This window comes from Papilio xuthus, unplaced genomic scaffold (assembly GCF_000836235.2).
Source record: "Papilio xuthus unplaced genomic scaffold, Pxut_1.1 DF827756.1, whole genome shotgun sequence".
Classification (NCBI taxonomy): domain Eukaryota; kingdom Metazoa; phylum Arthropoda; class Insecta; order Lepidoptera; family Papilionidae; genus Papilio; species Papilio xuthus.
The window spans coordinates 4,487,083-4,559,171 of NW_013530893.1; the positions used below are offsets into that span (position 1 = coordinate 4,487,083).

At 32.7% G+C, this 72,089-nt stretch overlaps 3 protein-coding genes across 4 annotated transcripts in view; 2 read left to right on the forward strand and 1 right to left on the reverse strand.

Moving 5' to 3' along the window:
* Nucleotides 1-17,715: 17,715 nt before the first annotated feature.
* Nucleotides 17,716-21,912, reverse strand: LOC106116162 (myrosinase 1-like). Its single transcript, XM_013309907.1, has 6 exons — nucleotides 21,843-21,912; nucleotides 21,596-21,705; nucleotides 20,496-21,166; nucleotides 19,705-20,010; nucleotides 18,583-18,830; nucleotides 17,716-18,076 (listed from the first exon to the last, which is right to left on the reverse strand). The coding sequence occupies exons 1-6, from the start codon at nucleotides 21,878-21,880 to the stop codon at nucleotides 17,866-17,868; spliced, it is 1,584 nt and encodes a 527-aa protein (XP_013165361.1). The 5' UTR covers nucleotides 21,881-21,912; the 3' UTR covers nucleotides 17,716-17,865.
* Nucleotides 21,913-31,496: 9,584 nt separating this feature from the next.
* Nucleotides 31,497-45,763, forward strand: LOC106116347 (putative leucine-rich repeat-containing protein DDB_G0290503). 2 transcript variants are annotated; one of them, XM_013310137.1, is made up of 13 exons: nucleotides 31,497-32,505; nucleotides 34,516-34,658; nucleotides 35,151-38,908; nucleotides 39,399-39,529; nucleotides 40,161-40,242; nucleotides 40,479-40,627; nucleotides 41,209-41,304; nucleotides 41,745-41,943; nucleotides 42,432-42,580; nucleotides 43,053-43,209; nucleotides 43,660-43,759; nucleotides 44,442-44,552; nucleotides 45,019-45,763. In XM_013310137.1, exons 1-13 carry the CDS (start codon nucleotides 31,659-31,661, stop codon nucleotides 45,343-45,345), a joined length of 6,249 nt encoding a protein of 2,082 aa, XP_013165591.1. In that variant the 5' UTR covers nucleotides 31,497-31,658; the 3' UTR covers nucleotides 45,346-45,763. The 2 variants fall into 2 exon arrangements, with proteins under 2 accessions (XP_013165591.1, XP_013165592.1); XM_013310138.1 differs by lacking the exon at nucleotides 31,497-32,505 and adding an exon at nucleotides 32,760-32,996.
* Nucleotides 45,764-71,222: 25,459 nt separating this feature from the next.
* The window catches only part of LOC106116217 (octopamine receptor beta-1R), a 6,954-nt gene continuing 6,087 nt past the window's right edge, over nucleotides 71,223-72,089 (forward strand). The window contains exon 1 of the mRNA XM_013309973.1: nucleotides 71,223-72,069. Coding sequence (XP_013165427.1) covers nucleotides 71,288-72,069 — 782 coding nt within the window. The 5' untranslated portion in view covers nucleotides 71,223-71,287. The remainder of the gene's footprint in view (nucleotides 72,070-72,089) is intronic.

Below are 72,089 nucleotides of genomic sequence, written 5' to 3' on the forward strand. Positions count from 1 at the left end.
GTATAAATATTTAATTGGAAAAAATGTTCTTTGAAGTGAAAATTAGTTTTTCTTTTATTACACGTTTAAGAATTTTTAATAAGACGAGCGTAGAATTTATTTATAATTAAACAAAGATACTTTTTCTATTGAATTATTTCTGCTTTGAGTTTAAATCAATTGAAACAGACCCGTGTTCGTATTACTTACTCCGCTGGCGCATCGACCTAAAGTGGGTCTTGGCCTCCGACACAAGAGATCGCCAAAGTCGCCTGTCTTACGCCTTCTCCTGCCAGTCCATCGCTTGTAGCTCCCGAAGATCCAGCTCTACGGCGTCTCGCCAGCTTTACCTACGCCGCCCGATGGGTCAGCGGCCAGTCGGGGTCCAGAGATATGCTGCTTTGGCCTTTCGATCTTCCCCCATCCTCACGAGGCCTAGCCATCGTTTTCGTATTAGTAAAGGGAAAATACAATAATTATATTAAAATTAAAATTGCACTTTTACTAATAATAAACACGTTAGTTAATGTAATTAAAAAAAGTAATATCGTAGTGGATTGATTCAGACGTCTATCACACCGTGTATAATTTATCCTATTTTATTTCATCAGTGTACCGTGTAATATAGAACAATGTCAACCTGTTTGTTACTCTGGATTTCCTCTACCATGCCACACATATAAAACCTCACGTTCTCTTTAAAAATACATGTTTAAAATTTGTCTTTGCTTGGATCTGTTTGCAGTGTTAATATACGGCTTAGTGAATTGATCTCTGCTTCTAAATACTTTTTTTTATATCATAAGGTGGCAAAGGAGCGAGCGACCTGAAATCGCTGAAACAGCGAAGTGACCGTTACCCATAGACATACGCAATCGCATATGCGTTACCTACCTTTAATCGACGGAGGAGAGGATGCACAGAAAGAAAATATTTTCGCTTTCCATGCATCCTCTCATCCGGAAAGTCCATTTCCACTTCCCATCCTTTCCTTATAAGAAAAAGGGTGGGAAGGGAAAGAGGACTAAATTAGGCCTCCGGGTCGCACACACATCAGACGAAACGCGGAATTGCTTCCACTTGACGCCTGTCTTCTGTGTGGTCGTGGTAATTCACCGGGCGAGCCGGGCCGATTCGTGCGATGTTAAAGCGGGTTCTACCACTGTTAACTTTTCTTTTCCAATGTATTGATTCTAGCAACTTCAATAAGTAAAAATAATATCAGAAAACTGTAAAGGACGGGAGTTTTTCTTTTCCCTTTTCTAACGTAGGTCATGAATACGACTGTCACTAAACAAATTGGTATATTTGCATGAAATGATTGAAACGAATAAATATAGTACACGAGGGAAATAAAGTATTGTTGGAAAGAAATTGTAACATTACTGACTTGATTGATAATGAATCTACTCTGCATTTCATTGTATCTTTTTTTTTCAGAGGGGAATGTTTTATGCATACTCCGCGCCCCGGGGGGGACGCGGTAGTTATGTGGGATTCTCCTCCATAGCGGAGGCATACCCACTAAACCCCTCTGTTCCTCCAACGCATCGGGACGGGACCACGGGCACGCTTTCGCTCTCGTCCGCGGCCCGCATTTCATTGTATCTACTTCATCATCAACCTGCCCTTATCCCTATTGGAGGTCGACACAATATGTGTACTACTCCTCCATACATCTCTATCAGCCGTCATATCCGAGTCTACCCCCTTCCTACGCATATCCTCTTACACACAGTCACTCCATACTTTTTTTGGTCTTCCTCTACCTTTGTAGCCATCCATTCAATCTCATTACTTCATTGTCTCTACTTATCTCTGTTTAGTATTTTAGAAATAAAAATATAACATTATGTAGCTGTCACCTGCGGCTCCATCCGCGCGGTATTAGAATGAAACATAATTAGTAGCTAGTAGCCTATGTGTTCTTTCAGACTATGTTCTATATGCATGCCAAATTTTATCAAAATCCGTTCATCCGTTCTGTAGATATCTTCAAACAAACATCCATCTAAACATTTGCTTTTATAATATTAATAAGATTAATCGCAACATACCATGTTTTAAAAAATTAAAACTTTACTTTATATACATAACAGCTGTCACCCGTGACTCCGTTCGCGTGGATATATAAAAACACTTAATATATAGATAAGTAAAATAATAAGCAGCTCTTCAAGGCATAAATTCGAAAAAAATAGAAAAAAATAATAATAATAAATAGTATCCTATGTCCGTCTCCTGACTCTAAGCTACCTCCTCACCAATTTTCAGGCATATCGGTGAAGCCGTTCTTGAGTTATAAATAGTGTAACTAACATATATGATATATATAGATATTTAAATCTTAAAATATGCCTAAATCATGAACCATTTTTATTTCTTTTTACTTAATATTTGTTACTACAAACTTCCAGGATAAAGTTGAAAATTAAAAATTTTGAGGTTATAAACCAAATCTAGGCTTAAACTTATTAAAAAGTTATCTTTACCAACAATATAGAAACAATTTGTTAAAAACTTTTCCTTACATTTCGGCATATTTCATAAGAAGTGAAGAGCAATAAACTTTTATGTCGGCCCTTTGCTTTATACGTTCTCTGAAGGAGCAGTACATTGCGTTTTCACTGTCAAAAACACATACATAAACATACCATCTCTCTCACACTCATGAAAAAAATGAGATAGCAATATTTTTTTCATGGCTACTTTGGCATTGAGTACTTAAGGTTACTTGGGTTACTTTTATAACGTACTCAAAATATTTAAAGAAGAATAATTTAATAGGTATTTTACCCATAATACTATAACAAATCCTGGTCTAATAAATCCTTCGTATATCTCACTAATATTATAAATGGGAACGAATGGATGGATGGATGTTTATTAGAAAGTATATCCAGAACGGCTGCATGGATCTACTCGCCTCTACTCGCATAAATATGCCAAATTTCAGCGAGTAGAGGCGTGTAGATGTAGAACATAGACTGGACGAACACATAGACCTTGTAAGATTTTTTAATAAGCGCGGACATAAGGATGCGACAGCTAGTGTAGGCACATCTCCCGTAAGTTAAATCTCCGCAGTTCTTCTGGTCCATGGGTGGATCCATGGGCAGTGATCTTTTATACAGGATTTCACTGCTCATCTACCACTAACTTTAAATATCTAGTATAGAATAGAATCTGATGGTCAATTATTAACTGCTTATTTACTATGTATTACATATATATTTATTTACTTCTAATACTTATAATCAGAGCTTTGAATGCGTTAACTTTTGGTTAAAATCATAAATGAAACAAAAGAACGTCTGGCGCCGAAACAATGTTTATCAATATTTGAGATATCGTAAACTTTTGTGGTGTTGTCGTAAAAAAAACTTAGGATGTTATACAGAATTGTATATTCAGGAATATTTTGCTAACAGAATTGATTTGTTGTAATTCCATTTAAATACTAAAAATAGTTTTTATACTTTCACTAACTTTTATGTAAATTAAAGTTTAGTAGACTTTAAAAAGATTTCCATTTAATATGTATGACGGGACGACGCAGAGTAGGTAAGCCTCCCGCACGATGGACCGATGACCTGTTCAAGGTTGCAGAAGTGGACTGGATGCGGGCGGCACAGGACCAGGCATTGTGGCAATCGATGGGGGTGGCCTACGTCCAGCAGTGGATACCTTTAGGCTGATGATGATGAATGAAAATCTTACTAACATTATACATATAATGGTTAGATGGATGGATGTATGAATGTTTGTTAGAAGGCATCTCGGATGATAGATATAGTTCATATCCAACCATAACATTAATAAGAACAGACGGGTTACTTTTTTTTAGTTTTTTTTTAATTGCGCTGGGACGAAGTCGTTGGCGACAACTAGTAGGTTAGAAATTAATTTTTATCGATTCTTATTTTATTGTAGCTTAAAAAATGTCTCTAAAACATAGTTAATTTGTGTTAATTAAAGAATTATTCAAGCACTTAAAGAAGAATCGTTTAAGAAAATTCTATAAGTTAAATATTCTATCCGCAGCGTAAACTCGTTAAACTTTAAAATTTCGCCGCCCTTGTTACGAATGCTAACCATCAAAATGGGTGAAATTTTCAAACCGTTTAAAATTAACTTTTGTTAGTTTTACTGAGACGAAAAGTTAGATAAAAGATCCATAGAATAACCCATTAGTCCTTATTACGAGAGCCATAAAGTTCATTTTATTTCAACATGTACAAGTAACTGGCAGTACCAATAGACATCGGTCTATTTGTTCCATTTAACAAACATTTGAGCTACAATTATCTTTCTATTTGGTACTTATACAGGGTGTACTATAAATAAGATAAGTATTCTATAATACTTTACAATATCAAATATAATAATAATATTAATCTAGAAAACATCCCACGGTTAGGTTACATGTTGCTACGCGGCGTAGCTTTATCGTAGGCAATTACGTAGCACTCGTAGTCTGTCGTAGCACATGCTACGAGGACCCAATATAAATTATTAGTCACAACACGTTTTCTAACGCAGATGTTATCGAAAGGCGATGGAATAACGTGAAAGATCCTTCCTATATACTTACTCTATGTTAAAAAGTGTTTATAAATATTTTTACAATAAATATGTAACTTATTTATCGAATACACATTCTGAAGCAATTAACTACCAATTTTTTGATGATAAACCGTTGCTTAAATTATATTAATTTGTATATTTATCATCTGATATATAAAATTCTCGTGTCACAATTTTCTTTCTCAAGTCAAGCCGTGTCGGAGAAGTATGACCGATTCTCATGAAATTTTGTGAGCATAGTGAGTAGGTCTGAGAATCGGCCAACATCTATTTTTAATCCCGCGCGGACGGATTCGCGGGCTACAGCTAGTGTTTTTATATTTTGTTATATACCAAGAGTGTTCTTTATCTTCTTAAATCTTACTAATATTATAAATGTGAATAATTTGATAGAGGTTTGTTAGAAGGGATCTACAGAACGGTTGAACAAATCTCGATAAAAATTGGCATAAATGTAGAACATAGTCTGAAAGTACACATAAGCTACACAGTTTTTTTTAATCTGCGCGAAGTCAATCGCAGGCGATGGCTAGTGTTTATATATTTTCAATGTTAATATTTTTACAACATTGAGCAATGATTGCTTTAAATCGTAAATAGTCTGCGAGTACAAAGAGATGACAGCGTTACATTTAGTCTCATAGTCACAGATAATAAATATATGCACGATAAAGCAGAGATACTAAAACTCTTGTCTATTGCACAACAACATAATAAAAAACTACAAGTAAAAAACTGCGAATAAAGTACAGTATTTAAAATTCACTCGATCCTTTAAAACCATAGATTAGTTAATATTTTTTTATCTCAAAAAAAGTTTGCCACAAATCCATAAAGTGGCAGAAATGTAATAACACAAATTTAACTGACCCGGTGAAAAAATATACTTGTGAATATTTATTAAAAAAACAAAAACAAGACATGTTAAGAATTTAGTTTTATTTTTGCTCACCTGACCTGATAAGTTTTTCGCACTATAGTCATAAAAGTTTTTTTTCTTTATCGACATTACCTGGCTTTATTTAAACGTCACCACTAACGGTAGATCTAATTAGAGAGTCCGACAACAACAGAATGGCCCAATTATCCCCCCTCTTCAATTACACAGAATTCGTCCGCGTTCTTTATTTAAATTTTGACATTTCTTTTTTCGTTCGTTATTCAAATATGACCTGTGTTTTGTTACTTTATTTTACTTTAATGATTTGTTAGGTTTTTATTGACTAGCTATTGTCTGCGACTACGTCTCCGCGGACTTAAAAATAACTTAATTAGTAGGTTATGAGTTCTTCTAGGCAATGTTATACATTCAGAGATATGGATAGAGATACTTTCAAACAAAGAACCATCTATCCAAACATTCTCATTTATAATATTAGTAAGATAAATATTATCGTTTTCCTACAGACTAATAATTTCAGACTTATCATTATAGATATTAGCTCTTATATTTACTAAAAGTATATCTAAATTTCCTTTATATTTAAGTACAGTTGAGTATAACAAACAATTTTCTCCTTTCGTAATAAGGATCCAAATAGGCTTCGAGGTTAATAGTGTTTCGGTTAATTTCATTTCGTCGGATTGCCTGTTTTCTTTAGCATTACGCCTTTTAGCTTTATCTGTGTAGAATATAGATTTTAATATTATTTTTTTTAACCAAATACAGACTTATTTGTCAAACTTACTTGTTTTTGCTCATCTGTATGTTTGTTATTACAGTCTATTGTAGGTTAAATAGCTTGAGGGATTTTCATTAAATTGGTAAACATTCACCAGAGAAATAAAGCACAGGTTCGTTTCTTTGTGCGTTTAAGTCTGAAAGTGTGTAGATGGCTTTATCAATAATATAAGTACATCAAGTAAACATTTGTGAATTCAGAGTTATTTTACAATTAATGGCAGTAAAGCATCAAAACGTTCGATTAATGTAGTAACAAATTATTCGTAATTATCTGACTTTTGTCAGTGCTCTGAATAACAAACGGGACGTTGATTTTAATTAAACGTTTCGATTGAACGTCATGTGCGGGAATGAATTGCGATTTTGTGCGACGTCCGCATGCAATTCAGCAGATATCGGTCTCGTTATGTTCCGATGATCATTGCTGTTTACGAGCTGTCGCCCCTGACTCAGTCCGTGCGGTACTAAAAAAACTTAATTAGTAGCCTATGTGTTCTTCCAGACTATGTTCTATATCTATGCAAATTTCAGATAAATCCATACATCGGTTCTTGTGATACCTTCAAACAAACATCCATCCATCCAAACATTCGCATTTATAATATTAGTAAGATGTAAAGCCACACACCTTCAATTTTAACTGAATAGTCGGACTAGTAGGCAGTCGCTTTAGAGCGAGACAAACGTATGGGAGTACATGAGAGGGCTATCCCTTTGACGTCATCGCCGGACAGTTCGAACTGTTCATATGATTGATGAACCATTACTGTAAAATTAAAACTGAATGTCTGTACGGCTTTATACAGAGCACACACGTTAGACTTTCCAAGGTAAAACTGTCAGACAAAACCAAACGTAATCTGCATTAGGGCTGGTATACAGCTTCAAAAAATCTATAGCAGACATGTCCGTGTATGACGATCCTTATGGTCTGACGATTGTTATTGTAGTCAATATACGTTAATGTTTTTGCGGAAATGGTATTTGCTTACATAAAGGTAACTTCTTACGTGTATTTTGCGTGTAAATAAAATAGAATTATCCTTAAAGAATCTAATAAAAGAAGTCAGGAACTAAGGAGTTTCTATTTAGTCACAAGGATTCTTTACTGATTCTATTTTTTAATTTCTTACCGTTCGATTTCATTGTCTCTCTTTCTCTCTCTCTCTCTTTTGCCATAAGATGTCTACTGCTGGGAATAGGTCCTCCATAAAGATCGCCACGATGATAGATCTTGTGGTACCCGCATCCAGAATACTTCCGCAACCTTCACCACATCATCGCTCTATCTTGCGGGAGCACTTACAATATCTAACAGCTGTAGAAAAAAATATTTTAATACTTTCAAAGAAGGATAACAATATACTTTTGTATAGTTGTTTCGTCTATGAAAACTCATGGTAAACATCATCAAAAACATGTTAAATCTTATCTATATTGTTGTACAAAACTATTATAAAAACAAAGTACAATTTAATAGACCAAACAGAGCCATTTAAGTGACATCGGAAGGTAATATATCCCAGCTAACCCTTTTCTATAATACCTTCAATAGATATTACTTCAAGGGAATTTCTACTCTAAACTATTGTTAATAAAGTTGATTTTCACATAAAGTTTAAAGATAGTTTATAGCAAAAAACATTCAATGTTAAAAGTAAGAGTTAGTAAGCAAATCCTTTAGTAGTAATTTTTTCATGCGAGACTGAACTTTATTGCGTAGTTAAATAACTTAAAAGACACTACGTTAAGAATAACCCACATTAGTAGAGTTAGATAGAATACTTGGATGAATGTCGGGATTACTCAAAAAGGAAATTATAACTTCGCCCTAATTATTTGAATAATCAAGAAGTAAGAATAACATTTATTGTATTTCAGGCCTGGCTTTAATAAACTCTTCATTATGAAAACCTCACAGTATACAATACATAAGTTGCTTTTTGACCTTTAATAGTAGAGTAACTTGCTTTTAAATTAAGGTATCTCCAGAACGAATAAAAAGATCTGGTTGAAATTTTGCATACATATAGAACGTTGTCCAGAAGAACATATAGGCTAGTAATTAAGTTTTTTAATCCCGCGGGGTCGGTGTCGCGGGACATAACTAGTTCGTCCATAAAGTTATTAACTTATATGTACAAGGTCTTTAATTGAAAAGATGTTTACATCTTAGTACATTTAATATTCTAAGTGTAACCTACTTTAAAGCTTTTATTTCATACCGTTTGAACTGCGGCGTTAAGTAATTAAGTTTTATGCAAAGCTTTAACTTCAAAGCTAGTATTGTGGATAATTAAGTTCGCGGGACTAATTTGAATTTGTCTTTAGAGTGAAAAGCTCTACATGTATTTATAAGTAATATAATACGGTCATTTAGTACACCACATTCCTTTAACGAAATGCGCAAGTACAGTCAGCGTCATATAGATCGTCACAGACAAGATATGCAAATATATAGGTACATCAAAAGTAATCAATTATATCGGTACAACAAAAGTCCTCAAAATAATAGATACATTCACCCTGCTCAAATACATCGGTACATGCACAGCGTCAAATATATGAGTACATGCAAGATGCTCATAAATATCGTAGCAGCCACAGCGTCATAAGTAACGAAGCAGTCAAGGTGCGCAAAAATATCGTTACATTTGACAAAATTGAACTCTATCTCTATATACGTGTGATACAATTTGGAATAAACTACTTCTGTTACATTCATTTGACACTTTGTATTAACATTATAGGTTGTCCGGAAAGTTCGTTCTGATTTTCGATATAAAGCTTACAATAGACTGTAGCTGAAGTGGATTCATTTTCGGATTTCCACCATTATCAAACGTCACAAAAATTTCTATATTGTGAATAATTTCATTTCATTGGTTGAGATAAAAACTAATTTTTAAAATTTTAGCCAAAAATAAAAGACGTTTTAGGTATAGAGTCGTACCAATATAATTTAAAAACATTTCCAAAAATTTAAGAGAACAGGGTTTCAATTTTCCTTATAAAGCGGCACGAACTTACTGGGCAACCCAATAATTTTCTTCTCCTGTCATAACGCTTAAATATATTATAAAAGTTTGTCACGCCGAATATGACAGATACGTAATAACTAATATCAAATTTTGCCTTGTCACAATATATACTAGTTTGGCGCAGTATTCTAGTATGTTTGCCGTAATATGTATAATAAGTTTACCGGTTCGAATCTCAGGCTACTTTTTTTTTTTTTCATTTTATCAATCACGGGGTTATTTTTTCATAACCAGTAAAAATTTGGTATTGTAAAATTTTGCTCGACAATTTTTTTTTGTTTTATAATTTTCGCTGTCGGGTAGAAAGAAATTTAAATAAAGTTAACAACAATTAGGTCAGACCATCGCGGGTGAAGTGAGTGGGCGGAGCGTGGATTGTCTTTGCGGGTTTTAATAATGGTACGCGCGGAAACTATACGTACAAGTGTTATCTACATATGTGTGCGCGCCCACGCACACTGGAATGTTTATTGCAATCGACCAAAAATTTGATGTAGTTTGGATATTGACATTCAGTTTTTTTTCTTTGTTTCTTAAATATAATCAGTATCAGTAAAAGGTAAAAGTAAAAGTGTTATTTTTACCGGTACAAGTTTAACAAACATGAGTAACAAACAAATTACATGCCAATAGCATCGCTTTATCTCCTTCATTTTTGTTTGAAATAGAAAAGTACTTTAACGGTCAAACTCATTAGTCCAAGGCAATATCAAAAAGTACCTAATAACTACGGCGATAGAGTTTAATTACATGTGGTTCGATATTAAAATTAAAAAGTTTAAATATCAAAAAAAAAAAATAGTGGCTTGGGATTTGAACCGCCGACCTTACGTACCAACGGCGGCGAACGGTAAGGCCACGAGACCAAACTAGCATATATGATGACAAACTTAAATTTGATGTTGGTTTTATCTACCTAATATCTGTCATCCGCGTCGAATACTTTTAGTAAATTTTGAAAAATGGTTTGATGCAAAGTGTCAAATGAATGTAACAGAAGTAGTTTATTCCAAATTGTATCACAAGTATATTGAGATAGAGTTCAATTTTGTCAAATGTACCGATATTTTTGCGCACCTTGACTGCTTCGTTACTTATGACGCTGTGGCTGCTACGATATTTATGAGCATCTTGCATGTACTCATATATTTGACGCTGTGTATGTACCGATGTATTTGACAGGGTGAATGTATCTATTATTTTGAGGACTTTTGTTGTACCGATATAATTGATTACTTTTGATGTACCTATATATTTGCATATCTTGTCTGTTACGATCTTTATGACGCTGACTGTACTTTGCGACGACTGTCTTCTGTTTAGTTAACGTATTGCACCGTTCCAACAGTCATTTGTTCATCAGCTAATGTTACTACGGACTCTACTACTCTTGGAAAAAAGCACAGCCTCGTATGACACAACGCCTCTATATCTTGTCTCCCGCGACTCTTTCCGTTAGGAATTGAAAAAACTTTATTAGTGTTCTTCCAGATACTATGCTCTACATCTATGCCTAATTTTAACGAGTTCCACGCAGCCGAAACATACATTGAAACATTTTAATTTAAAAAAAAAATATATATATATATATATATATATATATATATATATATATAGCTGTAGCCCGCGACTCCTTCTGCGCGGGATTAAATAAATAGTAGCCTATACTCGGAGCTATTAAATATCCATATAAAATATCATACAAATCGGTCATGTTGTTTCAGAAAATAGTAACTAACATTGTGACATGAGAATTTTATATAGTAAGACTAAAATGGTAAATTAAATAAAATAACACATTATTTTTAATAAATTCCTATTACAAAGTAAACACAGGCCTGATAGATGAATAAAGCTATCCATGATTGATAAATTGGTTATAAGAGAAGATCTTTTAAGAGCGTCATCCACTAATATTAAATTAGACGATCAATCATTACTTGAACACACTTTGTGTGTTACCGATCAACTATGGATTTCGTGAGTTTATAATCGGACTAACAATAACTTTTAGTAAACTGCATTGCAAACCTTAAGTGGCGATCGGCCGGCCATATTGCCCGCAGAATGGACGGTCGATGGGGCCGCAAAGTTCTAGAGCGGCGGCCACGGACAGGTCGACGAAGCGTGGGCAGGCCTCCCGCAAGATGGACCGATGACCTGGTCAAGATTGCGGGAGCGACCTGGATACAGGTAGCACAGGACCGGTCATCGTGGCGATCTTTGGGGGAGGCCTATGCCCAGCAGTGGGCGACTTACGGCTGAGAAAGAAAGAAAAGAAAAGAAGAAAACTGCATTTCAAGCATCTAATCTGAATATGCACGAAGGGTCAACTAAATTAAACCTAATTTTGGAATAACTTTTTTCCTATATTTTTAACTAATCTTTCTTCTTACTAATACTAGATGGATGGCTGGATGTTTGTTAGAAGATATCTCCGGAACGGCTTAACGGATTTTGATGAAATTTGGCACACATATAAAACATAGTCAGGAAAAACACATAGGCTACATTTATAGTTTTTTTTTATTTCGCGCAGACAGAGTCGTAGGCAACAGCTAGTAATGTAAAAAAAGCTTAAAATATGCTCTACAGTATGTTACAATATTCTTCTAAATCTTATTAAATATCCTAAAAGAGTGTGAAGAGGTTATAACTTGAATATGCAATAAACTTTAAGGCACATTTTATAGAGATCAAGCGTTGAAAGGATCAAGTACACAACCTATCTTATAATATAACTTTATAGCTTAAAGTTCATAAAATCGGTAGCGATCGACACGCCATCAATATGTTGATATGTTGATCGATTGAGTTTATTAAAGATGAAATATTATTGCTAATAAACTTACTAAAAATAAATACGATAGTTTAGATGCACGGATGTATGTTAGAATCTATAGAATGGATGCATGGATCTCGCTGAATTTTGGTATAGATGTAGAACATAGTCTGAAAGGACACAGTACTTATTAAGATCTTTTTTGATTCCGCTTGGACGGAGCCGCGGGTGGCAATGTTAAAATTATATAACTTATATTTAAGTTATTATTCTTTCAGCGCGTTAGACAAAAAAAAAGTTTTTTTTTATTATTTAAAATTGGAACAAACTTCGAATTTATAAGTAACAATAATATTAATAAATCCTTTAACTAAACATTACGGTCATTATCACGACGTTGTTTTACAGTGGATTTGAACCCAAGACCTCGCATATCAAAGTCCTTTTACCATGGGGTTGTTAGTGGCTAATTTAATTCAATTATTTCAAGTAGTCTTACCAGCGTGACGCAGCAGTATCTATAAACAAATTACCGACGAGTACAGCTCCTGTCGGTAAAACAGTTGGAGGACATAATTGTTTTATACACAACAGTACGCTGGAGGAATTCCAACGTTATTTACACAATAGCTATGGCATACGTCCGCGTGGAATTAAAAATAAACTTTATAATGCTTATGTGTTCTTCCAGACTATGTTCTACATCTATGCCAAATTTCAGCGAGATCCCTGCAGCCGTTTCAGAGATACCTTCAAACAAACATCCATCTATTCGTAAAAATAGTCATTTAAAAAGATGTGCAAGAAGTCTTGTCATTATCTAATTTTTGACAGATTTGAATCGTATTTATACTCAATTTATGGTTTTGTTTGGAAATACTAAAAAAAAGGATCTTAACAGACAATCGGACGGACAACAAAGTGATCCTATAAGGGTTCCGTTTTTTTTTCTTTCGAGGTACGCAAACCTATTTTTTTTTAGAGTTGGGGCAAACGATCAGCGGGAGCATCGAGATGTTCATCGACGTCCATGGCCATCTATAGTTTGAAACTTAAGGCAAATTGACAATTAGACGCATTTTATGACAATCTGTATACATGGTGTTTTGTAACACCATGTATAGTTGTAGTATTTAGTGTAAATATTTTTAATATTAAAAATGCAGCTATTCTTTTGTTAACAAAACCCAATTTGAAATACTCGTACAGAAAGGAATGTATTAGGAAAAACGTTAGCTATTTGCTTACAAATTGCTACAACTCAACCTGCTTTCGCCTGAATTCTTACTTGATTAAAAGGAATTTTAGGCGAGTATAAACAAACTATTTTCTATCGTGAGTTATTTTTATTAGAAAAAATATGTTAATTATATGTTGCCCCTTTTTAATGAAAATTGAGCGTAACGAAAGTAAATTGTTGACACATTTATAGTTGGCGGAGAAGTGCATAATTCTTTTATAGTAAATGGTGATAAAGGAGTAAGTCACTCACAATTGCAGATGTCAATATTTATCCTAATTGAAGGACACCATTAGAAAGAGAATATTTCCTGTTCCTATTAGTCGCCTCCCCTGTTAAATTCACGCTCCCTTCCCATCCTTTACTTATAAGAATAGAATGGGAAAAGAAACGGGACAGAAATTAGCTCCACTCTCTTCAGACCGTAAACGCAATTGCTTCCACTTGACGCCTGTCTTCTGTGTGGTCGTGGTATTGCACGCGTCGTAGCCCATTCGTGCAACAAATGTTGATGCTGTCGTCTACCACAGTCAAAAAAGGTATAAGGCTCATAAAGTTTATTCAACTTTAACGTTCAACGATAATTAAAAATTTAATTTACTAATTGGATCGAACATAGTGTGAACGGGTCCTTACTCTCGAATCATAATAATAAACATCCGCAATGTTTCAATGAATGGTGTTCTCTTTTTAACTACCCAAATAGCTTGTCACTTTTATTTGTATGGTATGCGAAGCCCCAACCCGGTAACTATAATGAAGTAACAGCCCGAGGCGAGGCTCCTGAGGGAGCCCTCGAGTCTTGTTACTCTTAAACGAGGTTCAGGCTAAGCGCCATCAGCGCTCGGCCACCTCAAGCCCGGTGAAGCTGTAAATGCCTCCTCAAGGCAAACAGTGACTACTCAGTCACAAAAAAAAAAAGGTACGCGAAGAACATTCTGTCGCAGGTATTATATACTTAAAAGAATGCTCCAACTCATGTATATTTATATGTGTTTTTTGGTTTAAATAAATTATTTTTATTATTAAGTTTACTTTCTTCTTCTAGTTAATAATCTTTTCTTCAAAGTAAAAGCAACAATAACACCGTGGTATTAAGTAAAACACTCTTGCTGCATTATCTAAATAATTCATCGAGTATATTCATTCGTGCTTTATATATAAACAAAACAACATCGGCATAGGAATTGCCTTCAGAAGTAAACAAACCAATATAAGTTCCAGCCGAAATTGTTGGCCTGAATTTATTATCAATACGTTCTTATAGTTTGATGTTTATTTGTACTTATAGTTCTTTGTTTTATTAACTTTAGTGTGTATAAGTAAAGATTACGTAGATTTTTTCTTGATTGATGACAAGTTAACTAACTGAATACAGAAAACAAAATAAATTTGTAAATAATAGAAGTCGTGTTGGTAAATGTTCTCACTGTGAAATTACTTGTCTAAAAACATATTACAAACCGTCTTATTGTCTTTGAAAAATATAGAGACAAAATGATCTTTCAAATTTGGTTTAGCTGTCAAATAAAACCGAAAACCATAGAGTAAAAATGAATACCAAGTTACTTATAATACTAAAGAAAAGATTTATTCAGTCTCGCGAGAAAAATCGAAAACAAACGAAGTCGGATACCAAACTTTATACATATAGGAAACAAAAACATTAAATTTTAATAGAATAATACTAAAATTTTAGTATCGCTTTGATCTCTACCCTGAGCTATATATTATTTACGATGGTCATTACCCTTCCCTACGTCAGTGTATGGTCAAGTTTTACGTCCCTCTGTAAAATATAACTATACTGAAACAATTTCACACATCATAATTTTGGATATGATAACATTTTGTGGTGATTTGAAATTGCCAAAGTAATTTTATGATTATATATGACTAGCTTTTGCCCACGACTCCGTCTGCGCGGATCTAAAATAAACTTAGCAGCCTATGCCTATATTCCAGACTATGTTCTACATCTCTACCAAATTTCAGCGAGATTCGTTTAGCCGTTCTAAAGATAACTTCAAACAAACATCCATCCAAATATTCGCATTTATAATATTAATAAGATAGTAAAATAGAGTTGTTTTGTTTTTTTTTACTTTTAAATCCAATTAAGGATCAAATCCAGCCTGTCTTGAATAAAACAATGATTTCCATAAAGTAGTTGTCGCCGTAATTTACTAAAATACTAACTAGGAATTGCTTTGAAAAAATGCTAGACTAACTTCACACTTATGACGTTCTGCATAAGAATACAAATTGATTAACATCTTCATTTAAATTAAAGACACGTAAAACGATTGTAATAGTTTCTTAAAATATTTATTTAATTAACGTAAGAAAAATCAAAATATTTATTTTATTTAATTATTTTTTCTATCGTACTGACACAGAAATGACAAGCGAGCAGATCCTAAGGGAAATTAATTTTCTAGCTCTATTATTTTATAATTAACAACATAATCCGATTTGCCTTAATACCATTGTTATTTTGTAATAAATTTCTTATTTCTTATATATAAAATTCTCGTGTCACAATTTTCGTTCGCATACTCCTCCGAAACGGCTTGACCGATTCTCATGAAATTTTGTGAGCATATTGAGTAGCTCTGAGAATCGGTCAACATCTATTTTTCATCCCACGCGGACGATGTCGCGGTCGACAGCTTGTCTATATATATAAAAGAAGGTCGTGTTAGTTACACTATTTATAACTCAAGAACGGCTTTACTGATTTGCCTGAAAATTGATGAGGTAGCATAGAGCCACGAGACGGACATAGGATACTATTTATTCTTTTTTTTTATTTTTTTTTTTCGAATTTATGCCTTGAAGAGCTGCTTTCTATTTAACTTACTAATATTATTATATTACATAAATGCGAATGTTTAGATGGATGTGATGTGGATGGATGGATGGGTGTTTGAAGATATCTCTAGAACATAGTGTGAAAGAACACATAGGCTACACTAATTAAGTTTTTTTAATATATCCACGCTGACGGAGTCGCGGGCAACAGCTAGTTAATGATAAAAATATCTTTTGGACATATTTTCCTTTAAAGATGCTTTGAAATTAATTATATTTTTTGGTCTATAAGAAATAAATGACATTAGTTTTTTTTATAAAAAAAACTTTCACAAATCAGACTTTTCGGCCAATGTTTCTATGTATAGTCCGACAAGGATGTCTAACCCGGTGGGTATAAGTTAAACTAAATTATAACAGCTCACTAGCGCCCTCCTAACATCGTGAAAAAAGTGTCACAAAGATCTTATCCAACTGTAGCTGTCATTTTTTTTTCTTTTACAATTTTTTGACAAAATTAACCGCGTTAATGTTTCTCACCGGCCAGATATTCTTGTTTGATTATAAATATTCATTTTACTTGAATATTTTGACAAATAAACAAATGAAACACTTATAAAAACCAGAGACCAGACAATTAGTACAGTCGGTAACAAAAAGCAGAACAATTTATCCGCGTCATTCTCAATTCTGTGATTGTTAGTAATTCATTTTATTTCATTTATTTGTGTTAGTCAAAGTTGAAGAAATGTTTAACGTATTGAAATTGTTAACATTAAATTATATATTTAGTATTTTACGATGTGTAGGCTACTTTCCTTACAAGCGATCGCCCACGAGTTCTTCAGCGAAAGCAAATGCGCCTATAACATGCTTTTACACATCACCTACTATCCCGCCAAATCACGCAGGAGGTGGAAACCAAAGAGTATAAGTAAGTATACTATACAAAGATAAATAATTTCAGAAGAATTTCATATAAAACCACATTTTGTTATCCCAAATTAATATAATATTGGTTTGTAAATGTACCAGACTCTGACGAATATTTTTTTTAATAACCCAGTACCTGCAGATTGCAAGTCAAGTGCTTGACCCCTGAGCCACCGATGCTCTAATTTAAGTCCCAAACAACAGTCGCATAAAATTGCTGTAATGATTTTTACAGGCTCAAGAGAACTATATTTTTATACAAACTTAATTCTTTTTCCTATTGAAAGTAAGATAAGATTGTTAAGATTATTTAATGTATGACCAATGAATAATGATTTGTGATGACCTTGAATTCCAAGCAATGATTTTCTCGCATTTTAATTTTTTTTTCTGGTATAGTTACATTTTATGTTTTTGAAAACCATTTTTATGATCCTTATCTGATGATATTATCCTTACGAAGATTCGGCACAGTATGTATTAATCTTCCATACATCTTTATCCATCGTCATATCTGAATTCACACCCTTATTACGCATAATATACTCTTTCACAAAATCCATCCATCCAATCCAATCCATATATATATATATTGTATAATTAAAACAAATTAATCAAATTTATTAACATTTTTTATTATTCTTATATATGTAGTTCTTAATTTCTATATGGTTCCTACATCTTTGTTAGACTGCGGCCATAGGGCACTGGGTTTAATTTTCACAAAGTTTGACATGACTTATTGTGAAAAAATTGTGCGATAAAATGGCATGCAATTACCAAAAAAAAAACTTTTGTACAAAATTTACAATAAAACTTTTAATGTTGCCAGTAATAAAGTTATAAATATCGACAGATTTCTACCGGAAGCGGCAGAAGGCGTGTAAGGGTCGGCATCATAATTGTAATCGATAATTCTACTCCTTGCTATTTCTTTGTATACTAAAGCAGACTTCTTCGGCGTTCTTTTCCTTTCCGGATCCTCCATATCAACATCGTAGATACCGAATCTTACGCTGGAAATAAAACAAAACACTATCAACAAAAGTATTACAAAATTCAAACTTTATGGCAGCCATAAAGTTTGAATAGCACATCTTTTGATTGTAGAGAAAAAAATCGACACGAGTTTTCAAGATTGAATCGATATGTTGATACTAAATGTAAAAAGTTGATAAAGTAGCCGCTGTAGCTAAGTTATTTTAGAAATTGTAATAAGAGACGCATTATTTTAGATTGTAACGAGATTTATTGATAAAGATTAAACAAATAATTAATTATGATTCAGAGATAAACCATCGAAATCAATTCGACCTTGAAGCACTTTCATCCGCGATCATTCTTAATTGTTCAAATTTAACCAATTTAAACTAATGGCAATCAAAAATCTATTATTTAGAAATCTTACTAATATTATAAATACAAAAGTTTGGATGTATGGATGTTTGTTCGAAGGTATCTCCGAAACGGTTCAACGGATTTACTAAATGAACCATCAATTAAACTTTTTAACAGTACTTACGTGTATCCTAACGTCCATTCAAAATTATCCATTAGACTCCAAGCGAAGTGACCTCTAACGTTGACACCTTCGTCAATGGCGTCAATCATCGCGCTCAAATATTCTCTAAAATATCGTACTCTATGGGTGTCATTAAGACGACCTTCACCTCTGAGAGACGGAGCACCGTTCTCTGTGATGTAAATCTTAGGAATATTGTAATTATCTTTCAAATGTATTAATAAATCGTAGAATCCACGAGGATATTCCTACAAAAAAAAGAATTTTTTATACAAAAATGTAGCTAGGAAATAAAAAACCAATTCTTAGGATTATTAATTTAAAATAAAATAAGGGAATAGATATTATTTTTGTTTAAAATATTCAAATTAATCTGTTAAATTAAAAAATAAACTTAACCAACAAGCAACTTTGATTTTTTCATGTGGGCAAAAAAAATTGTTCCAACTTCTAGTTAATATGGCGACGATTTTTATATTTCTCAAGGTTGGCTATAATATTTTATTATATCATCTACGTATGTAAATATTTAATGAATTACGTAATGTTTAATGAATAATGAATTTTGGCTGTATAGATAAAACGCCTTTAATATTATCATTGATGTCTTAGATTTTAAAAAAAAAGTTTGTTTCCATTTTTATCACCGGTAATACGTATTATCATATTGATAGAAGATAAAACTAAATATTGACGCATTCAACACTGAAATCTATGTAATTAATCTTGTTTTATATAACTTTTAATTTATTTTATCGTGTACTATAATAATTTTGGAAAATCCATTGAATACTGGCCACAAATTTTTCCGGTTTTAAAATACAGCTATTAAATAAATGCAGAGTTAAACCTTTTTTCTAATATTGCTGTTGCTAATATCTTAGTCGAGTTTCCTGCCACACTACAATTAATTGCTGACCTAAGGGACTACTCAAGTTAATCCTTTGGTTTATAATAATGTCTGAGACAAATATCCCCGTTATTTTTATGTCAGTTTTGTCAAAGATGATGACGTCACAGAGATGATGACGAAATGTTTTATAGATTTTGGTCACAGAAACAAATAGTTACTGTCCATCTATAAACCTGCGTAATTAAAAATATTTTAAAAATTAAACTTACATAAACATATCCACCGTGGAAGAACCAAGATGGATGAGGATAGTCTCCGTAAAATGTATCATCGTAGATCGAAGGTACAGGGAAAGTACCATTCAGAGATTCATTCCTATAAATAATTCTACTCGTATAATGATTCAATCCTAAGAAATCTGCAGATCCTCTGATCGATTCAATCTGTTCCTGAGTGAACGGACGTAATCGTGATTCGTTCAAACCTTGTCTTATACTCGCTGAATTAACGAGATCGATCAATTTCTGAGGGAAGTTACCACTTTCTGAGAATATCGGGTTCATGTGTTGACCGATCTGAAAGAAAAAAAACATTGAAAAAAACATTTTATTTACTGATTTTAACATCATCCTGTACTTTTAACAACTGTTCGGAAGAAAATCCGACATTGTGCTGATGTACTGGCGCAACACTAGCATTACTAAAATGTCGACGTTTATGTCCCCTCACTAATCATTTTGACACTTGACTTTGTAAGGAAAGCGCACCATTCACGCCAAAGGATTCTAATTAATAATGTCTAAAACTACTTAGGTACTCGTATATGTCACGGAATTCACTCCCTTGTCCACTTTTTACATTATAATCCACGCTTTCTCAGCTCTTTCTCTACCTTTGTAGCCATTCTACCAAAAGATTTAGAAGAAATTTTACGTTTGTCAAATTATTTTGGCTTATCTTGATCAAAGTTTGAAAGAAAAATAATAGTTTTCAAATTAACAGAGTGCATTAGTTGTTCATAAAATATTGTTCCACTATTAACTATCTATATCATACTTACAGTGAGAGCCTGAAAATTTTCTAGAGCGTCTTTATCATTTGTGGAATTGCTTTCAGCAACACCCCACTCCATGCACGTTACAAAACCGACTTCTCCTCTTTGCGTGCTTTTAAATTCTGCTTCATATATACGATAAGCCCTAGCATGAGCTAGAAGTATGTTCCTACTACATTCGTAGTATGCTACGCCTGGTACAGATATCAGAGGCGCAATTAACGCAATCTCATAGCCCAAATGACAATGAACGTGAGGCTCATTAATAGTCATCCAATGTTTTACTCTATCACCGAAATTTTGAAACAAAACTCTGGAATAATCACCGAACCAGTTAACCACTTCATCGTTCAACCAACCTCCTTGTTCGTTTAAATTCTGAGGCAATTCCCAATGGTATATCGTTACGAATGGAGTTATACCATTCGCTAGTAACTCGTCTATCAAAGCATTGTAATACGCAACACCGTAAGGGTTCACGTAATCTGGTCGGCCGTAAGGTAATATCCTCGGCCAGGATATAGAGAACCGGTAGTTCTTGACCCCCAGTTCTTTAAGCATTTGAACATCTCTTTTGTAAAAGAAGTAAGATTTCGCTGCTGTATCCCCGTTTGTCATATCCACGATGTGCTCTGGTGTGGTACGTACAAGATGATCCCACATTGACCATCCTTTACCTGTAAAAATTTCACACTATTATTATGTCATGATGAATTTAACCTTAAATTACTTATCTTCTTAATATTACTGCCTGAGTTTCTTTCAAAGAAAGATGGGTAGAACAACATAGAATTACAGGGGTATTTCGACCGTGGAAACCTTCAATTATTACTTTGATGAGATTGTTAATTTGGAAACCTGCCCGTAAAACTTGAAGTTGCCAGGACATAAGAAAAGGATATCGTCAATAGCCTAATGGTTTAGGGTGCGGATTTCCGATCACGCTGTCGGGGGTTCTAATCCCGAATTCGACTATTGTCGTGAACCATATCCTAGCACAAGCATACAGCTTAGTCGGAATGGTACAAGAAATATTAGTAAATTAATTAAAAATCTACTTATATTTATTAAAGAGGAAATATAAGTATAAATAGTTATAAACTTACCATCAACATTCCAAGCTCCTTCTATTTGATATGAAGACGTCGCTGCTCCAAATTCAAAGTCTTGTGGAAAAGTTTTCATGTTTCCTGCACATCTTGTTAAACCTAGCAACCTATAGAATAAAAATAGAATAAAAGTTAAACCACAGATACAAAAATAACGTTCAAATTAATGTAATTTATAAAAACTTTTGATTAACGTTTGCAATGTTCTAATATTTAAAAAAATATGATTTTGTTTTGAACTTACAAAGAAAAGAAAACTATAACATATAGAGGATGTTCCATTTTTAGTAAGTTTAAAAAACCGTTTGGTCCATTTTTTTCAGGAAGACCTTTTATATCCTAGTTCTATTATCGGAATAAATTCACAATAGCTACATATTCGTAATCAATTTTGAATTAGGGGTGTCACTCGTATTTTCTTATTATATTTTATTAATTAAATTGCTACTATCAGCTTGCTTATGGGCTATGTTTATACATTTATGTATTTGTATATTTAATACATACGGTTATTTCGTAAAAAAAAACAGGAAAAAGGAACAAGTGACGATCTTAAATTTATGGTCATTATTTTTACTTATATATTACATTTTTAGTTTGTTTTCTCTTGTTTTTTACATTTATTTTAATTTAGAACAGTAATCTAACCTCTCCCAACATGGGCATCAAATGAAAGGGCATGACTAGCAGATCTTATACTCTGTAAAAAAATCAAAACTGCATACGTCTCAAAATAGAGGTGACATATTTTTGTATAGCCATAAAATATTTTATTTTTAAGAAATGTTTAGCTGGCAACCCTAAAAATCGCTATATAATAAAATCCTTATTGTTGTATCGTATCGTATTGACAATTAGTTTATTAATATGTGTTATCGCTCCATTGAAGAATTTTATCAATTTTAAAATCAGATCACTTTTCCTTAGTCGGCCACCAATCAGTTATAACCGGAACTAGGCACTTTTTTATACTTTTTTATATAATAATGATGGCAAACGAGCGAGCAGTTACCTGAATTCGCCGAGATAGCGAAGCAACAGTTGCCCATAGACATCCACGATTGTAGATGTGATGTCCACCTTTAATCGATGAACGAGGGACGCATTAAAAGGGGAGGGACATCCTATGCGTTTCCTCCTCCACCATATTCACTTTCCTTTCACATTATTTCATAATAAAAAGGATGGGAAGGGAAAGAGGACTAACTTAAGGCCTCCGGCACAACACTCATCAGAGTGTACGCGGAATTACTGCCATTTGACAGGTGTCTTCTATGTGGTTGTGATACTGGACCGGTCCAGCCGGCCATTTTCTGCTCGAGAAGTCATTGAATTCACGTGCTATTCCTGGATATAAAAATTTCCCTGATATCAAATATTTTAGATAATAACTTAATTAAAAACACTTTATTTAAAATTACTTGTTTATCAATATTTATAAAAGAAAAACTGAGTTAAAAAAACATTGAAAAAACAAAAAGCACTAAAAATAACAAAATAATGACATGACGAATTTAATCATAAATATTTTAATAACGTAATAAATTATACTAAGCTTATATACAGATAAATACAATTGGAATGTCTATATGTAACCTTACTTATCTTACTTCTTACTAATATAAATGCGAATGTCTAGATAGATGGATGGATATTTGTTAGAAGGTATCTTCAGAACGGCTGCGTGGATCATGCTGAAATTTGGAACAGTATATAGAACATAATGTAGAAGAATACATAGGCTACTAATTAAGTTTTCCGCGCGGAGGGCGAAGGCGACAACTAGTCAAAAAAAGTCTTCTTCTTCTTTTAGTTGCTAGTGGACCCCATCGTTTAATTTCGATGATTTCGCCAACGTCAAAAAAAAAGTCAAATGACATTAATTAATTTACAGACAGACATGTCAGACATTTTGTTATGCTTTGGAAACCAGGTGTTAGCTATCTTGTTGAATTAATTTATATACATAGATATCGGAATCGATAAAGTTTCGATAGGAAATAGTCTAATCTTTAAATTAACGTCAATCAAACATTTCGGAGACGTTTTGAAGGTCAAGAATGGAAATCCGAAAATTTTACTATTGACTCTCTAATATTGTCTATGAATGAAACAGATAAAACAATCTGTATCTGCTTTTTCTTATTTAAACTCGCTTGTTTATGTTCCTGGAATTTAATGCTACTTCTATTATTAGTTCGAATTCTCACCACTTCTATCAACAGAAGCCGTCAACACCAAAATGGCGCATATCAAATAGGCACAAAATACCACTGCTTATAGCCTGTCCATTTAATAGAGGTCAGTGTTCACATCACTCGTAATCCACAGTTAGAATTTAGAGGTTTTCAATTGTGTAAAGTAACAGAGATTAATTTTAACTTTTTATTATAGCTTACAAAATAAATAACAGTTATCCATATTATTATTTTATACTAACTATAAACTTAACTATATTTACATTCTTTTCAAATTTAAACAAAATATTTTAATGTTGCCAGTAGTAAAATTATAAACAGCGATGCATCTCTTCTGAAAGCACTTGATAGTGTATATGGGTCTGGATTATAATTGTAATCTATAACCCTGCTACTAATTATTTCTTTATAAACTAACGCTGACTTTTTAGGATGTCTCGTCCTTTCTGGATCATCCATATCAATTTCATAAATACCAAATCTTAACCTGAAAAAAACATAATTAAGTAGTTTTTGCTGACAATACCACCAACCAAAATGTTATTTTCGTTATCAACAAGAAATCATGAAAATTCACTCTGACCGTAAGAATGCACTCAGCTCACAGGCTGGTCGAAGCAACATACTTGGTAAATTATATATCTTAACAAGACTATCCTATCCTAAGTTTAAAGGGAATTTAATCCTTCGATTTTACTTACGTATAACCGAAGCTCCATTCAAAATTATCCATTAAACTCCAAGCAAAGTATCCTTTGACATTGACGCCCTCGGCTAAAGCGACAAGCAAGGCATTTAAATCTTATATATAAAATTCTCGTGTCACAATTTTCTTTCCCATACTCCTCCGAAACGGCCTGACCTATTCTCTACTCAATATGCTCACGAAATTCTGTGAGCATATTGAGTAGAGAATAGATCTGAGAATCGGCCAACATCTATTTTTCATCCCCCTAAATGTTAACGGTAGTCCACCCCTAAATTTTTATTTTTTAGACAAAGACGAGGATGGAGTCGCGGGCAACAGCAAGTAGTTTTTACAATATTGTACTCTTTGGTTATCATTACGCCCCGTGGATGTAGAACAACCTATTATTTTTATATTTTTTTATGATATGGTAAAGATGTGACATGATAAATATGGTAAAGAGATTCCAATTATATATAATAAATATATGTATTATATATATATATATATATATATATATATATATATATATATATATATATATATATATATATATATATATATACAAGAATTGCTCATTTAAAGATATAAGATAATTTGTAACGAATATCGCGTAAATTAATTACAAATTTAATAAATACCAGGAAATTTGATTGTAATGGTTTATCTCTGAATCATAATTAATCAATTATTTGTTTAATCTTTATCAATAAATCTCATTACAATCTAAAATAATGCGTCTCGTATTACAATTTCTAAAATAACTTAGCTACAGCGGCTATTTTATCAATTTTTTACATTTTGTATTAACATATCGATTCAAGCTTGAAAACTCGTGTCGATTTTTGTCTCTACAATCAAAAGATGTGCTATCCAAACATTATGGCTGCCATAAAGTTTGAATTTTGTAATACTTTTGTTGATAGTGTTTTGTTTTATTTCCAGTGTAAGATTCGGTATCTACGATGTTGACATGGAGGATCCGGAAAGGAAAAGAACGCCGAAGAAGTCTGCTTTAGTATAGAAAGAAATAGCAAGGAGTAGAGTTATCGATTACAATTATGATGCCGACCCTTACGCGCCCTCTGCCGCTTCCGGTAGAAATGTGTCGATATTTATAACTTTATTACTGGCAACACTGAAAGTTTTAGTGTAAATTTTATCCAAAAGTTTTTTTTGGTAATTTCATGCCATTTTATCGCACAATTTTTTCACAATAAGTCATGTCAAACTTTGTGAAAATTAAACCCAGTGCCCTATGGCCGCAGTCGAACAAAGAATGTAGGAACTATATAGAAATTAAGAACTACACGTGTAAGAATAATAAAAAATGTTAATAAATTTGATTACTTTGTTTTAATTGTACAAAATGTATGTGGATTGGATTGGATGGATGGATTTTGTGAAAGTGTATATTATGCGTAATAAGGGTGTGAATTCAGATATGAGGATGGATAAAGATGTATGGAAGATTTATACATTCTGTGCCGAATCTCCGTAAGGATAATATCATCAGATAAGGATCGTAATAATGGTTTTCGACAACATAAAATGTAACTGTACCAGAAAAAAAATATATTAAAACATTACAAATGGTTATTCATTAAATAATCTTAACAATCTTATATTACTTTCAGTAGGAAAAAGAATTACTTTTTATAATAAATATCGTATTCTTGCGCCTGTAAAAATCATTACAGCAATTTTATGCGACTGCTGTTTGGGACTTAAATTAGAGCATCGGTGGCTCAGGGGTCAAGCACTTGACTTGCAATCTGCTGGTCCTGGGTTCGAATCCCGCCATGTACCAATGTGTTTTTCGATTTTCGATTTACATATGTCCATTTATCCGACGTTCTTACGGTGAAAGAAAACAACGTGATGCAACCTGCACATATCTGAGAAGAAATTCAAAGATATGTGTGAAGTCAACCAATTCACAATTAGACAGCGTTGTTGAATATAGCCAAATCACCCTTATCTTAGAGTAGGCTGAAATTCTTGTGATGTTATTTATCTTTCTATAGTATACTTACTATACTCTTTGAAATCACGTTAATGACCTAAAGGTCTATGTTACCAGGTCAGAAAATTAAAAAAAAAAGAAATTACGTTAAAATCGGGCGAGTTGTTTCGGAGATTACAATAAAATTCTGTCATGTGACTACAGCTGCCATCTGTTGTTTAATTTAGATAACATAGCAACAAATACAAGATCTACAAACCCAGACAATATTTTTTTTTATTTCTTACCACATAAATAATATTTTTATAATATTCTCGATTTTTAAATGAGAGTACACCAAAAATATTCGTAACTAAAAAGAGCTCTCTTTGCTAGCACAACTTAATTACAGACGAGCGGTTCGCAAACTCAAAGCCGCTTAGTATTTTCAACTTTTTGTAACTAAATACAGTTCATCGTGGGTTTCCACTGCCAAAACATTCAAACAAAAAGAATGTATCGCTCTTAGAAAACACTGAAATTACGATAAGATTTAGTACCCTTTAAAAATCATTATTAAATATATGTCTCTGGTGCTCTAACTATTTTAATCCATAGATCTTAAGTTTGCTTCTTTTAAGGAACTCTTCAAAAATCCTAATCCTATTTTATAACATTAATATTTTTAATAAAGAGACGTCAGTAAAAGTTAACTTGGTTCGCACATTTTTCAGCCATAAATCTGTCAGAGGTTATGAAGTGCAGTGAACATAAAACTGCGCTGTGTGTCGCCGTACTAAATCTTCTTGAAACAGACTACGATAAAAATTTATTTTTATTTTGACATCAAACATAACCTCAAAATCTCTGACAAACGAAACAAGTTACAAAAGCAACAATATTTGATAAGTTTAGTAATTATGTCCGTATTTAAATCGTCTTGCTAATGTTATAAATGGATGGATGTTTGTTTCAAGGTATCTAGAACGGCTGTAATGATCTCGGTGAAGTTTGTTATAGATGTAGAATATAGTCTGGAAAAACACATAGGCTAAATGTTTTTTTTTAATACCGCGCGGACTGAGTCGCGGGCGACAGCTAGTTCCCTATAAATTATCTAATACCGAATATAATCCTTTGGCGATTAATTCAGGTTCATTATAGTATGAAATATTAAAGACCATTGTATTCTAACCTTAATCTCTCTGTAATATAGTGCTCAAGTGCAACGCCCATAAAACTGACAGCCGTTGTTAAAATACTTCATTCTCCGTTTATTAAATTTATTTAAGAATACGTTTTACTCTTAAATCCTTACTTTCTTGTCTTCTTAGTATTTTTTATTTATGGAATGAAATAAAAAATTTTGTTTTAGTAACCTTTCCTTTCCCAAATAAAAATAAACAACGCATTGGCATATGCGGATGTCTATGGGAAGCGTTCGTTCGCCATTTCACCGAATGCAGTTGGACACTTGCTTATTTGTCACCTTACAATATTAAAAAAAAAACTTTAATTTGTAGTCAGCTAAGGCACGACTTGTCTGACAATTTTCAACTTTAAAACGAGAAGTACTTTCTTATAAAAAAAAAATAGACTAGAATATATTAAAAATGTAAGCTTATTTTCAACATATAAATTGCTGTCAATTACGAAGCGATCATGCTGTGATAGACAAGTAATAGCTCGGGGCCGATAACTAGTTTAGCTAGCTCGTCGTCAGAGCACTAACATATTTTATATTGAACATATTTACAACTCACGACACGGTATCAACATGACACAAATCTTGTTAAATTCGTTTACTCACTAGATTTTGCCCCAGATTTCGTTCGCGAGGAATTAAAAAAAAATCAGTAGTCTATGCGCTATTTTAGACAGTAAACTAAGTCTGTAACAGTAAATTATATTTGATTTTTTACTTTTCGTTTAGTTTTTTCGGGAAAACGGATTTATCTGATTGAACGCGGTCCCAACTAGAATTGTTTCGGAACTCATAAAAACAAAATAAAGCAAAATTGTTTTGATTAAATTTTTTCTAAAGTCCTTGTACTTATCTATTAATAATAAAAAAACTAGTTATGAAAATAGCCTGTCATCCAGGTATAGTGTAGCTTCCTAACTGTAAAAGAACTTTTCAAATCGGTTCAATAGTCTCGGAGCCCATTCAATGGAAACAATCAAATCTTTCCTCTTTATAATATTAGTATAGACCCAGGACTTGAAATACATAAAAGGAAAATAACTCACTTATCTAAATAAAATGAAACAGTCAAATTTGATCTTATCCATATATTACCTAATTAATACACCACACCAAAATACACAAACAATTTCAATATTAAATTATTTATCATATGTTTTGAATAATGATAAAATCCCTCTCTTTCTAAACTGTAAGGTTTATTAAATGATTTAATTCTTCATACATCGGTTCACCTAAATTCGCCGAAATGGTGAAGTGATTACTGCCCATAGACATCCACAATTGCAGATGTAATTTTAATCGACGGAGAAGACTCACAGAAAGAGAATATTTCCTCATACTATACATCAAATCCACATCCAATCCTTTCCTTTTAAGAAAAGGGTGAGATGGGAAAGAGGACTAAAAGCAGGCCTCCGGAACTTCTTCATATAGTTAATTCAAGTCCAAAATACATCATTATTCTCTAACATGTAATGTTGAATTATAAATCCTAGTAAAAGAAAATGAAAAAACAAACAAATAACCAAGTATATTGTTTTGGGTTTTAAGAAAATAGCTGGACCGTTATGGATCCGCTTAGCAAGAGATAGGAATACTTGGAAATCTTTAGAGGAGGCCTTTGTCAATTGACAAGCTTTTCAATACAAACAAGTTGCCGATCATTTAAATACTAGTAGAATTGTTTAAATTAATTTAGTTTTTTAGTTAATAGGCATGTATAACTATCATAAATTGTAAAAATTGTAAAGCAATAAAGGCTATTTTATTTTATTTATTTTATTTTATTATTGTAACAGACAATAAATTAAAATTACAATATTAAATATATTTATTAAATTTTATTATAATTAAAATTGCTCAATGTAAGAACAATTTCATTTATACATCACCCTATATTTTATTATTTACTTCTTAGTCTCTTATAAGCATAATTACTACACCCTAAACACTAATAAACATGTACCATTCCATATATAAAGGTCCAGAATAATACATATGTAAATAATGCACCGAAAAATCCACTTGTCAGCAAACTCTGTCTTGATTTATAATATTTATTCCAATTTGAACCAGCTTTAATCATAAACATTAGCCATAAAATGACTACTGCAAATACATAAAAGGCAAAGCCATATAATCCTGTAAGTCCAAGGACACCTGAAAAAGAAAAAAGTGTGTCAAAAGGTGAAGAAACACTTTGAAAACATTGAATTGAATGATTTATATTATACCAGTACAGTAGGGCAGTAGCACTGGCTTAGCATGGACTGTTTTGTCTCACTGGATCCAGTTAGTGCTACATTATGACAGCGCTGTTATTGAGTACTACTGTCCAACTGAACTGGCATAGTGTAATCATATTACAGATATTACTCCTGTAGACTGGAAACTTTGGTTTGGATTTTAAAAATTTGTAGATATCAGGTACTATAAAGATAAATGTTTTTTTGTAAATGTTGGTAAAGCGCTGTGCTAGACATCTTCAGGTTATAATTGAAATATTGAACAAAGTTTTCTACCTGCAGTGGAACCCGATAACGCAGCCATTGAAGTTCTACAATATTCCACAACTGCCGCATTATTTCTGAGGGCTGCTTCGCTATATGCTATCGGTTCTGGTTTATTGTCTTTTGATTTAACAATTGCCGACATTTTAAAAGTTAATTTGTGTATTAAATAGCCACTTTAATATTAAAATCTATCGTAGATTGACAACTGACTTTTACTGACAGCTCTCAGGGTTGGTGACATTGACAGTCACAGATTAAGTTAATAATTGTGACTTTGATTTTCCTGCAACAGATGTTATTTTATCTTTAATATTCGCCAGGCAATATATTTGGACCTCGGATTTTGTTCATTTATTAGTTTTATTATTTTATCAATAGTTATTCACTGTTCAATGACCTGCATGCTTGTTTGCCTTCTTTTACTATGAAAACTATTTACAAATGATAAAAAGTAATCGAAAATATCGTTCTAAACAAATTACAATTCAATTTGGGCTGGATTTAGCCAGTCTTTTAAGACTTGTGTCGGGAGACATTACCGTATAACCTAAAATAAAATTTAGAAGGAAGTAGAGCCGATAAGTTATGCAAAATGCATGCCATTTTGATGCCGTTGCTTATACGAACATTTTACATATACTGTTTTTATTTACATTAATATTACGACCCGTCAACTCACACATTCAAATACGATTTGAGTTTGACACACTCACACATTCATAACATTCTGTGGTAATTTTTCGCGGCATCAAGCGTCGGTGAACTTATTTTCTATTGAATAATATAAATCAAGTTAAATAATTTACTGTTTTGTGTGTATACATTAATGTAAAGAAATAAAGCCGTCAAAAGTAACTTAAACAGAACTGTTTGTGTAAGTTTTTCGTCATTTTCTTGATTATAAAAATATGATGGCGCGTGGATGACACTTGCAGAGGGTTCCTATTCGGAACAAAATAGGACTTTGCTCAAATGATAATTTAACGTTGGTGATTTTGTGAATTGTTTAGGATCCTGTGTGTAGTAAGCGTTCTGAAATTGTTACTTTCAAGTTTATATGCCTTGTAACAAATTTGTTAAAATGAAAATTAAGTTTCCGATTCGGGACTTAGTAGCAAATTGCTTTTGCTCACCCGCTTGGTTGGTGTGCAACCATTATGATCGGAGGACATTGAAATAGCACAACGTCATGCTAACTTACGTATTTAAAATTAATTGTCATAAAAAGTCTGTAAAATATATGAATACGGTTCATTTTTCATGAATTATTCAATAACCTAGCTGACACAGGACACAACTTCATTTCGTTTCTTTTGTTTCAGCGGAAGGTTGTACAAAAATTTTACATTATTCAATTTAATTCGCTTACATTGACTTTATTTTTACTATTCTCTGGTTGACATTTATTTGGATTTAAAAAAACGCATCGAAAGTTTTATCGCCGATATTGTTGAATGAAATTACGTCAGTGCCCTAATTTAGATTCTAAATGATTTTTAACGGGTAGTGATGGACGAATCTGAGGATAATTTGAGTGCAGAGGATATAAAAGTTGATAATACAAGTTTTATTAAAATTAAATCTAAAAAGAAATCTCTTGTTGAGAGGGAATTGGAAACAAGTTTAACTGCAAGGGTGACTTCTCCTGTAACCAATTGGGACAATAGTAGCACAAGCCGTTATGGCAGAGCACGCAGGCTTAAATCGGAGTTAGATTCCAGTGACTCTGAAAGATCAGTTAAAGTTATAAAATCACCGAAGATTGATAGATCGCCAGTTCGAATACAGTCACCTGTTTATAAAATGCATGCATCGAATTCACCTTTAAGCATGGAAAAATCACAGCAAGGAGAAAATAAACTTGAAACTCAAATCGAGAATATTTATAGTGAAAATATATCACTAAGTCGTTTTGGATCGGAAGAAAAAAGAATTTTATCGCCTGCTAAAAAGTTTCCCAATGCCTACATGAGACAGGACTTGATACAAAGTAAGGAGAAGGAGAAAGAAGAGTCAATAACATTAATAAAAACTCTTTTCTCACCTGTAAATGTAAATAAACCATCAACCCATATTGGTGATGTCTTAGAAAGGTCTTCCGAGAAATATAGTTTAGGAACGAAGCACATTGATACATCATCGGTGGTGAAAACATTAGATTTTGATGGCAACAAGAAAAAGAAAAAGGAAATTATAGATAATAAAATTACTTTATCAAAGAGTGAGATATTTGACATGGAAGCGAAGTGTGAATATCAAGTTGGAGACTTGGCTTGGGCTAGAATGGGCACATATCCGTTCTGGCCTTGCATTGTCACTAGAGATCCCGCCAGTGGAACATTTATTAAGAAGAAATGTAAGTAAATAAACTTAATTAACAATTAACATAAAAGCAAAATCTATATAAGTTTTAAATAATTAGTAGCCTATATGTTCTTCCAGACTCTGTTATTTATGGAAGCCAAATTTCATCAAGATCCAGTCAGCTGTTCTGGAGATACCTTCAAACAAACATTGATCCATCCATCTAAACATTCGCTTTTATAATATTAGTAAGACTAGATAATTTAGAATCTATTAAAATTTTCTATTTTAAAACCAAAGACTAATATTAAATAATTTACAAATGCTATTTAAAAAAAAGTGGGAGCCTTCAAAAGTAGAAAGAATAGGCATTTATTAAGGACATATACCATTTTTCAATCACATCACCACTTAACATCAGGTGGGATGGTGGTCAAGCGCTAACTTATTTATTTTAAAAACAAAAACTACCAAAGTAATATTTATTTTAAATAATTTGTATTTTCCTACAAGCTACTTGTGAGTCAAGACATCTACGGGATTGTAAGTTAAAATATATTTAATTAAAATCTTATATTTAAGTCTGATAACCATAAATTTTAAAAATATACATTATAGTATAATATATGAAATTAGCGTTAGCTTCCACTGCAGAAATGTCAAAAAAACATATTGTTGCTTCTTTCAATAAATAGAATGAGATGGTTCAAAATAAGTATTTGTACTTTTAGGCATCAATATTTAGAATCATTTAGAGAGAATGGCGCACTTTCGTTACCAAGTCAAGTGTCAGATTGATAAGTGTGGGGACATAAACGTTGATATTTTATTATAATAATAATAATAAGACATGTAATCCGTTCAAAAACATTACAACACAATCAAAAAGAAAAATCAAAGAAATTACAATGAAGCATTGCAATGCAGAACAGATAGGGCCTTTTCTCAGCTGTATGTTTATAACCCCGGGGGGCAAAAACACTGATATTCTATTCTGCAAAAGCCTTTACGCCCTCAGTACGTCAGTTACAGCAATTAATAACATAAATTAAGTATTTTGAAAGGCGGGCCAATGATTCAAGGGAAATTTAATAAGGCTAGTGTTGCGCCAGTACACCGGCACAGTGTCGGTTTCTCTTCCTAACAGTACAAATGACTTAGGGTCCTTCAAGAATGTGTGGTTCTTCTAGTATTGCTTATGTCTATGGTCGTAGATAAACACTTTAGTGTTCCCACTGTTTGTGTGCCCCTATATCTTTAAAAAAATTAGGCTATGGAAACTAATGATGTTATATATTTTGACTAGTAATGTTGATTGCAATAATTCAATATATTTTTGTACTGTAATGTTATTAAAAATAAACATTTGATAAGTGGAATGTGTTCAATAAAATATTTAGGTAATGTTATATTAAAAAGTTTATCTTCTGTTTATAATCTTAATGAAAACATTGTATGTAAATTATGAAATAGTATGACATACTTTTAAAACTAAATGTATATCACTGTCTCCGTCTCTCAGCAGAGTCAAAAGCTTTGCTTATCCTTATTTCATCATCAGCTGATTATAGATCCCAACTGAGGACTGAGCCTAGCATAAGTAATGGGTGACTATGCTATAGTCAACCACAGTCTAGTGCGGGTCGACTTCACATATTTCTTTGAATTTCTCAGCATATGCAGATTGGGTCACAATGTTTTCTGTCACAACATTTAATGGTTTTACCAAAAAATAAAAATCCAACTTGATACCTTCACGCGTTTATGAGAAAAAGGGTCTTGACAGACATACGGACGACAAAGTGATCCTAAAAGGGTTCCGTTTTTTCCTTTGAGGTACGGAACCCTAAAAAATAACACTGTACAACTATGGTTGTCTTTAACTTAATAATTTAATTTTAAAAAAATAAATTAACAAATCAGTTAATATTGATTCTTTTATATTGACTTCATGTAATAGATAAGAGAAGTCGACTCCGAAACATAATTTAACTGGTTTAAAAGACAGAGCTATTAATTTTCAGAAAAAATTCTTTTTGTTCATTAATTTTTTTTTTTATAGTATTGGGTCGTTCGGAACGTGATATCCTACATGTTACATTCCTGGGTGACAATGGAAGACGTGGATGGATTATGCAGAATATGCTACGAAAATTTCTGGGACTACTAGAGTTTGAAACCACTAGAGAAAAATTTTCAGTAGAGGTAAAATTTATTTATATTATTTTACAGTTGTAAAAAGATGCAATATGATTATTTTAATATGAGATTCTTACTAAGTTAAGTATAGACAAGAGCATTCACTTGTAACAACCAGAGTTAGGGGTGACTAGGCCATAGTCAACCACACTGGCCAAGTGCGGGTTGACTTCACACATATCATTGAATTTCTTCTCAGATATGTGCAGGTTGCATTATGATGCTTTCCTTCACCGTATGAACGTCGGATAAATGTTCATATGTAAATAGAAAATGTGGAAATGGAAATGGAAAAACACATTGGTACATGGCGGGATTCGAACCCAGGACCTGCAGATTGCAAGTCAAGTGCCTAAACCCTTGAGCCACCGACGCTCTCTTTTACATAGAAATGCTCATGAGAATGCTCTAGTGTATTTTCTCCTTTAAATATCAAATACAGTTACTTACAAAAATATATATAAAGTATTTGTTTGTTAATCAGTTTGAAATTCATAGGAAAAGAAACGTGATCCAAGATTGTATGCAGCCTTCTTTATATCAGAAAAGAAGCAACCACAATGGGCTATATCAGTAGATGAAGCAGAAACATTACTACGGGAACCAAAAAGGCTAAGAATAGATATATTACGAGATATGCTAGGAAATGCTAAGCCTAATAAAGTTACTGGAAAAATAGAAAAAAGAGAAACAAGAACAAATAGTGATGTGTCATTAAGTGAGAGTTTGTATGATACGTTGTTTTCTGAAGATGATACAAAAATAAATGATAATGAACAATTTAAAAGAAAAACTAGAAACAAATCTTTAGATGTATCCGAAGTTGTTACTGCGTGTCTAGATAATATGGCCGCAAAAACTGGTATAACTAAAATTCAAAAGCAATCCCATATGGATAGATGGTTGCAGAAAGCAAAATCGAAGACACCAGAGAAATCTTTTTATAAAACACAAAGTAAAACAGATAAATCAACAAAATTTAAGTCTAATGAGAATTGGTCAAGACGATCTCTCAGCCTTAGAAGATCTAGAAAGGAATCTCATGATATAATTGAAGTTAAATTATTATCACATCAAAATGAACATGATTATAGTAAGAAAAATTATGATGAATTTACTAAACCTAACAATGATAAAGTAGATATAACCAAAGAAGTTAACAAACATCATCAAGGAACCATAAATGAATCATTACAAGAAGAAATGGTTAACGAATCTGTAAATAATCAAAACAATGACGATAATTTAGTACAAAAACAATTAATTGCGTCCAAAAATGACGCTGAGTTAATGCAAATAGATTTAAATCATAAAGTACAAGATAAAGAAACTAAAGGAAATGCTGAATTACAGCCTGATAATCTAGATCAAGTTATTTGTAATGGATTTGAAAATGTGTCATATCTAGACCGAAATAAAGACATCTTAGATACTACTGTTCTAGAAAAAGTTGAAACTCTAGATATTGAACATAGTGTAAACGAAATTGTGGATTCAAAAACGAATACTGATCAAGAGGCGCGAAATCTTGTTGGTGTAATTAATATAGAAAAAACACAAATTAATGAAAGTATAGAAATTAAAGAAAATCATGTTGAAATACAGGAATTAGACAACGACAAATCACAGAGGGTATCAAATAAGAATTTACTTGATTTTGTGGATTCCGATGACACAAAAGTGCATGAGAAAGTTATAAATTTGACGGAAAATTGTTTAGTTTTGACAAAATCAGACGGATGTCAATCCAACGATATAGAAATGGTCGCAGCAACAAACGACCCAGATAATTTTGATAACCATGACAACTTTACGGAATCAGACAATGATAGATTTAAAAGTGAATCCACTGACATAAAAATGGTTGAAGAAATTACAAATTTGCCAGATAATATTGAAAATCATGGAAATTTAATTGAATCAAACAATGAGAATTCAAAAAGCGTATTAGACGAGAATGCTTTGGAGTCTAATGACATAGAAATGATGGAGAGTATTGAAAATCAAAATTTAAATATAAATAATCCATCAACAAGTAATTGCGAGTCAATAGAGTCTAACAAATCTGATAAATTAACCGTAATAAAAAATATAGAGAATAATCAGATGTTAGAAAACCAAAAAATAGAATCAGAAGAGTGTGAGGAATATATGGATAGTACATCTTTAAAAGATGAACAAAGAGAAAATCAAATTTTAGAAAATCATGAAAAATTTAATACTGTAAATGTCAAATCAATTCGTTCAAACGATAATGAAGTTCCTAATTCCTTTTCGAGTGGTTACTCCAGTTCTATTCCTGATGAAAATGATGTTGACGATAATATACAAATTTTGAATGATACAGAAACTACTTCAAATATAAATGAAGGGAATTTGCCAAACTCTAAAACATTACACGAAATTAACACAGACAATTTCATTGATGAAGTAAAAAATATAGCGGAAAAAGAACATGAAGTAGATAAGAATATTTTTGAAGAGATAGATTCTAAGCTAAATCAAAAAATGACTTATAATAGTGACCAAATGATTTCCATAGTTTTTACTGAAGATAAAACTAATTCTGACAATCAATCAGCTAAAAGTTTAAATTCAGATGTTGAATCGATAACTTCTGAAAATACTGAAGAATTAAATTCCAAAAATTCTAAATCTGAACATGAAAAAGATAAAAATGAAACTCATATAGAGATGTTGCAAAAGGCTAATTGGAAAGTGAAAGCGGTTATTGACGATAATAAATCATTAAGAATGACATTAGACAGGACAGTTGAAAAGAAAACGAACAAATCTAAAAATGAATTAGAAGATCCTGAATTTTTAAAGTATTTAGAAATTAGACAGGACGCAGTGATGGATGAACATCCTGAACTAACACAAGACGAAATAACACGTTATCTGTACAAAACATGGCAATATGAGGAGAATTCTAAATCTGAAAGTAAAAAAACAGATGAAATGGAACAAGCTAATTTAGTTAAAGGTCTTAAAAAAGAAACAACACAACCTAAGAGAGTAAAAAAGAAAATTAAAGTAGACAAAGAGATAAACGACGAAGAGGATTTTATTCCTAAATCGAAATCGAAACGTAGAATTGCAAGACCGTGTTACAATGAAGATTTTAATGATAATTCAGATTTAGATATGGATGATGAAATACAATTATTTGATATTTTCAAAACTAAAAACAGACAATTCAAAGGGAAAAATAATGAAAATCCAATTGACACGCAAAATAATATTCCAAACGGAAATATAGAGGAATCTCGTAATGACGCAAACTTTTTAAGTGAAGATGATTTTGATCAAGTAGAAGAATATTTCAAACAACTCACAGAACCAAAGCCGAATATATTTAAAGGTCTTTTGAGAGAAAAACTTTGTGAAGTTTGCGAGAAAACTGGTAATCTAGTTAAATGCAAAGGCTGTCATTGTATGTTTCATGTTGAATGTACTAAAAAAGAGACGGAAGTTATTGACAAACAGTTACCTTCTAGAGGAAGAAAGAAGAAGAAGAGAAATAGAGGTAGAAAGCAGAAGGGTTTAGATGATTCTAACGGTTTAGATGGAGATAGCCAAAGTGATGAGAAATCACAAGAATTTAATGCATCAGAAGAGAATTCATTAGATGACCTTGAATCTCATATAATCGTAGATGCAAATAACTTTGAAGCACAATTAAGTGATAAAATGAAAGAAATTATCGACAAACAAAACGAATATTACTCGGATTCAAGTGAATATGCATTAGATTGGAGTGATACAGAAGTGGGTAAATGTAAAATAATCGATATTAAACTACCTACAAAAAATCGTAATTCCGATACAGATTATACAGATTTCAAATGTCATAATTGTTTACAATACGACAAACCTATTTGTTTCGTATGTAGGGCTGCCACATCACCGAAAGGTATAGAATACAGACAAAGATGTCAATTAGCACACTGTAATAAATATTACCATTTGGAATGTTTGGAACATTGGCCTCAGACGCAGTATCATTCTGGTGAAGTTCTAAGAAATAATAAAAATATTAAAGGTTTTTTTGAACCTGTCGTATGTCCGCGACATGTTTGTCATACGTGTGTAAGTGATGACCCTAGAGGTTGTAAGACTAGATTCAGTGGTGATAAACTCGCGCGTTGTGTCAGATGTCCTGCGACATATCATTCCTTCACCAAATGTCTTCCAGCTGGCTCTCAGATATTGTCAGCGTCGCATATTATTTGTCCAAGACATTATGAGCATAGGTGAGTCAATTTACATTAATACATGAAGCTTTGTATTTCATTAATCGTGGGTTTCTGATACTGAAATTTCCGTTGAAAACATATTGCCATCTCTGTTTTGTCAAACATGTTTTATACAGAGATTTTGGTCTCAGAAACCAACCTTAAAGAAAATTGCTCGAAGCGATGAAAGTAAAATTTTACATAAAATTAATAGAGATAAAGTGTATAAACCTATCTTAGTAATATTATTATTGTGAATGTTTAGATGGATGGATGGATGTTTGTTTGATATCTCTGGAACGGCTCAGATATAGCTGAAATTTGGCCTACATATATAACATAATCATGAAGAACACATGTGCTACTAATTATGTATTTTTTAAATTCCGCATGGACGGAGTCGCGGGCGACAGCTATTTATAAATTTAAAAAAAAACTATGAAATATGGTCAAATTTCGACAAATAGGCGACCAATATTATACAGTAAAATAATATTTTATATTATAGGCCCGGCAAAGTACCATGTCATGTTAACACTGGTTGGTGTTTCATCTGTGCGTTGGGTGGGTCGCTCATCTGCTGCGAGTACTGTCCCACATCATTCCACGCTGAGTGCCTTAATATTAAACCTCCTGAAGGTAATTATAAGGTACACAGACCGTGGTGGAATGCAGAGCTAGATTTTTGATGGCAAAGAAAATTATGCTTTATAGGATTGGAACAAGGTTTAATATTACTTTGCATGTCTTATGAAAAGTGAAATTAAGCCTTTAATCTTATAAAGCTATTTGAGAATAATATGCTTTGCTCTCTGCCTAGGTCTGTGTGAATGGTCCCTATCACATAATTATGTTAAGTAAAAAATCACATTTTCAAAATTTACTTGAACTTCAATATTGTAACTTAGTGCTACCTTATACGTCCCCACTTAGGGGCTCGGAGCCTACCTTAAGTTAAGATTGATTAGGCCATAGTCAACCACACTGGCCAAGTGCGGGTTGACTTCACTCATATCTTTGAATTTCTTCTCAGATATGTGCAGGTTGCATCACGATGTTTTCCTTCACCGTAAGAACGTCAGATAAATGTACATATGTAAATCGGAAATCGAAAAATACGATACGAAACCAAGACCTGCAGATCACAAGTCAAGTGCTTAAACCCCAGTGCCACCGAGGCTCTGTAATTTTGCCTTATAACTAATATATTATATTAAACTACATACATTTGTATTTTTTCCTGTTTGTATGTATGTATGTTATTTTCCAGGTGGATATATGTGTGAAGATTGTGAAACAGGATGCTTACCATTGTATGGAGAAATGGTGTGGGTCAAATTAGGTCATTATAGGTGAGTTTCTAGTTTAAAATATAATAATACAACTCTGTCTTAATCAGGAAGAATCCTTAACCTATTACTTACATTCTCATCCACAAAGAAATCTTATTTACTGCGGGTTTATTATTACGGTTATTTACTCAGGAACAAATATAGTGATCTTTTTCATATTTCACAAAACAGATATAATATATTTTAAACAGAGATTAAGTAATCAGTTTTTCATGAACATGTGGTTTTTATAACAGATGGTGGCCTGGAATAATCCTGCATCCGTCAGAGATCCCTCCTAACATCTTAGCAGTGAAGCACTCTCCCGGTGAATTTGTGGTCAGGTTTTTTGGTCAGTACGATCACTACTGGGTCAATAGAGGACGAGTGTTTCCCTTCCAAGAAGGTAAGTGAATGGATAATTGTATAGATATGATGGATGGATGGATGTTTGTTAGGAGATATCTCCAGAACGGTTGCATGGATCCCAATGAAGTTTGATATAGATGTAGAACATACTCCGGAAGTACACATATGCTATATTAAAAAAAATCCGCGGACGGAGTCTCGGGTTAAAGCTAGTATGTAAATTTGAGATATTATAACATTATAGTTATGTAAAAAAATATGTCCATAGACATTTTTTTCTGTCATTTTTTGTTTTTTACATACATGAAGCTAATTTAAATTTATTATTAACTAGCTGTCGCCTGCAACTCCGTCCGCGTGGATATAGAGATATCTTTAAACACCCATCCATCCATCCACATCACATCCATCTAAACATTCGCTTTTATAATATTAGTAAGTTAAATAAAAAGCAGCTCTTCAAGGCATAAATTCGAAAAAAAGAATAAATAGTATCCTATGTCCGTCTCCTGGCTCTAAGCTACCTCCTCACCAATTTTCAGGCATATCGGTAAAGCCGTTCTTGAGTTATAAATAGTGTAACTAACACGACTTTTTTATATATTATATAATTTGCAGGTGATACAGGCAAAGTGTCAAATCAGAAATCAAAGATAGACGCAGCATTCAATATGGCGATGGAGCACGCGCAAAGAGCTTGCGAGATACTAAAGAGTAAGTTATTACTATTTACTTAAATGTACTTCGTCAAATCAAGTATACTTATGGGAAGAGAAGTGACCACACAGAAGAGACGTCAAGTAGAAACAATTGTGTGTACAGTCTGATGATTGTGCATGCCGGAGGACTCTTTTTAGACCTGTTTCCCTTCCCTACCTTTTCCTACAAGGAAAGGATTGGAAGGGAGGGTACTCAGTAGGGACTATATACTCTTCTTTTATAGGGTATAATTAAAGAGTATATTTAGAGTTATAAGGAAGAGATGAGAAGGGAATGTGGATTTGGCAGAGGAGGGAACGCATAGAAGGGGATATATTCTGTTTCTGTTTGTCCCCTCCGCTGTCGATTAAGGGTAGGCAATGCATCTGTAATTGTAGATGTCTATGGCCATATACTTATTTGTTTATGGTAATAATTTTTTTATTATTATTCAGAAGTATCACCAGATGAAGAAGAGACCCCAGACTTCGCATCTTCTCTCCTGCCGCCGCACTACGTGAAGCTGAAGGTGAACAAGCCGTGCGGCTCGCTGTGCGGGAAGAGGATAGATGTAGAGGAGAGCTCGCTCACACAGTGCGAGTGTAATCCTGATGAAGAAGATCCTTGTGGACCTTACTCACAGTGCCTTAATAGGTGAGTTAAACACATATAAAATGTTTGAAAAAAAAAATTGTGGGCAAGACAGGTTAAATGAATAGAGAAGAAAATTTACCAACTGTTGCCTGTGACTCCGTCCGCACGGAATCAAAAAAATCTATGTAAGTAGTCTATGTGTTCTTCCAGGCTATGTTCAACGTCTGTGTCAAATTTCAGCAAGATTTGTCAAACCCTTTTGGAGATACCTTCTTACAGACATCTATCCATCTAAACATTCTCAAATATTATTATAATAAAGATTGTGAAGAATTTAAATCTATATACAGCTTGTCCTCATCAAAGTTACAATTATTGTTTTTCTGTTTGTCTGTATGTCCTGGCTTTGTTTGTTCCGGATAATCTCCGGAACGGCTGGTCCGATTTTGACGGCGCTTTGACGGGCACGTTATAGGCTACTTATTTAAAATCCTTGTTATACTTTTAAATATCTTTATGTTGGGATAAAATAATATGTTATTTCTCAGGATGCTGCTAACAGAGTGTGGTCCAACTTGTCGCGCGGGGGAGAGATGTAATAACCGTGCCTTTGAGAAGCGTCTCTACCCCAAACTGGTGCCTTACCGCACCCCACAGAGGGGATGGGGGTTGAAGACTTTAGAGGATATTAAAGCAGGTAATTACAGTATCAACTTTTAATATAACATCGGTTATAACGACTAATCGGTTATTCTGACCAAAATCACGGTTGAGCGCTTAAACTATGCAATTTCTTCTTTTAGTTATAGTAAGATGAATTTATCTGGCGCGACAGAACTAAGATATTATTTATCTGCTTAACGAATTAGTTAAATTTAACGCACTAACCGTTGGTAGGAGACCAAAATTTCTGCATGAAACATATCGTCATCTATGTCATTATCTTTGACAAGATAGATAAAAATATTTTAATCTGGGATTTTGGTCTCGGAAACCCACAGTAAACTATAGATTTAGTATATGAGAAATCACAATCAAGGCAAGACAGATCTGATAAGAATCTTGTAGCACTTTAGCATTGATAGAGGGCGCTACTGTACTGTAGTTCCAGTTTTGCCCACTAGAGGGAATTTGTCGCAGTTTAAAAATACTAAAAATATTGTTTTCAGGCCAATTCGTAATAGAGTACGTAGGAGAATTAATAGACGAAGAAGAGTTTAAGAGAAGAATGCAGAGAAAATATGAGATACGAGATGAGAACTATTACTTTTTAACTCTAGATAAAGAGAGAATGATTGATGCTGGACCTAAAGGGAATCTGGCTAGGTAAGTAACGCACCCAGAGTTAATTGTTCGCTACGGGTTGATTTTGCATGGGACAATTAGTAAATTGGTGATGAGGACATTGTCATATTGACTACTAGCAGTTGCCCGCAACTTCGTCGGCGAGGAATTAATGATAATTTACTAATATTATAAATTCAAATGTCTGGATGGATGGATGGATGTTTGTTTGCTAGAAGGTATCTCCAGAACGGCTGTATGTATCTCGCTTAAATTTAGCACGGATGTAAAACATAGTGAGGAAAAACACATAGGCTTTTTAAGTTTTTTTTTTTAATTTAATGCGGACGGAGTCGCGGGCCACAGCTAGTAAAAAAAAATTAAAAACGCAAAAATATTCGTTTTATATGTTGTGTTATTACCTAGAATATTATGAACATTTTTTTATTTTCTTTTTTTTATTAAAACAATATTATATTTTGTCTATTCCAGATTTATGAATCATTGCTGCGAACCAAACTGTGAGACTCAGAAATGGACGGTACTGGGTGATGTCAGAGTTGGACTGTTTGCTATGAGAGATATACCAGCTGTACGTATCATCATCATCAGCTCATACATCCCCATTAGGCTTAGAGCCTACTCTAAGTTAATGACTAGGTCATAGTCAAAGCTGACCCAGTGTGGTTTGACTTAACACATATCTTTGAACTTCTTCACAGATATGTGCATCACGATGTTTTCCTTCACCGTAAGAACATAGGATAAATGTACATATGTAAATAGAAAAATACATTGGTATATGGCGGGATTCGAACCCAAGACCTGTAGGTTACAAGTCAACTACTTAACCCCTGACACACTGACGCTTGATGTTTATATCTTACTAATATTATAAACTAGATGTGGCCCGCGACTTCGACCGTACGGGATTTAAAAAAAAATAAATAATTAGCCTATGTGTTTGTGCAGACTATGTTCTACATTTGTGCCATATCTCATCAAGATCTAGTGAGTCGTTTTGTAGATACCTTCAAACAAACATCCATCCATCCATTTAAACAAAACGCATTTATAATATTAGTAAGATGTGAATGTTTAGATGGATTTTTGTTGGAAGGTATCTAAAGAACGGCTGAATGGATCACGATGAAAATTGGCATACATATAGAACTTGAACTTGAAGAACACATAGGCTACTAATATTTTTTTTTATTTAGGGCGAATGGAGTCGCGTGTGATAGCTAGTTATTAAAATGTTTTTTTTTTTACAGAATAGTGAAGTGACTTTCAATTATAATTTACAATGCGCGGGAATTGAGAAGAAACAATGTCTTTGCGGAGCTAAAAGATGTTCAGGTTACATTGGAGCTAAACCTAAACAGGTTAGTTTACTTAGTTTTTTTTTTAGTTTAGTTGTAATTTGAAATAAATTTTCTATCTAAGGTTTCACTGAAAGCTCTTGATGCTAAATGGCGATCATTTTGGTGTGCTTTTTGGTTACTTTGTCCTCCAGCTTTTGAGTTGGCACGTCGATAACAAGGGTACCCATATGATCTATGTGCCAACTTATGTACATGTGATTGTAAAACATAATCTTACATAGTTTGAATTATTATTAGTACAAGGAAATTGTAACTTTATAATGTTGATGTAAATACCTTAAAATATTGAAATTTTATTTTTTTTATTTTGGAGAGTTTTTTATATGAATGTTTCGACAGACACCATGATATATTTCCGAAATGAGAAATTTTTAATTTTTTTTTTCTTTTGGAGATCAATATAAGTGTAAAATATTTATATTTATATGTTAAAAATATTAATTCCGACATATCTATAAACTTTCAGAGTGAACAACCAAAGAAGAAAAAGGACGTAACAAAACGTACATATAAAAAACGAAAAGTGGAATATTCTCCCACAGTTCGTCCGAAGCCTGTCAAACGACAGACATCTCGCTCTAACCCAAAGGAACTGACAGAGATAGAGAAAGATTTGCTCATAATAAAGCTGGCTACAAGCGGAATGTCAAGCGATTCAGATTGTAGTGGAAGATTTAGTGTAGATAGTGCGAAAGAGACGAAAGCTATGAAAAGAAAAAGAGATAGAATATCACCAGAAGATTTGTACAATGGATTATCTCCTAATAATAAAAGATTTAAGGAAGACGATTGATTTATAATTTGCAAAGAAAATGTGAATCAAACTAATTTTCATCGATTATTGGATGAAATTGTGTTCAAATTATGTAAAATAAATACCACAATATTTAGAATAATTGCTAAATATTATAGTAATTATTCGAATTTTTAACACTTTTCATGCCAAGATATATTGATATGAAAGTCAACATCATTGAATGTGTTAAATGGTATTTAAACACTGACCTCTATAAATAGACTGGCTATAAGACGTAGAATTTTGTGCCTATTTGATCTTCGCCATTTTGGCGCTGATAGAGTTGTTGCGGTGGTTTGAATAGGAACTAATAATATAGATAGAAAACTGTCAGGTAAACAGAGAGAAGCAAAATAATTTCCAATCGCCTATCCATTTATAAGTCAGTGGATTTAAGTTTTTTTTTATATACAAAGGGATAATAGTGATGAAAAATCAATATTGAAGTTTTATCGATATCGACAATTTTTTTTCGAAAATATTTGAAGGAATAAAATAGTGATGTGACTTAAAATATCGATAAATCTATTGGAACTTTAAAAATGCAAATATTTGTCTGTTTTTTATCGAATATAGTTGAGTGCATTATTTTTTTTGTTTATTGTAATTAAATATTTTTAAGATGTTCGTTTTTTAGTTTTATGTTATATAAAAAAAATGTAAATTGAAATGAATTTTCCTGCAATAAAAACCAATATCTATCTATATTATGTAGTTTTATTTATATATTTTAATTAAAATAAAATATTTCAACAAAGTTGTTTGTAGTTTTTCATTTTAAAAATAAATGGCGCTGATTCCAAAAAATACTTTATTTCTAAAAATTTAAATTAACGTTTAATTTTCTTAACAATATAAAAAATAAGTATTTTTTTACAATTATTGAATGAATTACTTTATACAAAATCATTACCAAAGCTCTAAAACATGAAAATCTAATATTTGGGCTTACTTAGGTACTTATAAAATGTTAAACGGAATTTTCAATTTTATGCTCATAGTTATAAGGATGAATATACATTTTTCTTATGTCACCTAAAAGAAATATTCTTTATTAAGATCTAATTGCGATATTATATCAATTTTATTAATTTTTAGGGTTCGTACATCATAGGAAAAAAACGGAACCCTTATATCACTTTGTTGTCCATCCGTCTGTCTGTCAAGGCCCTTTTTTCTAAAAACCCGTGAAGGTATCAAGCTGGAATCTATTTTCTTTTATTGAATACACGTCTTTTATGCCAACACCATAAAGTAGTAGTATATTTATTTAAAAAAAAAGTATTCCATTTTTAAATTTGAAAAGTGTCACATCTCTATTAGTTAAACTTTCAAAAAGCTCTCGAACTTACACGAGCTTCCCGCAGACAAATTAACATTAAAAAGTTTCATGGTTACGTAATTCAAGAACTTTGATGTTAATACTTGAAGAAAATAACATTGTTAATGGCACGTGTAAACTGAGACAAATAAAAATATTGAGCAGATCTCAAAATGATCTGTCTGAGTTATTTAAAAAAAACTTTATAAGTAGCCTATGTGTTCTATAAGACTATGTTCTATATCTATGTCAAATTTCAGCGAGATCTATTGAACCGTTCCGGAGATACATACAAACAAACATCCATACAACTAAACATTCGCATATATAATATTAGTAAGAAATAAGATAGAGGTTAAAATGAAGTGTAACTTGGCTTAACGTTAAGATTTTTAACTCCAGAACGGCTACATGGTTATCACTGAAATTTGGCATAGATGTAGAACATAGCCTAGAAAGAATATGCGCGGGGACGGTGTCGTGGGCGACAGCTAGTTATTCTATAAATTCTCCCAAGACAAGGTTTCACTACGTTTTTTTTTTCTCTCTACGTAATAGTCTTAAAAGACAAGAGTTGTTTTCTGTATTCACAGAAACTCGCTTGCCAGCATGTAAGTTACGGTCCGTCCTAAGAAACTTTTAACCCGCAATAAATAAACATTTAAGTCGTAATATTTCACTGCTGTTGTACCCTTACATGCTTTGATATACATAGATGTATAAACACTAGAATATACAGAAGACAGGCGTGATAAAAATTCAGCAATTTTTCTTAGCAATGATACTATGAAATAATTCTGGAAACTCTCCATTTCTCTTTCTTCCCTAATTAAATCTCAATAAATATATTGTAATTTGTTTAGCTGTAGCTCGCGAGTAGCGTAGCCTAGTCTGTGTGTTTCTATATCCACACCATCTACCGCGATCCGTTTCAATGTAATGGAGAAACCTAATATCAAATCTCCATCTAAACATTCGCATTTATGTATAATATTAGTAAGATAAATGTAAATGTAATTTTGTGATCTATAACTTACTTAAAACAAAGAAAAATCGTTAAAGTTTTTATTTAAATATTCAAAACGAATCAGATGCCTCATCTAGTAAAATTTATATATCCATGTAGCAACGTTCCAGTCGGTTGAGATCGTAAAGGAATCGACGAGGCGTGGCTACGAGACACGTGAAGTTGAGAATTGATTATATAAAAAAATATATATTTGTAAATTACTTAACACCCTGTATTTTAAAAGCTAATAGAATATTAATACTTCGACGAAATACATACTGATAAAATAATTATTTTTAATGCGTCAATAGCCTAATGGTTAAGGGTACGGATTTCCGATCACGAGGTCGGGGGTTCGAATCCCGCCATTCGACTATTGTAAACCATATCCTAGCACAAGCTTAGAGCTTAGTTGGAATGGTTAAAGAAATATTAGTAAATTTATTAAAAAATCTGCTAATATTTTTCTATAAAAAAAATATAAAAAGACAAATTTCTTCTCTCATACTATGTATGTGTTCTTTTTTATACGATAAGGTGACAAACTTACGAGTGGCCACCTGAAATCGCTGATATAGCAAAGCGACCGTTGCCCATAGACATACGCAATTGCATGTTGTCTACCTTTAATCGACGGAGGAGAGGATGCACAGAAAGAGAATATTTTCCCTTCCCACGCACCTTTTCATCCAGGAAAATCTTTCACTTCCCATCCTTTTCTTAAAATAAAAAGGATAGGAAGGTAAAAAGGACTAAAATTAAGAGTTCAGTTGTTTGTCGTTCCAGTACTTTTTAAGCGATCACTCTATTTCTTCCTAGACCTACCTCTACCGCGGTACCCGTCTATATCTTTAGCTAGGTATTAAGATATAAGTTAAATTAATAATATAGCATTTATTTTTCACGTTTGTTTTATTTCAATGAATTAAAAACGAAGCCAAACGAAATTAGAAAAGTTGTAGCGCACGAAACCTTACTCGGCTTATCAAAATTTAATTTGATTGTTCAACTCATTTTAAACCATAAAACTCTAAAACTCAGTTAAACCATAAATTAATAAATATAATGAAATCTAGTAATTGCAATTTATTCTTGGAATATTTTTTTAACAATAAAATTAAAGTCAACGAAATTGAAATAATAACATTTTTTAATCTTTGGCCATTTTTGTGTTATTTTTATAACAAGAGGTCACCTAAATACAGTAAAAGCATTCTGAACTTTTTATTACGTATATTACGCATATGGCCAACCTGACCATAAATACGTAGAGTAAAAAAAATAGCTAGGAATAATTGTTAATTTATGATTTCAAATCAATTGCTGTTCTTAAGTCTCGCTTAAACTCGAGAACGGTTGAATGGAGTTATCTTATCTTGATCTTGAAATGTTCTTGCAAGTCTAGGGAAGGTTTAAAAGGTGAGAAAAATTGTCGGGAACTAATTAAGTTTTTTTTTCATTCCATGCGGACGGAGTCGCGGGCGACAGCCAGTAGTATAATAATTTTGTACAGAACTGTGCTGTTTTATTTAAAATTCCAAGAAGTTTGAATACCCTTTGCGGTCTACCAATAGGTAGACCGCAAAGGGTTTAATCTAGTCGGTCACTCTACGTATATGACTTTATAGCTTTCATCGCCGCATCGCATTTATTTAACCTGTAAATTTGAAAAACACTTATAATAATGAGAAGAACAAGGTAATAATGTAAATTAATAGACCGCTTCCAGGCGGATAGAGAAAGTTTCGAACAAATTTGTCATGATTAGAGACTGCTTTAGGCAACGATTAATCAAGTTTTATTCAATCACTAGCTTTTGTGTTTCTAGTATAAATCGGTTATTAATTTATAAAAATAATCTTTTATTATAATAAGTTATTAAAAAAAAGTTAGCTAGAAATAAAAAAAGTTTAATAATAGCCTATTTGTTATTGCAGACTACGTTTTTTTATAACAGAAGGGGGCAAACGAGCAGCGGGAACACCGAGGTGTTCAACGACGCCCATGGACATCAGCAATACCTGAGGAACCGTAGATGCGTTGCCGGCCTTTGAGATGGTGATAAGCTCGCGTTCTACATAACATTCGTATTTATATATGATATTAAATAAAACAATCTAAGTAGTTTATTTGTTCTTCCAAACTATGTTCTACATCTATGCCACATCAGCGAGATTCATACAGTCGGTCTGGAGATACCTTCTAACAAATAAACTGAATGATTCTTAAGTAATTCATCATCATCATCATCAGCTCACTGCATGTCCCCACCGAGGGGCTCGGAGCCTACCCTAAGTTAAGGGTGATTAGGCCATAGTCAACCACGCTGGCCAAGTGCGGGTTGGTTGACTTCACACATATCTTTGAATTTCTTCTCAGATATGTGCAGGTTGCATCACGATGTTTTCCTTCACCGTAAGAACGTCGGATAAATGGACATATGTAAATCGGAAATCGAAAAACACATTGGTACATGGCGGGATTCGAACCCAGGACCTGCAGATTGCAAGTCAAGTGCTTGACCACTGAGCCACCGACGCTCTCTTAAGTAATTACTTGTTATTAAATATTTTACTGTGTAAATAAAGTTTATATGAATAAAGTAAGTTGGTCTTTTACAACTAAAAGAGTTTTTAAACCACAAAGGTTTTATAACGATGTAAAACTTCGTACAGAGACCTACATTTCATTTTATTGTCTGACTTAATGGCTCTAATTGTGCTTGGAACATTTTTATACAGAATCTGGGAATGCATTTGCAATTTTCAGTTTTCTAGTACTGATTTAGGTTTCTTTTTTGTTACAGATTTTAATTAAATGTATCGTACATATACAAGAAATCAAAACATAAAGGGATGGTAAAAATGAATTTAAAAAGAAAATTCTTAGTATGGGAAACTGGCCACTTATACTTTGCCTTAAAACGATTATTAACAAGCAAAAAATATTCCAAATTCAAAATATATCTCTGTCCCAAAGCTCTAAATTAAAATATCTTGTCTGTTTGAAAAATGAATTTACGACGATGATATTTTTCACAATTTCAAATGCCATCTAAAACCGAAATTAATCGTTTTATAGATTTACAAAATGGACTATTCATGGAATAAAGCACTTCTTAAATAACGTATTTTTGGTAAAAATTAACTCTGTTTATGTGTAATCTTAGTTCTTACTAATATTATAAAAGCGAACATTAGGATGGATGGATGTTTGTTACAATATCTTCACAACGACTGCATGCATCTCGCTGAAATTTGGTATAGATGTAAAACATAGCATATATTTTTTTATATCATAAGGTGGCAAACGAGCGAGCGGCCACCTGATATCGCTGAAATAGCGAAGTGACCGTTGCCCATAGACATACGCAATTGCATATGCGTTGCCCACCTTTAAGCGACGCAGGAGAGGATGCACAGAAAGAAAATATTTTCCCTTCCCGTGCATCCTCCCATCCGGAAAGTCCACTTATACTTCCCATTATTCCCTTATAAGAAAAAGGTTGGGAAGGGAAAGAGGACTATTAGGCCTCCGGGACACACTCTCAACAGACGAAACGCGGAATTGCTTCCACTTCACGCCTGTCTTCTGTGTGGTCGTGGTATTTCACCGGGCGAGCCGGGCCAATTCGTGCGAAGATGTTAAAGTGGGCTCTACCACATTTAAAATACTGCTGCTGCCACTGCTATAAAACTATCCGGAAATTTTTGATTTTTTTTTTATCTTAATTAAAAGCAGTTTATAGTTTATTTAGTAAGTTAATCAATAATCATTTTGATGACCGTTTTCCACATGTTTATGGTTGATGAAATGTAACAAATGTGCAAAAAGCGATACTAAAAGTAAGGCAATTATAATTTGTAAGACATTGAAAGGTATCTAGGTTAAGCGTGTTCCGAGACGATTGGGACTTGAAAATCCGAGGCTCAAGGGGTCAACTGTTACGACCACAATATAAAATTATATAGATTTCACGATAAAATGTAACTATTTACATAAATAATTTATAAAAGTATATAGGAAAAGAGTACCGTAAGCACTACGCAGTCGTGATTTTTTAATTTTTTGAATTTTTAAAATATGTCTGCTATTAAACACATTATTAAATAAGGCTTGTAAAATGGGTTCTTGACCAATAACTAAAGAAGTACCGAAAGTAGTGTGGTGATAAATATTTATGGTGAAATATATAACCACGTTGACGTCTATAATATTCTCCAACAGCGTTCAAAGTGTTAAAACACGCGTTAACTAAACAGTGTCCAACTTTATTTTTTCATGAGATTTAACGACGTCTAAAATTTAATAAAAATTGTGATAACAAGAATGTGGTTACTTAATAACATTCAAACTTTACTTAATTTGCTTCAACAAGTAATTTCCCAATGTGTAAATGACTTAAGTTAGAGATAAGTAAGTTGAAAGTTAAAGTACGTCACGTCTCGTGCCTTTCAAACTTTACACATGAAGCTTCGAGAGCATGTTCAAAGATATAAATTAACATTTTAACATAAACCAATATTTGTTTTCGGGGTTGTTACATTATGTGTATACTAGCTGACGCCCGTGACGCTGCCTGCACCTAATGAAAAAAAAATTTAATAAGTAGCTTATGTGTTTTTCCAGACTGATCTACATCCGTGCCAAATTTCATCTAGATTCGTTGAGTCGTTCTTGAGATACCTTCTGACAAAAATCCATTCATCCATCCACCTAAACTTATGCATTTATATTATTAGGAAGGTATACTTTGGCATTATTCAATTTAATTATTACATTTAGGAAAATAACACACATGTAGTTTCATAAAAGATATTTTAAACTTTTAATTAAGTAAGACAAACTTATATTAACTTATTTCGAAACTGATATCTAATAGTCTAACTTTATTGCTAGTACGATATTGCTTTACTTTGTTGTCTATTTTCCGCCTTCAGCCTTTAAATAGGTTTTATGTTACTTCAGAAAATAACTGGCCGTTGGAAATAAATTGAACTTGCAATCAAGTGTATTATTTTCTTTTTTTGAAACTGCACTTTAATAGACAATGCTGGACATTAAACTTAAATACTCTACTACTTTTGTATTTCAGAATTTCTCCGAAAAATATTTGTTTCGAGTAGAAAGTAATGGCTGTTTTATCTTATAATGATCTTTATAATTAAAAAAAAGGAATTTCTGTAAATTTTCTCATGATTAAAAAACCGTTTGTAAAAATAACACAGATAATTTTAAATTATTCAAACTTGCGTGAGACATTATAATAAATTTATATAAAAAACGGCTAAACACTCACGTATCGTCCGGTCGCGGCACCGACTAGTTTCAGTGAGCTGATGGCCGCGTCCGCGAAACCAGTCCCACTCACCCTGATGAAGGGCCCCAGTTGGGCTCGAAACTAGTCGGTGTCGCCACCAGACGAATATAAGTCAGTGTTTAGCCACTTTTGTATAAGTTTACAGATATTTTTTTTATATTTTAACTATAAAATAATGTCTGTATCTTCTTTGCCTCTAGCATTCAGTTTAGACACTTGAAAAATAGTTGTTTGCTGAAGTAAATTGGTGGTGATTTATTACAATTAAATAGATATATAGCTTTAAAATGGGGTTTGAATATGAATAATGCATCTGTCTAGTGAAGGTAATTTTATTTAATACTGTAACTTATGTCGCAAAATATTCATTTTGCTAAAATTATTTATTTATTAAATTTTAACAAATTCTGACGGTCATTTTTACAATATAATATTTTGAATTGATAATGTATACGACTAACCGTGGGTTTTTGAAAACAAAATCACCATTTAAAGCATATTTATATCACTATTTTGTCAAAGATAATGACAGGGATGACGTCATGCTTAATACAGATATTTTGGTCTAAGAAACCATCGGTGAATTGTTTCTTTTTTAATAATCTAATATGTTTTCTGATTTCTTAAAAAAATAATTAAGGAAAGTAAAGAATGATAAAGTATTTTTAAAATAAGATAATTAATATCTCAAATAGTAAGGTTCTACTGTAGCGTGAGCTACGAATCTGCTACACGATTGCTACGCAAGTTCGTAGCATCGTTTTTCATTCGCAAATAAGTTCTAGATTGTTTATGACCTTACAATGCTTATGTGCAATACTAACAATGATTTCTTTATCGGAGTAAAATTTTATTACCAATATTATTGTCGTTTTCTGACAGTTAATAAAACCTCTTTGATAGAAATACTCTAGGCTTTTAAAAGTAAAAGATATATTGCTTTTAGTTTGCAATTTATTTAGAGTAAAGGAATATACAATAGACCACATGTCTTGACCTCGTTGCAGATGTCACCAATGCTTATAAATTGGAATTAATAGTTGAGCGGGTAACATTGGATTATTCCAAGGTCAGCCTTGAAGGCTTTAAGTTTAAATTTAATAAATAACTGTAGTGCTGACATATAAAACTATGAAATTTTAAAACAGAATTTTGGAAGTACAACTGTTAAATTTTTACTATTTTTACGTTGTTAGAATTTATAAATATTCAATTTCAAATTTAATTATAAACTGGTTATAATTTACCAGCTACTGCCCGCGACTCCGTCCGCGCGGTGGAAAAAAAAACTTAGCTATAGCCTACGTGTTCTTCTAGATTGTGTTCTATATCTATGCCAAATTTCAGCAAGATGCATGCAGTCGTTCTGTAGATACCTTCAAACAAACATCTATTGATTATTCATCAAAACATTCGCATTTATAATATTAGTAAGATTGTCAATCTCTCGACTCCGGCTGTTATTAAAGTAGGTCAGAGGCTTTCATAGAGTTATAAACACGAAGGGTTAGACATGAAACATATAATAAATTTAGTTCCATTTAATTTGATTATAACTTTGCATTAAATACGGTATTATTAGTTTTAGTTTTAGCTTACTATACTGTAGTTTGAAATGCCTTTAAAAACTTTAAGGACAAGTAGAGACCCTATTTATTAGTAGTCATGGTATTGCTAACTTTTTCTATCTTAACAAGTCTTTTTATTGTGAAAATACCAAGTGTTATGTTCAAAGAACAAGCCTTATCTTTGTGCCTTTATGTTAGGTTGAAGAGAGAATAAGATAAATTCTATGAACTTGTGATAAACTTCAACAGACGTCTATTGTTTATACGTCTATTCATTGTTTAATAAAAAAAAAACAATATTGTGTTTTATTGTTGTTATGAAATTATTGTATTCAATTTTTTTTTATGGAAAGCTGTCGCCCGCTAGTTTGACCACGCGCATTTAAAAATGAACTTAATATGTAGTCTATGTGTTCTTCCAGACTATGTTCTACATTAATGCCAAATTTCAGCGAGATCCATAAAGCCGTTCCGGAGATACTTTCAAACATCCATCCATCTATACATTCGCATTTATAATATTAGTAAGATTGCAATGTAAATAATGGAGGAAATTGATCATAAGAAGGCGTACTGAGGCCTTCTAACTCGGCTCACTGTTGTTCTCAGATCACTCCATATGGAGGTTTAAATCTATTAGTCCAAGTGAAACTTATACCTAAGTATAGATATTATTTCTATTACATAGTTTGAGTAATGATTGCTATACAATATTAAACTAGTTTCAACTAGTTACAAGCACTCCAAACATCCATTCCAATGATATTAATTTCGACATCTGAAATTGGTGACCGCATTACGAATAAATTTGTTATTAAGTTTGCGCTTATTTCGATTTGTAAAGTTATTAAAGTACGTTCATTAAAATTATAATTATAATTGCTGACTAAAAGGAAGATATGAATACCTTTTAAGTGTAACTTTATTTAACAGATGAGGTGAAGCAAAGACGGATATTTTACTAACCAATGCATACTCTTCCCCGTTTAATCCAATTCCCGTTCTCGTTGTTTCCTTGTAAGAAAAGAGAGGGTAGAGAAGAGGACTAACATGAAGCCTTCGGCTAGCACAGTCATCTGACGAAACGCGGAATTACTTCCACTTTATATGTCTTCATTATGGTAATTGTATTACACTGATCGCGCCAGTCCATTTGTACAAACAATGTTAATACGGACTCTACCAATGTTAAAATTCGTAGTCTCTGCCTGCCCCTCTAGATTATGGGCTTAAGTAATGTTAAATTCATAGAACATATATATTTATATTGAAAATGACTCTTTATTTCAAATTTAACAAAAACTGTGTGATAAAAAATTAAAAGTTTCTTTCGTGTGAATTTTCAAGCCATGATATATCTGACCAGCGGGTCTCAGTTGGGCAGATAACTTTTCTCAACGATAATTTACATGCGGCCTGTGTACACATTAATTATATTTTTTTTTGTATAATTAATCCATCTGTTTATGTTTGTAGTTAAATGGCAAATTAACTATTAAAAATATCAGAGGGGTAACCAAAATGCATTCGCTACGAAGCGATTCCATAGCGAACTTCAAAAATGTATGGAACAGAAGTGCGATAAGCACGTGACTTATCAAAAGTTATTATCAGTTCTATACACTTTTGAAGTTCGTTATGGAATTGCTTCGAAGCGAATGCAGTTTGTCTAACCTCTCTGATATTTTTAATATGCGTCCCGGAGGCCTTACTTAGTCCCCTTTCCCTTCCCATCCTTTTTTTTTAAGGATGGGAAGTGGAAGTGGACTTTTCGGATGAGAGGATGCATGAATATGGAAAATATTTTCTTTCTGTGCATCCTCTCCTCCGTCGATTAAAGGTAGGCAACGCATATGCAATTGCGTATGTCTATGGGCAACGGTCTTTTCGCTATATCAGCGATTTCATGTGGCCGCTCGCTCGTTTGCCACCTTATGATATAAAAAAAAGATTTTTTTTCTCTACGATCTACAAAGGTCGTTCTGCGCGTATTTATTTTAAATCCTGAATTTCAAACACTATATTAGATTGAAAAATGTTGAAGAGAGTTATATATCGCACAGTAACACCGCAGGTCATATTTTCACGTCCGCTCCCCGTATATCTTTTTAGAGGAAATGAGGTCTCGGAATCTAACGGATGTAGTGGTATTATCGATTCCACTACATTAATTTTCTATTTCATTTTCTTTATTGATATATTTATTTTTAAACTACCTGTCGCCCGTAACTCCGTCCGCATGGAATAAAAAAAAACTTAGTTGCCAATGTGTTCTTCCAGACTATGTTCTATATCTATGCCAAATTTCAATGGGACCCATGCAGCCGTTCTGGAGATATCTTCTAACAAACATCTGTCCATCTAAACTTTCCCATTTATAATATTAGCAAGATGAAATCTAATCTTTCTTATGGTGAAGAAAAACATCGTAATGCAACATGCACATACACGGAATCAGAGTGAACCCTACTTTCTCCTAATTAGTATAGGTTCGTGTCCCCAAAGGACCTTGGTTTAGACATTATTAGTTAGAATCCTTGGGCGCGAATGGCGCGCTTTCGTTACCAAGTCAAGTGTCAGAATGATTAGTGAGGGGACATAAGCGTCAACATTTTTGTAAGGCTAGTGTTGCGCCAGTACACCGGCACAGTGTCGGATTTTCTTCCTAACACTAGATTGTTAATCATCTAAAATTAACCTAAAAATTTGTTTTTTAAATGTCAGATAAAAATAAAGTATATAAATTTAAATGCATGACCAATACTTAATTTAGCGGCGACTCTTATGAAACGTTGTTAATTGCTGGATTATGCCTGATAAATGTCAAGTCATAAGAGTTAGCGGGTATTTTATACAAATTTTTAGTAAGAAAGTAATCACTAGCTAAGCATTTATTTGGAATACTAAGACGATAAATTATTTACTTTCATTGTTTATCTGAGAGTTTTCATTGCCGAAACATAAGCACAAAAACGTATCGTCGTCCCTTTCATTATCTTTAAGACAGACAGAGATGTTAATATATTTTTGCACTGTGAGAAAGCTCACCGCGAAAATAATAATTATTTTGTTAGTACTACTAATAAAATAATATTCCGAGATTATATAGTACGATTCCAAGTATAATATCTTTTGTTTCAGGCATTCATTGACTATGTCCTAGTCACCCTTGATTTAGGGTAGGCTCCGAGCCCCTCGGTGGAGACTTCAGTGAGTTGATGATGATCATTCATTCACTAGTAGAAACACATCCAATTTTGTTTAATATTACGCAGGCATTTATAAAACACTATCTGTCGCCCGCGACTCCGTCCGCGTGGCATAAAAAATAGCTTAATTAGTTTTCGGCAATTATGCCAATTTTTCTCACCTTCTACACTTTCCCTAGACATCCACGAACATTTCAAGACCGAAATAAGATAAATCCGTTCAGCCGTTCTCGAGAATTGGCGAGACTAGCAATTGATTTTTATATATATAGATTAATCGCTTGAGCTTTAACTTTGTACCACAGATAAAAGATAAGCACATGTTGCGGTCCCTTTATTATTTCAATTAAGCTGCGGCTCGCTGTAGCACGGATCTAATTTAAATATTTTTGGCTACAATCAGAAATGAAGGGTGAAATATGATTAAATCAAATGTCCTCCACCGAAGATCCTTCATCAGAGTTTGGGGTTTATGTTTTTTAATTTTTTTTTGTTTTTAAATTAAATAGGTTATATATGTTTGACCTTGTATAAAATACAATTACGTGTTGTTGTTGATCTTAAGCTTTTGAAATTGATAATAAACGTAAATTTATAAAAAGTTTAGAATATTAGAGAACATAACGAGAGAACATCTTAGGTTTAACAAATCAACACCACCTCTCAAAATTTGTAATTACTGTGTCTCTATCTTAGAAAAAGAATGAAAATAAAAGAGGTAAATTACTACGTTATAACCCAATAGCTTTTGCACATGGCTTTGACCTCGCGGAATTAAAAAAAAACTTAGTAAGCACCTAAAGTTTAGTTCCAGTCTAAGTTCTACAACAGTGTCAATCATGAAGATTCGTTCAGCCGTTTTGAAGAACCGTAAGAAACGTGCATCCATCTATACATCCTTAAAAACTTTCTCATTCATTATGAAAACAAAACATTCTTTTAAATGCAAACACAAGTATACTAAATAGTATGTTGAGTATAAATCTACAATTTTGGTCGCAAAATTAGCTAAGACGTTAGAGAAGTGAAGATAGCGCGAAGGTAAATCTCTCCAACCTTCACGTTACGGACAATAAAGTGCACCTGCCCAGGTTACAGGGTATTATTATTACGAGCTTAATGTTTCTTCAAGATATTGAAGCATTTTTTATTTTATTCTACAGACTTATATTATGTTTTTTGTTGGAAAATATTAACAAAGTTTAGCAATCTTACTAATGTTATACGAATGTTTGGATGTTTATTAGAAGATATATCCAGAACGGCTTTACGGAATTCTATGAAATTTAATATACATGTAGAACACAGTCTGGAAGAACACATAGGCTATTTACTATTTTTTTTATTTCGCGCGTATAAAGTTGCGGTTAAAAGCCATTTGAATAAGAGATTCTTAAAATCTTCAATAACATATTTTTTTATCTTATATCAACTTCAAGTCATATTCGTGGCACCAAAGGGCCTCTACACACGATTCACTTCACATCCGATAAAGGTCGCAAGAAAAGACAATACGATTCCGTGTTTAAGAGCCCTTAAGTTCCAGGTCAAGAGCACTCATGTTAAAAGATCATAACTATGTTTGACATGCTTTCAAGTATATATAATATGTTGCTTTTTGTAATAAATGTATTGTAAAAAAATTACGTACCTTACACAGGTGATGTCTATGTGTCCGAGCCAGCGGAATGTGTGTACATGTAGGGCTACTCTCTTGTTAGTAAAAAACATCATCCTGTGTCATCAACCTGCGAAGTTATCCCTATTGAGGGTTTTCAGGTTGATGACACAGGATGATGTTTTTTTCCGTACTAACAAGAAAGTACACAGATTTCGCTGGAACGTCCACTTAGAATGGTTAATGTTGAGAGTGTTAATGCATGATTACCTAGTTGTTGATGGCCAGCTGGCTGTCCCATGTATCGCTTTATAGATTAAGTAGAGAAATATCTTAGGGAGCTTCACGTCCAGGGTTGGGTTGAGATTACGCGGGAATGAGTAGATATTTATGGTCAAAGGTCAAAGTCCATTCGCTGTTATCTCAATTAGTTATATACTTAGACAAGAAGGTAGTACTCTTGGTAGTTTTTTTATACACATAAATACTGAAAGATATACGGCATATTATTTAGAAGGTTAATCCTAAGGTATTAAGGGGGTTTGAATCATTCTGGTTTCTTGTTTTTTTTTTAAATATTATTTCTCATAAAATTATTTCATAGAGTTTTCTTAGTTTAAAATTAAAATTAGATATTCATTTGTTTAACATATCTTCTTGTCATGAAAATAGTTTATTTGAACTTTAATATAGGCATAAAGGGAATATACGAAATTAGTTTCCAGTGCTTTTACAGCGGTACTCCACGGTAGCTTAATAAAGTTTATTACCTACATTGTACGCTACCTTGCGATTGAATTTCATTCTATACTCTACATTAGGTGTATTTGAATATTGAAAAATAAAGAAATACATATAAGTAACAATTTTTTTTTATATTATAAGGGTGGCAAACTGTCAAGCGGCCAACTGAATACGCCGATAAAGCGTAGCGACCTCTGCCTATAGATACCGCCAATTGTATCGCCATTGATGTGTTATCTACCTTTATTGGACAGGGGAGGGGACGCACAGGAAAATGATATTTGAAACTAAATACTTTGATGCATTCTATATCAATCAATCACGAATCAAAATTATATAATTTTATTAAATTTTTACATCCGTTACATCGATTAAAAAGAAAGTCGTGTTAGTTACACTATTTATAACTCAAGAACGGATTTAGCGATATGGCTGAAAATTGGTGAGGAGGTAGCTTAGAGCCAGGGGACGGACATAGGATACTATTTATTCATTTTTTTTCGAATTTATGCCTTGAAGAGCTGCTTTTTATTAAACTTATCTATATATTAAGTTTTTTATATATCCACGCGGACGGAGTCGCGGGCGACAGCTAGTTAAAAATCAAACTAAAACATCAGAACAAAAGCTAGTTCACCCATCAGATTGTATACTTCTAATATTTAAACATTTTTTGTAATACATTTGTGGTTATGTGTGAAATAAAATCATATTACGTTTCGTATCCCATCCCATTACCCATAGTATAACACAATTATTCGTAATGTTTTAGATGTCGAAATATATTTCACATTTTCTCCAAACATAATTATTATAGACTAGCTGTCGCCTGCAACTCCATCGGCGAATAATAAAGAAATATATTAGTTAAAGTGTTGGTGTGGGAACAAAGGGGCCAGCTGAAAACTAGTGCAGGAATGGTCAAGGCCCTCCCTGCATCAGCTAAGCTGGCCACCTTTTTTGCCACATCCCTAATTTAATTCATCGATTTTTTTGTAGATTTTTTGGTTGTTTGTGGCAATAAATAAATATAAATATTCCATTCTATTCTATTCCATAGTAATTGGAAGTAAATAAAACCAAAGTAGCGCATTATATATATATATATATATATTATATTGTTGCTGTAATTAATTCAAATATATTTAGTTTATTATAAATAAACTATAAACTCCAAGCCAAAGATAAACTGATACGTCTTTGTTTTGTTTCACGTAGGTATTAAACAAATATACGAGTCATAAATAATCTATGACCAGTATTTTAATGCAACAAATATGTTTATTTTAGACGTTAACTAGCTGTCGCCCGCGGCTCCGTCGAACGTAACGTAACGTGACGTAACGTCCGTAAAACGTAAAAATAGATGTTGGCCGATTCTCAGACCTACTTAATATGCTCACAAAATTTCATGAGAATCGGTCAAGCCGTTTCGGACGAGTATGGGAACGAAAATTGTGACACGAGAAGTTTATATATAAGATAAATAGAGTTTCTGTATTCAATGCTCTGTGTAAAATCACAGGAAGTGTCTGAGCATATATTACTCTGTGCAAAGCCAATTGCTATGCTCTCACACAACCATGTTACTGTAAAATTTCATTGCCGTAATTTGTAGTAAAGAATATTCTTGTCTCTATTTTTTCAAAGGTAAAGAAAGAGATGATGATATTTCACTACAGATTACAGATTAAATTTTGAAACACTTTCTCAATATTATGTCAACCTTCGTCAAATAAAAAATCTTTATAATTGAACTAGCTGGCGACCGTGACTTCGTCTGCGTGGTATTAAAAAAATAATTAGTAGCCTATGTGTTCTTTCAGACTATGTTCTACATCTATGCCAAATTTCAGCGAGATCCACGCAGTTATACCTTTAAACAAACATCCATCCAAACATTCGCATTTATAATATTAGTAAGATTGGGGGTATATCTCAGATCTGACGAATTAACCTTCTTAAAACACAAAATTAAAGACTGCCAGTATCTTCGGAATGTAATTTAAATTCGCTTCGCTTTAAAAAATCGAAAAGTCTGTAGAATTGAAGATAAATGAAGCGAGGATTTCACGATTTTGCGGTTTGAATATTAAGTGTAACCAAATTAGTAATTCATTCAATTACTATGGCATCCTTTTTTAGCAATTACTAATGAAAATTCTCGTGTCCCAATGTTACCACACTCCTCCGAAACGGCTTGATCGATTTTTATGACATTTTATATGTATACTAGCTGTCGTCCGCGACTCCATCTTGATTAAAAATAGATGTTGGCCGATTCTCAGACCTACTCTCAACATGCTCACAAAATTTTATGAGAATCGGTCAAGTCGTTTCGGAGATGTATGGGAACGAAAATTGTGACACGAAAATTTAATATATAAGATTCTGTAGGTCTGAGAATCGGCTACTATCTGTTTTTAATCGCGCACATACGGAGTCGCGGGCGACAGCTAGTCTACAAAATTATAAAATCAGTCATAGACTATATCGATTGGTTGATTTGATTATCTGTACGATGTGGTGTACGAACCGCTCCTTTTGTCAACGCAATTTGTTAAACCGAAGTTGTCTTGAAACTTGTCTCATCGTCGTTTAATAAAATAAAAAAAAAAATGTTGGCATCTTCAAATATTCCGTCAATCCATTGAAGATATATTGTGGTTTGAAATTATCCTTATTAAGATGTCTGTTTAATAAATCCATGGATCGATGATTCAAATCCGACTCGAAGGACCAGAATTAATTATAGGCCAAAGCACTTCTAACGATCGGACTGACCTCTCAAGTGGCAGCTAACAACCTCATTATACATTATAACAATCTTCAAGGACCTACAAATATACAGGAATTGAGAGAACACACACATGTACATACAAACTCACACATAAGAGTACAACGAGAATGGATTAAGAAAAAAAAAATGTTCTTTAAGCTCATTTATAGAGTGAGTTGCTTTTGTAAAAGATTTTAATAGTTTAATAAATACGCGATGACAAAATTATATCTTTGTTTTATGATACATAAAGAGTTTTGAGTCTTGGAAGTGTAACTTTAAAGCCACTTTGCACTTTTTTTTTCTTTTCATATCCAAACTCCTTTTCTAAACATTATTCGTGTTCATTTCTACTGCCATGCCAAAGTCCATATTAAAAATTGCAAAGTAAGAATTTTTTTAACAAGATTGAACAAAAAACTGAATCATTACATCACTAGATATTTTTGACCAAGACTAAGGTTCGATCGTGTTAAAAAAAATCGTATAAATGTTGAATTTAATTTACTTATAACCTGTCTGGCATCTAGGTCGCATTTGATCCGAAATGGTTGAACTGATCTTGACGGGACTTCGACGGGGAGGTAGCTGCATGTGGGCCTATTATAGGATAATTTTTATTATTAAATTCTTCATTGACAAAGTCGCGGGCGCCCGCTAGTTGCACATAAAACTTGGCTTATAAAGCATAAGCCTGCGCTATGCGATGTTCCATACTGCAGCGTGAACGCTCTCGTCAGTTAGTGGAAAACTCTCGTATCGGCTCCACGTATCGCTAGCCTTTGCCTGTTCGAATTTGAAAAAATAAACGAGTGTTCTTTTTTCTTTCCAGCCAGTGTTTAAAGTTTTAATGTGTTAAATATTATTGGTTTTTTCATAGTTATTTTCGGCCAGTACTGTGTGAAATAGTTTTTTTTCTGTGATTTGTGTTTCGAATATTTTAAAGTTTTTGTGACTAATACAATTTTGGTGTTTGCAACAAAAGTGGTTTAGTTTTTTTTTATTATGCGGTTGAAATGATGTTTGGAACATTTTGATTTTAAATTTAGGTAAGTGGTGAAAATCTTTACAATCTATAAATGTATATAAAAGAAAGTCGACTTACACTATTTATAACTCAAGAACGGCTTTACCGATATGCCTGAAAATTGGTGAGGAGGTAGCTTAGAGCCAGGAGACGGACATAGGATACTATTTATTCTTTTTTTAAATGTTTTTTTTATTTAACTTACTGATATTATAAATGCGAATGTTTAGATGGATGTGATGTGAATGGATGGATGGCTACACTAATTAAGTTTTTTATATATCCACGCGGACGGAGTTGCGGGCGACAGCTAGTAATTTTATATTTTTAAGCTTTATACTTTTGTTAATCTGTGCAAATATTTATGTATTTATACAGGGTGTTTTTAATTTAATCAATAATTAATTTAACTCTCTATAAGTATATTAACAATTTTATGGGCAAGTTATATACTTATAGGCTTATCGCTTACAAAAAGGCAAACACACCGGAACGATTTTATTGTATGGCTTTTGACTGAATTAAAAAAAAAACTAGTAATAAATTAACCCTATTTTACTACTTACTTAGCAATAATATAGTTTTTAAATGTTAAAAAAAAAGAAAAATTTCTAAAATTTTTTGAGTTTATTCGTTACATACATAACAAATCTTTTTTTAGTAATTACTTAAAAAATAAAATTTAAAAGCATTTTAGGTATACTGGTGTTATATTTAACTCTTAAGAGAAAATAACGTTTAATAAACGAAACGGGCGTTATTTGGAGCAATTATAGGGAATAGATATAGAGAGAGGACCTAAAATAACATGAAGTTATTTTTTCTTGTCTAAGTATTAGGTATATATCCATCTTAAAGCATTTATTTCCGAAGAAGAAAGTTAGAATTTCTAGAATGATTATATCAGAAACAATTTTCAATTAACACGATCATAAAAATATACAATGTATGAAAACAGTACTTTCTTTTCAGTCGTATAAGACTTAAAAACCCATAACTCATCATCATCAGCTCACTATACGTCCCCACCTAGGGGCTCGGAGCCTACCCTAAGTTAGGGGTGACTAGGCCATAGTCAACCACGCTGGCCAAGTGCGGGTTGGTTGACTTCACACATATCTTTGAATTACTTCTGAGATATGTGCAGGTTGCACCCATGACTACAATATTCTATTCCAAACTAAACGAAGTCAAAGGCTTTACTAGTCTGTACTTGATCATCAGCTCGCTATTTCCCCACTGAGGGCTGATACTACCCTAAGTAAGGGGTGACTAGGCCATAGTCAACCACGCTTGAGTAGTTTGGGTTATCTTAACACATACTTTTGAAATTTCTTCTCAGATATGTGCAGCATCACGATGTTTTCCTTCACCGTAAAACGTCGGATAAATGTACAGTACCTGGATGACCGAGCTTCGCTCGGTATTTTTTTTTTAATTGTGTTTATTGGAAATTATATTGAAGTTATAATAAAATGATGAAATATGAATAATATTTTTCGATCTTACCGATAGAAAAAGTTAAGTAAATGTTTAAGTTTATTATCGATAAAACACGAATAAAATGACATTTTCTAAAAATGATTCCTAGCTAGATCGATTTATCGCCCCCCAAACCCCCTATATACTATAATAAATTTTATGAAAATCGTTGGAGCCGATTCCGAGATTTCAATTATATAAATACAAGAATTGCTCATTTAAAGATATAAGATATGTGAATCAAAAAACCGTAGTATTAGAAGTAGCTCGTACTTATAAATATAAAGTTACATTAACGAGTTGTTATAAGTTAATTTAAAAACAATAACAATATTAAAATATACCATAGAAAATAGATACTAAAATATTTGACTTATTCATAGCTGTTGAACCTTTCAAACCCACGCGTAGATTGTAGGCGGTTCATTTTAGATGAGTTTGTTCAAGACAATATTATATTATAAACAAATTAAATTAATTGTTTTGCGAAGAATAGATTTTAAGGCAAAGGCTTGTGGGTGTAAAATAGTTGAATGGAAAAACTATCTTTTAAGGTCGAGATCAATGGTAGTAAGTAAAAACGGATTATTTTCAATTAAATTTTTAATGTCTAATCTGTTGTATATTAAGTTTACCAAAAAATTCCATAATGGAGAACAAGCAAGACATATTTGACAAACCATATTAGAGACGACGGAAAATGTAAGGATGGAAAGAGCGTTTGGATTAAGATAAATTTTGGAATATTATGTTATATAATAAAAAGATAAAATAAAAATATGAAATAGAATTATTAGAAATAAAGAGAAAAGCACGCACTGTTACAAGAATATATTTACAACTGATACTTTTAAATATAGAGAAAAAAAGGAAAAAACATATAAAGTTCTAATTAAAAAAATATAACAATTATGAATAAAAACGTGTAAAAAGTTCCGTATCTGTGTGCAACACATATGATAGTCCTTTTTCTCTGCCTAACCCTCTAGGCCACTGCATTAATACTTACTGTTTTATATCTTTGAATCTACGTAATTGCGTTTGAAACAGTATTTCCTATGCTTCATTCAGTTAAGAATACGCTGTAAGTTTAACAAATAGGCTGGTAGTTCGCAGCGGTTCACAATGAAGACTGACGTATGTGTGCTGTGAACTCTGGGAACGTAAATACTTGTGTCTATATTTCCCGTCGCATTTAATTAATTGTGCATACTAACGGGGCACAGCGTAATGTTCTTTAGTGTATACATACTAGCTTTTGCCCGCAACTGCGTCTGAATCTTTTTATTGAGATTTTTCTAGTATGTACTACATTAAGAGTCACATATGGTATTACAGTCTTTAGGTAAAAATAATAACTATAATATTTTAAAATCTTTATATTTAATGCAGGTATATGGCCAATAGATGGCGCTATTTCATCTATTAGATCAGTGGTTCCCAAACTTTTGACCTATTGGGATTGAAAACAACAATGGAAAGAATACAGATTAATCTTGAAAGAAAACGGGAAAAACATAAAAGGAAATAGCGCCCTGAGTAAAACGTACTTTCTCGTCCTAAAAATAGCAACTAAAGCTCTTTAAATCACGGGATCTTTGTATGGTAGAGTTTTGAACGACCATACAATACGACGGCTCCTACAATTAATTACATGGAATTAAATAAAAAACTTAATAAGTAGCATATGTGTTCTTCCAGACTATGTTCTACATCTATGTCAAATTTCAGCAAGATCCTTACAGCCGTTCTGGAGATACCTTTTAACAAACATCCATCCATCCATCTAAATTCGCATTTATAATATTAGTAAGATAATAAGATAAGATATTAGTAAGATTCAAAAGTTGTAAGATTTCTTTGGCTTAAGATTTTCTATTAAAAAATAATCTTATAGAAGATTACTTTTGCGACAAACTTTATTATCTAAGGTAAGTCCATTTATCTCAAAAAAGCTTTAGAAAAAACCAATTGAATAGACAGATAGATTACTTTCCTGTTCATGATTTGCCCAATTTAAAGAACTCACGTTTCTGAGTCTAAAACCTCCTTTTTATTGTCAAAAACAATATCGACGATGATTTTTCGCACAGATATTTTGGTCTTAGAAACCCAGGGTTAATAATATTTTGATTTAACTTACCATAGGATACACATAAGTTTTATTGTGCGCAAAATAAACTTAATTGGAACAGAATTTAGTATGAAATTGAAAAAATATTACCTTAAAAGCTTGGCTAGTATATAATGTTTTCGCAATAAGCAATTTATTGTAATCAAGGTCAAAGTATAAAATCGTCAATAGCCTAATGGTTAAGGGTACGGATTTCCGAACACGAGGTCGGGGGTTCGAATTCGACTATTGTCGTAAACCATATCCTAGCACAAGCCTAGAGCTTAGTTGGAATGGTAAAAGAAATATTAGTAAATTTACAAAAAAAAATAGGTAGGGAGGTAGCTTAGAGCCAGAAGATGGACATAGGATACTATTTAATCTTTTCTTAATTTTTTTTTCGAATTTATGCCTTGAAGAGCTGCTTTTTATTTAACTTACTAATATTATGAATGCGAATGTTTAGATGGATGTGATGTGGATGGATGGATGGGTGGGGTACGCTAATTAAGTGTTTTTATATATCCACGCGGACGGAGTAGTGGGCGACAGCTAGTTTTTTATTAAAAAAGTAATGGGTTTGTTTTACCAAATAAATATATTACAGGTTAAAAAACATGGGCCTTTAAATTATTCTTAAAATGTACAAGACCTCAATCCCCCGTAGGCTTATAAATTGTGCCGTTAAATAGCCTTCGCAATATTTTTTTCGCGAAGTGAATTTTGCAAAATAAACTGCTTACAACGTAATAGGAAAAATTTGGGACGTAGCAGGCTATTTTGTTTTTTTTTATACATATAAAGATTATCTTGTTTTGAATTAGTATATATTTTGTCTGAAATTTTATATATTTTACTATTTCTAATGTCTTTAGCTAGTGATATTATCACTCAAGTCCTTTCAAATGGGCACTAAGCCAAGATATAATACTTTGTTTTTTTCGATGTCACGTCTGTAAGGATGACAGGAGGATCTTTTTTTACTATTATGGCCAAAGATGTATAATATTTTTGTGTCTATGTATTTTCGACACAAATATAATTTACGTGTTTATTTTAAAGATCTTTTGTTGGGACCAAAGGTCAAAGAATTTTATTAGATTATGTAAAAATTCAAAAATATTTAGCTATATTTTTTTGTACAAATCCATCATCATCAGCTCACTATACGCATCACCATGTTTTCCTTTACCGTAAGAACTTCGGATAAATGTACATATGTAAATCGGAAAATCGAAAAACACATTGGTACATGGCGGGATTCGAACCCTGCAGATTGCAAGTCAAGTGCTTGACACCTGAGCCATCGACACTTAGTACAAATCCAATGGTCTTTTATAAATGGAGAGGCGATAGCATGAAAATAGCAGCTTTTGCCTCGTTCTAATTAGACCGCGCCTGTCGATGTGACGTGACAGTTAATTGTACATATCATTAATTCGATTCAACACCACCGCAACCACCAGCGCCAAAATTGTAAAAATCAAATAGGCACAAAATACTACGTCTTTTAGCCATTCCATTTATAAAGGTCAGTGTACGAAAAAGATTAAAATCTTTTTTTTATCAATTTTTTATGTTTTAAATTATGACCGGCCAGGTTTTATTTCTTTCAAACATATTCTTTGTTCCAAACATGTTTTTACTTTTCCTTTACAAACATAGTTAACTCAAAGCGCTTTTAAGTTGGGCGCATGTTTGTAAAAGTAAAAAGACACAACTTAACGACGTGTGAGTCCGTGCTTTTGACTAAAGTAAGGGGTAAAGGAAAGATTTTTATAAAGATATCTTTTAATTTTAACGTTTGCATTGCCATCTCTCTTATTCTCTATGAAACAAACAGAGACGAAAATTTTTAATAAATACGTCTCTGCAGCAGAATTTCGATAGTATCTTCAGCGTTAATACTATGATCCGTTATATAGATTTTTTTACAGGTTTAGTAGGAAAAAAGTTTTTTTTTTTTTTAATAGAAGATAATAAATTTTTAACCCTTTAATAAAGCATTAAAATGCTGTATATATATAAGTTTCATGTGAAGGATACGAATCGAAAGAAACCTTAGCTTCAAAAGAAAGTCTATACTGTAGGAACTCACAACTCGAGAAACCTTACTGTAAATTGAGCAAGACATTTTTAATGCTAAACATAATATTTACAATCCTATCATTTGCTAAATAAAATGTACGTGAGTGATATATACTTGTTTATTTAATAAGATAAGCGGATAAAGATATTTGGATGTGGAAATTACGTTAATACGCCTTTGTATACGGTAAGTGAATGACTCTAACTGAATGGAACGTTGAGTATGTCAACATAAGAGTGAGTGAATCTTTTGAATAACAAATCTTAATAATATTTTGTTGGAGATGGTTGGGTGAATGGATATGTAAGAAGGTATCTCCAGAACGGCTGCATGAATTTCGCTCAAATTTGACATAGATGTAAAACATAGTCTGGAAGAACACATAGGGTAATCTTGTTTTTTTAATTCCGCGCAGTCGAAGTTGTGAGCGATAGCTATGATCAATAGCTTTAAAATTGTTTAAACTTTCTTTAGGCATTATTATAAATTAATATACAGCCAATACTCACATTTAATTTTCCGGTGACGACACCAACTAGTTTCGGATACGTAGTGGATCCATCATCAGGGCATCATCATCATTAATCCATCATAAAAACCGAGTAAGATGGATCCACGACTGGTCCGAAACTAGGCAGAAAAATATACGTGTGTGTTAACCGTACATTAGTAAGTTCATCATAAAACCATTGATGTTCCAAACAATATTATTCTTTACTTAATATCTTTTGTTATAGGAAGCTGTTTTTTTTTTCAAATTAAATTTACAGTACGATAATTTTTATACAAAGGTTATATTAATTGCCATAGCAGCACGCTTGGAAATAACAATATCAATAAATTCTCCTCAACAGATGTGATCCTCATTAAAACAAGATATTGGTGCGAAAGTAACTGTGTAGTTCCGTCAATATAATAGTAGATTTCCACTGCTTTGACTTATTGGTGTATAGTAACGTCTCCGTTTTGTACAAGAAAATAATAGTGATGACAATACGTACACTAATGTCACGGCAATGGAATTCTAAAGTAACTTTTATTACTTGAAAATTAAGTGAATTCACACTAACTTTAGGATGCACTCAGACAGACTGAAGCTGAGAGCAGAAAAGATTATACTATTCTAAATAAAAATTGAGCTTTACTAGGTAGAAATAAAGTTTAATTTTACTTTAAACGTCTCTTAATAGAATAAAAACACATGAAAAGTAAAATTAAATAATGGTTCAATCGTATAAAGGTCAATTTTATTCGACTTAAAAAATCTGCTTTGCCCTCTTCCAATTTGTGTGAACCGACCCTTAGAAACTATGCATATATCATGTAGAAATTGCTATCATTACAATTTTCGCAGTACAATTAAATTTCTAAGGAAAATTATTTATAACCGTATCCCAATCTATGTGGCATTAATAACATGTTTTCCTTCTCCAGATTAACGTTTCTTTTCAGTCGTCAGTCACACCCCTAATCGTATTCTTCACAAAACAATCTTACAAGTTATCAAATATTTTTCTAATTCATTTTGTTTTCTTTTCAGATCAACGAACAAACAACAGGATGGGAAACAACATCAGAGTATATCACACGATAAGCAAATTCTCTTTGACAAAAGAAATAAATATGACTTAAATTATCTAAATGCAACAAAATGTGAAACATGAAAGTTAACATTGTCTTGACTGACAACCCTGAGAACATAAGTTTAGATTTCATTTCTACATCCATGTATTTAACGGATAGTTATGTTAACAAGTCTCTCGAAATAAACGAGACGACGAACGATTTAGTTTACAGCAATCAGTTCGAGAATGATCCTGTTATTGTGTTATTTATCATATTAAAATGTATTATAATGTTGTTTATAATTTTAGCTGCTATATTTGGCAACTTATTGGTCATAGTTTCCGTTATGAGGCACAGAAAATTGAGGGTCATCACCAATTACTTCGTCGTGTCCCTCGCGTTAGCGGACATGTTGGTTGCTATTTGGGCCATGTGTTTTAACTTTAGTGTTGAAATCACCAATGGTGAATGGCTGTTTGGCTACTTTATGTGTGACGTTTGGAATTCTTTGGATGTATATTTTTCGTCTGCATCTATCTTGCATCTCTGTTGTATAAGTGTTGATAGATATTATGCTATAGTTCAACCATTGGACTATCCTTTGATTATGACCAGTGGGAAGTTAGGAATCATGTTGGCTGTTGTCTGGTGTAGTCCAGCTTTGGTTTCCTTCTTGCCAATATTTGCTGGATGGTATACGACACATGAGCATTTGGATTTTAGACGACGTCATCCGAAAGTTTGCAGTTTTACTGTTAACAAAGTGTATGCGGTGATATCAAGCAGTGTCAGTTTCTGGATTCCTGGTGTCATTATGATATTCATGTATTATAGAATATACGTGGAAGCGGATAGACAAGAGAGGATGTTGTACAGGTATGTGAAATTATGTTACC

Bases quoted from the DNA above. Each gene is read 5' to 3' on its own strand.
- LOC106116347 (XM_013310137.1), top strand. From the start codon at position 31,659: ATGGACGAATCTGAGGATAATTTGAGTGCAGAGGATATAAAAGTTGAT. The intron at 32,506-34,515 runs GTAAGTAAATAA...TTTTTTTTATAG, and splicing joins AACATTTATTAAGAAGAAAT to TATTGGGTCGTTCGGAACGT. The intron at 34,659-35,150 runs GTAAAATTTATT...TGAAATTCATAG, and splicing joins GAGAAAAATTTTCAGTAGAG to GAAAAGAAACGTGATCCAAG.
- LOC106116162 (XM_013309907.1), bottom strand. From the start codon at position 21,880: ATGGAACATCCTCTATATGTTATAGTTTTCTTTTCTTT. The intron at 21,706-21,842 runs GTAAGTTCAAAA...TTTATTCTATAG, and splicing joins GTTATAGTTTTCTTTTCTTT to GTTGCTAGGTTTAACAAGAT. The intron at 21,167-21,595 runs GTAAGTTTATAA...AAATTTTTACAG, and splicing joins AGGAGCTTGGAATGTTGATG to GTAAAGGATGGTCAATGTGG.